The following is a 72,089-nucleotide window of genomic DNA, read 5'->3' as shown; positions in this document are numbered from 1 at the left end:
AATTGATTATAAAATTAATACTGATGATAGATTTATGTAATTAGAGAATTTGTTATTAATAAATTAAATAAAAATTTAAAATAAATAAAAACTGATAATTAAACACCCGCTAGTTAGTGCTTTTATTCTCATGGCATGGCAACACGGTCATACATAATAGAAAGAAAAAAAAATCGAGTCCAGACATTAATAGCTACAGTTAATAAATGATTTAGAATGAAGATAATAGGTTGGTCATGAATCTGGTTGAATAAACTTGAATTAGCTTGCTAAACTTATAATTCAAGCCACGTGATTAAAATAATTTTATAAAAAATAAAAAATAAAATAGAAAATAACAGTCAAATGTTGAAAAATAAAAAAATTAATTAACAAAAAGGATAAAAAAAACCCGGCAAACCCAAGTAAAACTACCAAACCTCGAGATCCAGATCATGCAAATAGGATAACTTAATAGAATGCAAAATAAAAAAAAAACTATGAGGCTTGATTCTCAAACTAACCCAATAATGTAGGATGAAATTGAAAAAAATATTTAATCTTAAAAAATGACTAGAAAAAAGACTTGACTCACTCAAGTATATAACTTATTAAACTAGTGATCTAAGTCATGGAACCATGATAAATTCTTAGAAAAAAAATAAAGAAAATAATGAAGTTCAATTTCCAACAAATCCAATGTTAACGAATGAAATTGAAAAAAAATCTGTGTAAAAAAAATAAAAAAAAGACCGATATCAACTCGGGTTAACATTTTAAACTCATGACTTGGATCATGATACTAGGATCACCCTATCGAAAGAAAAGCCTAATTTCTAACCAGCTCAATGTTGAATGATGAAATTGAAAAAAATAATAATTTTAAAGGATCTAAAGCAAAAACTTAAAAAGAACGAGGATCAAATTTAAAATAAAAATAAAATGGCAAGACAAATTTGTTTATGTTGAAGGATGAAATTAAAAAAAATCAATATTAAAGAAGGAACTAAAACAAAAAATCAAAATCAAAATAATAAGATTCAAATTTAAAATAAAAACAAAATGACATGCCAAATTTGTTGTTAAACATAGTAGTGTGAATCAAAAGGAGAGGAGAGAAAAAAAAAAAAAAGACCACTACACACCACTAAACATCACACGCGCCGCACCAATAAAAAGATCTCATCGTGCCGCTTCTGACACAATTATGGATGGTAGTTTAACACCATTTAAGGTAGCTACACGATATGCTATAATGCGATGAACTAGCCTCCAAATGCACTATCCAATTTGCACTGTACATTTATCTTAACCCTCTATATTTTTCTCACATTTTCTCACATTTTACTTTGATCCATTAACATTTAATTAGTTTACATCAGCATAATTTTATTTTATTTTTTCATATTAAACATCAATCAAGTACCATAATTTTCTCTTGACATTGTGAGAACCACATATCGATGCAACAAAAACAAACTACAATGTTAGATAAAAAAAATAAAATTCAGTATGAAAGAATCAAATGAGATTAAAAAAAGTTAAGTGACTGAAAAAAATAAATCATGCAAATCAGTCTTTGATGTTGGCAAATAAAAGGGACTAAATATTTTTTTAATATTTAATTTTGATATTGAATCTCTAATTTTTTTTAAATCAATAAAATTAAATTTGATTCTCTTAAATTGAGCATCAATTAAGCGATATAATATTTTCTTGACATTATGAGGTCTCCATATGCAAGCATAAGATAAACCACGAAGATGAATCCTACATCAATACAATGTTAAATGTAAAAAACTTAGGGACCAATAAAAGAGCTCACTATGTGAATCTAATGAAAGCTCTTACGGGATATTGTAAATGTCTGATGCCTCTTAGTTTTAGTTTTTATTTTTAAATACTATCATTACTAGTACGTTCTTTTTAGCATTAAACCATTTAGACTAATAAGGGAGGGCTTTTTTGGTCTAGCTAAATAAACGTGGTACGTTTTTTTTTTCTCAGTAAAGCTAACAAGTGTTCACAATTCATGTGTTTAATAAAACCGATACCTCAGTGTTTATGAATATTTCAATTTTCTAATTAGATGATGAAAAAACAAATAATGATAATAAATGGACTAAATAAAAAAATTAATCACAGTATCCTGGAAAAAAGGTTTTTGTTCAAAAGAGAAAAAAAAGAATAAAATTGGGTAAAAAAAAGATAAAAAAACCCGGCTCGAGTCAACCCGAGTTAGCATGACAAACTATAACCATAGTAATAACGATTTAGCCAACCTTGTTTAATCCACCAAACCTGTGATCTAGGTCGTGAGATCAAGATAACCCGATAGAAAAGAAAACAAAGAAATCACAAAACCTATATTTTTTTTTATAAAAAACAATGTTGAATGATAAAGTCAGCATAGGAAATAAGAAAAAAAAACAAAAAAAAATTGATATAAATCTGTGTTAGTTTTTCAAATTCGTGACTTAGGTCATTAGATCAAAAACATCCTATTTATAAAAATCACGAAACCCAATTCTCAACCAATCAAATATTAAAAGATAAAATTAAAAAATATATATTCAATTATACAAAAGGATCCAAAAAAATAGCAATAAAAGAATGATGATTAAATTTGAATTAAAAAAAAAATTAGATAACAAGTATAAATTTTTGATTGAAAGGTGAAATTGAAAAGAAGAATCAATATAACAAAAAAGACTAAAAAAATCAAAAGAATAAAGTTCAAATTGAAAAAAATAACATATCATCATAAATTGGGATTGAAAGATAAAATTGAAAATAAATCAAAATTTTACAAAAGAACCTAGAACAAAAATTAGAAAAAAAAATAAGAATCGAAGTTGAAATATCAATAAATAAAAGGACAACTTTGAAATTTTAAATGTCTGATGTAAATTTTAAGGGGAGAAGAGAGAAAAAAAAAGAAAAAAAATATCGCCAACAATAAACCGCTCCATTATACCGTTGCCGCATTCCAACTGCTAATTAATTATATTTTATATTTATTAATATAATACTAAATTACTCCGTTATCAACTTAATTATAACTATAAAACAGGTAAAAATTAAAAAATATTTTAATCAATATAAAAGTATGAAAACATCAATATAATAATAATAATAATAATAATAATAATAATAATAATAAATAATGAACATTATTAAAAACCGCAAAACTTATAATAGCCGGCCAATTGATGGAAAAGGTGAAACCATTATTACAGTTTTCTAGTGATGTGAGCATGCCTCCAACTCACCAAATTTCATGTTTGTTTATTCCTGTATTCTGGCAGACAAAAATAATCACCATGGGAGACTAATTGCACACCAGAAAATCTAATAAACTCCCTGTGAAGCTAGAACGAGGATATAATTTTATTTAAATGACCTCTAGAACTTGCAAAGAGTCAAGATAGAGTCATTGTTTATTGATCACCATATACATTCATAATGATAGAGATGATTACAAACGTGGATTAAAAAAAAAAAATTAACTACCAAAGCTAGCTAACTAATTAAAATACATCTACCTACCAACTACAAACCTTTAACCTAGGCAATAACAACAAACATATATTAATGCAACAATGACTTATTCCAAAGGGACCTTTTCCCCTCATGTTTTCTGGTCCTCATTGAACATCCTAGTTTCTGCAGAAGTAAAATCCCATATTAGTAGCCATAGTAGTACTGAAACTGAGGTTGGGCAAAACCTCCCGGTGATCCTCTAATTGCCCCGTCGTCTTCCTCCTCGTGCAATCCATCAAGCTACAAGATTTAAAACAAAAACAACATTGCACGCTTTCAGTTTACAAGCTGCATTTCATCAATCTAAATAAGATGATAAAACCTTACAGTAAACAGACATCAAATAAAACCAATACGGTACCCATAGCTCTTCCTCGTCTTCGTCCCTCGTAGAACATGCAACCTTGGGGGTCTCACCAGTTTCTTCGTTTCGTGCGAATCTGCCACGTATACGTGGCCTGTTGTCCGCTAGTGTTTTGCGGCATGCATACTTGTATCAACACAACAATAATAATTAATCAACCTATATTAATGGATGATTATATATATATATATATATATATATATATATATATATATATATAATCTTTTGTATATTAGCCATTTCTAAAACATTCTTAGCTGATATAATATTAATTATATATTTCATTCAACAACAAAAAAAATGTAAGTTTTTTGTGTTTTTGACCATGGCTTGACTCATTTATATCCTCTGTCACAGTTAGATGAACAAACTTTTTAGCTAATAAGACTTGTAATCTCGTTTCTGATGGGATTTTAGGCTGACCATTTATATTCAAAGTCTCAGACTAGTCTATTTATAAAAAATAAATTATTTCTCATAATCTTATTAAATCCAAACCCAAAATAATAATAGCGTTAATTATTAGCAATGTTCTAACACCACTGTCTTAAATATGCGTACAGCATTTGTTTAGTCATTTAACTAAAGCAGGTCTTACCTTAATGGTCTTGCTGAAGTTTCTCTGGTTACGTTTGGCTCTATACTTTGAGATTCTCTCCTTCCTTTCTTCAGCACTGTAACGTCCAACTTTGAAGTTTGAATCTTCAATAAACGAGCTCTCTGTAGCTAAAGGACTTGAAAAGGACCTCTGTGTTGTATGCGGTGTTTTGTTAATACTCTAAAACAAATCAAGACAAAACAATATTCCATTAGCCATTGATGACAGAGAAAACAGAGCAAGATCAGGGGACTAGACTCTAGAGTAGATTAGTGAGTGGTTTTACTTGTAAATCACCAGCGCTGCAAACCCTCCTCAATTGACCAGCAAGAAAGTTGTTTTCAGGTAAGCTTAAGGCTTGGCCTTGATAATTTGGAGATTCGAAGAGAGTATCAAAGCGAGGTTGAAAGAGAAAGCCAGGGTTGCCTTCAAAAGAATTGCTACTATAGCTTCTTTGCATCATCTTTGCCACATTTTCTACACCACTATAACTATGAGGCATAAAAGATTGTTGATTGTAAGAGGGATCAAAACCCACTTGACATTCCTCAGTTTTCACCCCCAAAGCATCCAAGCCAGGGAAATTACCATACCCATCAGCCAGATTTTCACTATTGGCTAAAGCCTGCAAATGGTTTGTGTAAAGTGACAAGTTCTCTAGTTGGTGACTTGGAGGTGAAGATGAGAGAATACTTGGGTTAAAACTGTCTACAAATTTAGAATTTTCAACTGGGCATTGAATGTTTTGGTTGTTTGAGAATTCTTGAAGAATATCAATGGAAGAGTCGCGAAAAGGGGAGAAAGGGTCAGAGAAGAAAAGATCACCTTCTGGAGAGACTATTTCTGGACTTGAAAGGTGGTAGAAAGAGGCATCAAGAACGTAAAGATCAGAAGACATTTCGTTAAGCCCAATTCTTCGAGAGAATTGAACTCTAAAAATACAAGAAAACTAGGACAAGAAACCTGAGAGAAGTTTTTGTTCTTGTTTCTTTGCTTATTATTTTTGTGTTTGGGAATGGAACTGCCACACAGCAGCACAGGTGACACTTGGGCTCTGACTAATTTAATCAAGGCATGTCATTGCTTTAGCAACAAGACAAAATACATGCCAAGTTTCCTGCTCTCTCTCAGAGTTGAAACAAACACGAAGATCAGTCCACTTCCCCTATGTGATTTATAAAGCAATCTAATTTGCCCATATACCCTTATACTTTATCATAACTGAAACAACACCCTACTAAGTGTGTGTGCGTGTATATTTTTTTGACTTTCCCTCCTGTCTAAATATATTTATTTGGTGTCCTTCACACATTACAAAGTACAACAAAATCTTTTATTTTTTTAATATGAAATAATTTTTTTTTGTTTATTTAACTAGTATACAAACTATTTTATAACATTCCCCCACTTAGCCGCCACTAATATTGGATTGTAATATCTTTCAAGCTAAACCTCTTCTTAGTATAAGCATTTTAAAACTCTAAAAAAATCATGTTGGTAAAATAATTTAAATCAGAATTTCATTCAATAGAATTGAAAATACTACAAATAAGATCTAATTAATCCAAAATAGAAATTCACTATTATTTTATTAGTAGCTTTATGCTACTTCTGAATTTATGAACATTCACAATCTTTTCAAAAATTTTATTGAAACAACACCACTTCCTATGTTTAGGATTATCCATTTGAATTCTTTTATTTTTAAAACTTGAATTAAAACCTATATTATTTGTTGACTCTATTTTAATTTCAGAATTATTGATTTGTTCACTAATTGAATTAGAATCAATTTAAAATTTATTTTCAATAAACTCAACATTTGTATATTCCACAATTATATTAGAACTTGAATTCAATATTTTTATATGCTTTTAAATCTTCAGCATAACCAACAAAATTTTCCTTTAAAGCTGTAGGTCTTAATTTTATCATTTTAGAATTCAGAACGCTATAAAAGGCAAGACAGCCCCAAACTCTAAGATAATTTAAGTTTGGTTTTCTTTTCTTTTATAATTCATATGGAGAAACTTTTAATTTTATAAAAGTAATTTTATTATTTATATGACAAGCAGTGAGTAAAGCTTCCCCCCACAAACTAGTAAGCAACTTAGCATTCACTAACATAGAGTTAAGCATATTAGCAAGTGTTATATTCTTTCTTTCTACCAAACTATTTTATTGAAGTGTATATGGAGCACTAGTTTGATGTATGATTTCATTTTCTTCACAAAATGAAGAAAATTCTATGGAAAAACACTCACCACCTTTATCACTCCTTAGAATTTTAATTTTTTTTCCCATTTGGTTTTCAAATTCTAATTTATAATTCTTGAACATTTAAAAAGTTTGATCTTTATGTTTCATTAAATAAACATAATTATACTTTGAATAGTCCATCAATAAAAGTTATAAAATATTTATTTCCTCTCCTAGTTAAGATGTCATTCAATTCCATATATCAAAATTCACAAGTTCTAATAAATTTGTATTTTAAAAACTTTAAAAAAAGCCTTTCTAGTCATCTTTGCTTAAATACATATTTCACATGCTATTTTATCTTTAATTTTTTTAAGAAATTAAATTATACTCAGCCATATATCTTAATGATCTAAAACTAATATGTGTCAAACGATCATGCCATAAAGATAAAGATAACTCAGTCATATAAATAGAAACACTAACTTTATTATTAATAATAAGTTTGAACATTCCATTATTTGAGTAGCATTTCCTTACAAATAGTTCATTTTTATACAAAATAATCTTATCAGACTTTAAAACAACCTTAAAACCCTTATTACAAAGCAAATTTACAAATACAAGATTTTTCTTTATATCAGGTATATGTAAGACATTAACCAACAATAATTTCTTTCTAGAAGTGAAATTTAGTTCAACATTTCATTTTCTCATCACCTTTGCAACATTATAATTTCCCATTAGAACTGTTTATCTATCTTCTACAACTTTATAATATTTGAAATGATTTTTATAGTTGCATACATGAATGGTTGTAGTAGGATCATACCACCAATCATTAGATATGGTACTTGCAGTCATATAAAGTTCAACACTCATTCTAATGTGCAACTTTGAAACCATTACAACCAACTCAATTTCATGTTCAACCACATTTGCATCATTAGAATTCTGGACATTGCAATAATCTTCTCGTTTCTGATTCTTTTGAAAATTACACTCATGTTTGTAATGCCTTTTCTTGTAACAATTATAACATGTATCTCCTTTCTTTTATTTGATTGGGTTACTTAGATTTGTGAATTTTTTTGCTGCCTCAAAAAATTTCCTCTTGTTTCTAGCATTCTTCTTTTAAACATTTTGATTTCCTTCAATATAATTCACTTTTGTTGCAGATTTAATGGTTAATTTCTTTACATGAATTATGGTTTCCTCTTCAATCCACAAGTATTTTTAAATATGTTCAAGAGAAAATTATTTTGTGACATGCAATAACTTCTTCTTATAATCATTCCAACAAGGAGGAAGTTGGAGGAAGTTTTGCAATTATTCCTTCTGTTTTTAATGCTTCAGGAACTTCCAATTTTAATAGCAGATGTTGTAATCATTCTATTTTAATTAAAATCATGCTACAACATGCGACAACTCTTCAATTATAGGTATTTTAAGGGTGTTTGTTAAGGTAATGGCTATAACAAACAAGCTTTGAGGCGTGAAGATTATTGTTTTTAAGACATTAATTGCCCCCACTATATTTGCTATAAAGTTAAAGCAATATATCTTCAGGATACAACAAGGCCTTAAAACGTATAAACAACAACTTCTATAAATTTCTTAAGAATTTTTGTTTTGTTTCTGATAAATGTAAACAAAGAGTCTGTAGAGAAAAAATAAGGAGAGAAAAAGATTGTTTTTTGATTGATTTATGTCAGTATCAAACTGATATTTATAATGAAAATAACACCTTTTCAGACCAATATGTCTGTAAAATTTAAAAGGCATACATATTTGGGCTAATATGTCTGTAGAATTTAAAAGGCAACCTTTCAGATAAATTAACTGAATAACTTGAAAGGAGGAGTCATTTATAATTAATTAATTATGAAAATAAAAAATAAAATTATTTATTTTACATAATGCTAAATTCCCAAGTGCTAAGTGCCATCACACACACACACACACACACACACACATCTAAATTTTGACTTTCCCTCTAAATCTTCCCTTCAACATCCAAATCTATTGATTTGACATTCCTCACATAATAGGATATAACAAAACCTCTTACTTTTCTAACGTGGGATAAAATTCTCTTTGTTTATCTAGCTAATGTACAAGCTATTTTATAATAGTGAACAATCGGCTAAGGGTGAGAAATTTAATTGTTTATACATAGAAATAGAAATAGAATCTAAGTTTTTAATTTAGAGATGGTGTTCATTATTATAGGTGGAAATTTCTATGCTCACAAATCTAAAATATAAATACTAAGTTCATATATCTATAATATAAATACTAAGTTAATATATCTTTTGAAATACATGTTTCTATTAATACTTTTTAGTAACACACTCAAATTATTATTTTGATTTCTGAAAATATAGAGTATTTTGATTTAAATCTTTTTTTTATCAGATTCCATCCATTTTAATTGTTAAATATGGCACATTGTTCACATGTTTCTCTAAAATTCTTATAAAAAAAGTCACAAGTTGATTTCTTAGTATTGTTTGTTTTTTCATTTTCTTGACAACAACGATGTAATGATATTTTTATCAGTGGTGGAGGTTGATTATTTTCAATATAATTCCATGATAATTTCCTGATATAATTTTTTTCTTACATCTTACAATAAAACATGCACAACTTTCATATTAACAAAAACTAAAAGATGTGAAGAAACCACTGTTTACCCACATCCATTGCAATGTGAATTACAATAGTAATCCATAATATTTTGTTTTTTTTTTGTTATTAAATTTTTGTTATGATTTAAAAAAAATATTTTTATCAATTTTATCTTTTAATATTGAGATGATTGAGAATTGAGTTTTGCAATTTATTTATTTTCATTGGCCTTTCTATAGGTTTAACGTGGTTTACGAGTTTGCTAGGGTAACCTAGGTTGCCCTAGTTTACAGGTTTGGTGAAGTGTCTTTTTTTCTCTTTTTTTAATTGAACTTGATTTTTTTTATCGTCAATGTTTTTCTCATATAGTTAAAAAATTAGTTTAAGAGAAAATCCATGTTATTAAACTTTATAAATTCAATGAACTTGTTCACAGGTTTGGCTAATTAACCTGGTTCGCAGATCTGACAAGTTTAACTTCTTTTTTCTTTCAATCAATTTCTTTTTTTCAATTTCATCCTTAGATATTGGATTAATTGAGAATTCAATTTCATAATTAGTTTCATTTTGTTTTATACGAGGTTATTGCGATCTCAAAAAAAATCTCGGTATTGGGTTGATGTTTGATTTTGCGATCGTTTATTTTTGTTATTATATAATTAAATAAAAAATAATTTTGAAAAAAAACAAATTATAATTTCAGTAGATTCCATAACGTAGTTTACAAGTTTGACGTATTAGCCCAGGTTATCCAATTTACAAGTTTGACAAGTTTACCCACCGATTGTATATGCTTTTTGTTTATTTTTTGGTCATTTAATTTTTTAATTGATTCTTTTTTCAATTTTATTCTTCAATATTGGATTGGTTGTGAAATAAACTGCATGATTTATTTTTGTTTGCTTGCTATAGTGTTTTCACTATCTCAAATAAATGTTTATTGTAGTGTTGTTGTTCAATTTTGTGAGCATCTATTTTTATCATATAATAAAATAAAAAAAGTTATCAAACCCAATAGAGTCCATGACTCAAGTCGCGGGGTTACTAGATTCGATCTAATCTGTCGTTGTCTTAATATAATTTTTAAAAGTTATCATCTTGAAGTTTTTCTAAAACTAAGTTTTGTTTTTATTGGTCATTCAGGTTGCATTTGAATATATAAAATCGATCGATTTAAGTTGAATCAGATCCCACACGATTTAATTAGAAACTTTTTTTATATTTTAAATTTTTTTATTTCAATTCACACACAAGCCAATAAACTAATTATTTACTAAATCTAATCAACTTATTTGACCCGGTAAATATGATTTATTAAAAAAAAAAGTCTAACTTATATTAAAAATAAATTTTAAAAAATAAAAAAATTATTTTATTATAACTAGTACAACCGGCTATAACAATTCATTGGTAATTAAGTTGGTAATCTCTTAATTTATTCATCCCTTGTTGGGAAATGGGTGCGTCTCCACTATCCACTCCTTGGATGTCGTCGTTGTCGTCTTTTCACTTGGCTTTGAAGAAAACTTCAAGTTGAAAGAGCCTTTAAAAGTCTCCACAAGAAAGAAACTTCCTTAACAAAAAGAAACACCTTCTTGCATTAAAAAAGAAGAGCTTTCTATAAGTGAAGAGATTGTTTTGATTGAATTTCTTTGTAGAAAACAAAAAACTATAGTTTCTTGTCTTTGTGAGAGATCTTAGGACACCATGGCATCTCAGGAACACTTGGACAAGATGCAGTTACGACAGAATTATAGAAATCTCTGGCACACTGATTTAATGGGCACCATTCAAGCTGATGCCCCATGTAAGAATTTAGTATTTTACCAATGTTTGTTATGTAAAAAGTTGTAAACTTTGTGTTTGGTTTTTGGGGTTTGATGTTGACTTTTGTTTGTGTGTGTAATGTGCAGATTGCTGCTTGGCTTGTTGGTGGTGAGTGCTCTTTGATCTAGTTATTTATTTGCTTTGAAATGTAAATCTGATTGTTTTGTGGGTTCTTAACTTGGTATAACATGGCGTTGACTCTGATAGAGTGTCATGGCTTTGTTCAAATTTGGGCGATTTAGATTAATTTTTATTCTTTGGCAGAAAAGATTTATCCAATAGTTGTGTTTTTTTGCTAGTCGTGCTGTACTTCAGCCTACCATTAATGGTTTTTCCCTTTAGAAGTGAGGAAATATGGTTGAATGAGATCACTCTTTGGAACTCCTTCACTGTTTTGAAGAATTTAATTCACTCTTATACTCATTCTCCTTTGGTGACTCAAGTTATTGTTCCCTTGTTCAATAAGTTTTCGGATTTTAATAAATTGGCACGGATTGCCTGGAATTTGATTGTCCACATCGCATCATTCCACCTTCTTTGAAATGAATAGTGTTTGCGAAATACATGAACTCATTAGATGGTGCCTTCCAACATGTCCAGGAATTGTACTTCCTAACAGTATAGCTCAATATATGAGGCTTGAATTCATTTCGATTGAAAATTACTATCCCTTTTATTTTGATTCATACCCACATTCTGTATCCTTCTTTCATTCTTCCCTTTGTGTTGGTTTTCTTTTATGTACCAGAGACTCCTTCTTCGTGGACATATCAAGTTAGCATCAAAATGCATTTTCAAGATTGAAATGTCAAAACTAACTTGCTTTGCTCTGTTCTTTTGAATTCCTTCAAAAGCGTTGTTTGAAATTCACTTCTTGCTCTTTCCTGATTGCAGAAAAGCAAATTAATTGTTTTGAAGTACTTTTTTTCTCAAAAATATCGAGCTTGAAAAGTGCTGTTCTATAATAACACCTATGTTTTTTTTTTTTTCATGATATATTTAAGAATTGTTATATAACCATTTAATTTGTGTTTTATTTGTCATATTTTGCATAGATTTTTTCTTAAATTATGAAGCACCCAATTCTCCTCCTTTCTTTTGTAGTGGGCCATGTGTATCGTACCTGCTCCGCAAACGAGCACTTTACAATGACATGTCAAGGTAATTAATGCTTTTGATTCTCATATAATGTTTCAAATTTTCTGTTATTTTCTGTTTAAGCAAGCTGTCCTCTTGTTCGTCACAGGTATGTTTGTTGTGCTGGTTACATGCCATGTAGTGGCAGGTGTGGTGAAAGTCGTTGCCCTGAACTTTGTCTCGCCACGGAGGTAGGGAATAGTTTGTTTTTGTCAACCAACATGTCTTATTCTATGTAGAAGTTTATTGTTCAAACATTCAGCTCCGGCATATTTATAAGATATTTGGAAGATATATTGAAAAAGAAAGAGTCATCTATAGAAGTTTTAAAACAGGAAGCAGTCTTGGGTGTTAAAGGCTTTTTTTTGTTTCTGAAATTCTTCCATATTAGCATGTTAGATTCATTTCCCCATGTAAGTTGAAGCAATTTTGAATTAAGATGTGCATCATATAGGTATACCACAAAAATATGGGTATCTTTCATGGTAATGTTCCTTTGTTGATTCCTAATACCTGGTGAAATATTTATCCTCCATTTAGTTTACTCTAACTAATATGAAATTGGAAGCATCCTTTCTACAATGGTGAACTAGTCAAAGGCAGAATGAAATTGGGATCATCAATATGCTTCTTCATGGATAGGAACTTGAAGATGGTTCTTGACATGCTTTTATGCTCACAATAGTCAACATATTTTAGCTTAACGCAGCCAGACACTGTATTGGAACTATCCACTCTAGTTGGTTTTATGGGTTTAAATAGCATCAAATGCTTTTATGCCTGCCATGAAACACATTCCTGTAATTATGATGTTAGTAACCCCAGTATCATGTTTGAATTTCCAGGTATTCCTTTGCTTTGGAAATTCAGTGGCCTCTACTCGTTTTATGTTGCAAGATGAATTCAACATTCAGACAACACGGTGTGATAATTGCATTATTGTATGCTCCCTCTCTCCCTCTCTCTCAAAAACACATGTTATTTGTGCTTATTTGCAATCAGTTAACATGTTTCCTCTTCCTTTTCAGGGTTTTATGTTCTGCCTCCAACAAATTGCATGCATATTTTCTATAGTTGCGATGATTGTTGGAAGTGGAGAAATTCAAGAGGCTTCTCAGTTGCTATCTTGTTTGGCTGAACTGGTGTACTGCACGTAAGTATTTACTTCGATATCTTATCATTGAATACGCTCAACTTAATTGGTTTGCAACTGTCTCACTGATTTTGTTGCGTCTTTTTTTCCCCTCTGGCCAGGGTTTGTGCTTGTATGCAGGTATGTTGTTGATCCACAAAACACCTTATTAACTACTGGTTTTTTGAATGACATCAAATCAGACTGCTAACTGGGTTATTTTTCAGACACAACACAAGGTTGAAATGGACAAAAGAGACGGCATGTTTGGGCCACAACCAGTGATGGCAGTGCCCCCTATTCAGCAGATGTCACGCATTGATCAGGCAATTCCTCCCTCAGTTGGATATCCACCTCAGGGATATGGACAGCCCTATGGTTATCCACCCCAGGCCCAAGGCTACCCTGCAGCAGGCTATCCTCCACCTGCTTATCCTCCATCAAACTATCCACCATCTGGCTATCCAAAGTGATCTTTTCACTGTGATAAATGTTGGCTTGCAATCTCAGACAACCATTTCAATGTGGCTAGTATTGGTTTGGAGGTGATAAAACGTTCGAACTTCAGAGTTGAGTGTGAAATGGGGAAATAAATGAGCTGGTTCTTATCTTTACTTTGCATGAGTATATGAATTGGTAAATTGTGCGTGCGTTGACTGTGCATTAAGACATAGAAATGAGTTGAGTGTGAAATGGGAAATAAATGAGCTGGTTCTTATCTTTACTTTGCATGAGTATATGAATTGGTAAATTGTGCGTGCGTTGACTGTGCATTAAGACATAGAAATTCGTTATTGTGAATTTTATTGTCATTATCTCTTAGGACATAATCACTATTTTTCAGGTTGTCTTTCGTATAGTTCTCCATTATATGCTTGGACAAAGTTCTATTCTGTGCATCTGCAAAATTCGGTGCAACTCGCAGCCTGAAGAGTTGTACTTATTTATTCCTTCGCTAGGACTGGAGCTGATTCCTTGTCACATAATGTGAATAAGAGCTGATATTTGGCTATCTAGTAAATGTTATTCTCATTCATTGTTGCTGTAGACATGATACTTCAAGAAGTAATAGCCTATTACCCTAAGAAAGAAACAATAGCCTATTAAGTGAGTGTAGAAGCAACAAGGCCGAATAGTTAAGGTGCTGTTGCCAGTAGTTTTTCTGTGCATTTGTTGGATCAAATTCTCTTTCTTGGTGGCTCGTTGCATTGCCTAAACTGTTTTCAAACATATTCATTTTGCTTAAAAAGTGATTTCTCAGTCTTGTTACAAAGGGATTTTCACTTTTCAGTCCCAAAAAAAAAGTAAGAAGAAAAATAAGTGTTGGGGCTAGTAAAATGAATGGATGGTTAGCCTCAAACTTACAACCACGCAGTCCAGACCGACTAAAAAGAGGCTCAATTGTACTAGAAGAGCTTGAAGGGCTTTCCCATTGTAAACTCGAGAAACAAAATGTTTTGTAGCCTTATTTCGTTAGTCCATAAATCAGATCAAATTTCATTTGTCAGCTTTTCTTTGTGGTTTTTTTTTTCTTTCAAAATTCACAAATAAAATTACACAAGTGAGAAAAATATATTTAGTTTATAAACATGCAACACAATAAAAACATGGCAATATATAATCATAACAAAAAGAATAGCATGTTTAATTACTAAATAAATATATAAATTTGCATAAATGATTTAATTACAATCCTAGTATATGCATACTAATATATATGATTAAACAAACAAACAAAAAAAATACTTGTTGAAACATTTTAAAATTAATCAAGATTTTTTGTTTATAAAGCTTTATTGTTCCTTACTTTGTACAAAAAAGACTTTCTTCAATAAGCCTCATATTATTCCAACAACACAATCCTGTTTAGGTGCACTTCTAAATAAGATCCAACGAATTAAGAAAATAGTACTAAATAATTTATCTACAAGGATTGAATCTAAGCTTTAGAAAATGAGAAAATTTTAAAGATCAAATATAGCTTAAAAAACTAGAAGAGTTAAGTTGAAAAAATAGATTAAAAAAGTAATGAATTTCTATACAAAATTTGCTCAAAATAGTGTAGAAAAACCAACCTTTAAATATTCTTCTCCAACCCTTTTTTTATAGAGAATTTAAGGAACTAAAAACTTATCGAATTCTCTCACTAACAACTTTGATTACCCACTATAAAACCAAAATTAAACTTGAATTTTTTTTTATTTAAATCAGGTGGATTTTAAGCTAAAAAATTTATTCAAGTATTGTTGAAAGAGTTCTGAAAAAGCTGATCAAATTCTAACATTCATAGACTAGACAAAGTGAAAGAAATAAGTCTTCATGGATCAAACTCAAGCCTAAATCTCAATTGGCAAAAAAATATTTTGTAGCATAAAAAATTATTTTATAATAAATCCAAACTCATGCCTCAACCTGGGTTAGTGTGTGCATATGTGTGAGTTTAAACCTAAATCTCAATTTACTTAAATCGTCTCCCCTCTAAAAACTTGAGTGCTCTTTGAGTCTAATTTTAACTCTTCACCTTTTCATTAAATAAATCACAATAAAATATTTTTTTTAAATATGGGATATAGTTTTTAGAGGGTTTCGGGTTTCACTAAAACATGACAACTAAGAGTTATTCAAAATTAATTTTTCATTCATCTATTTTTTTTTTTTAAATCATATTAAAGTTTCATGTTAAATAACTTATATTGAATATTAAATTCCAATAAAGTTTCAACCTCTAAAGTGAGTAGATCTCACTTTTAACTTGGTCTCAAATTAACCATGTTTTTTAAACAAATTTTCAACATTTACCATAACCATCACCACTATATAAACAGGTATTTGAATGAGGGATGACGACCTTGATTTGAACCATTAGGTATGTTCCATAAACGTTAAATTGCTTGTATCCAATATTGGAATTGGTTTATAAAACATGTAATGGGTCTTTTAAAGCCAAATTATATGTTATGTATACTTATATTTGGGGTTAAAACCATGTTGGATTTTTTAAACCAACATGAGTATTTTAATATGAAATAATAATATGTTTTAAAAAACCAATTAAAGGTGAATGAGAAATTATAGACATTCATGAATTATGTGTATTAATATTTTGGCTTTAAAATCCGATAAATAGGTGTCTTGGATGGATAGAAAAGTATCAATAAAATTTATTGAGTTCTTTCCTTCATTTGTTGTTGGGTTTTCTTAGACATGTTCTAATTTTTTCTCTTATTTCAGAGATTAGGTTCGATCTTTGTAGAGAGATATTAAGTATAATTCATTTGAGTTCGTTGAATCTTGTTTAAGAATGCATCAAAATAAGATGAAGTTGTTGACTTACTGAAAAAAAAATTGCACCGAGTGAGAAGTAAAAGAATCTTAAGGATAAATGATTGATCATTAACAATAGCAAAAAATCTCAGCTTGATGAAATTTCAAGACCTTCAACGAGTAAGTGCTTTACATGCTTTTATTTTAAATATTATTTCAATATATATTTTAGCATGCATGCATATTAGAAGTTAGTTTCAATCTCTTATGTATGATTTAATATTTATTTTGTATGTATACTTGTTTTATGTTATGATTGCAAATTTGCAATGAATCTATAATTTTACATTATTATATATAAACTAAACATTATATATTCACATATCTAGTTTCATGCAATGATTTTGTACAATATACAAATCCCAGTCAACCTCGTGCACCCACCAACTCACCAACTTATCTACGAAAATGAAACTTCACAAGTATAACAATATAAACTCTACAACACACCTACATGATGATGGAACCCAAGCAAGTAGCTTATCCACATTTAGCTAAAACTTGGCTTCAGCGTAGGTTCACCATTTATGTCCACATGCCCCACATTCTTTGTCAACAACATTAACACTATTTCTTGAAAGCTCGACATAGTTAAAATGGGTACAAATTCTAGAGCTTGTGAAGACACTTCTAGAGCTTGGAATTGCAATATCATTATGATCAGAAATGAATCCAGACTTTGTAAAATAGGAAGAGAGGAGTGGCAGAATATATAATTTTGACATGGAAGGAGGGGGGGGCGTAATTTGTAAGAATACATTAATTTTTTTGTAAATTTAGTAGGATTTTGAGAAACTTTTCGAAAGGAGGCCAGTGCCATCCCTAATCAGCTCCTAAATTCAACATTCTTGATCTCTATCAAGGCTTGATATAAAGTACATCTCCAAAATATCCAAATGTTAAAATTTAGAATTTTTATTTAAAACCTCGTATTAAAACCCTAAAAAAAAAGAGAGTTAAAAACTAGAAGAAGAAAAAAAGGTGAGGCATGGTTATTTGCATTATTTAATCTAAAACCTGTCAGGCATCCTATGAAACAAGAGCAAGAGCAAATTATTTGTGCAAAAACTCCCAACGAAATTCTTGCAAAATCACTAATTTAAGCTAAATAAATTGTTTCCATATTCGTATGTAATTGTATATTTCTATAAATGTGTCTTTTTGTAAGAGGAAAAAAGAAATATAATAGGAGTTTTGAGAGCTCTTTCAAGAAAGATAGCAAGACTTGGTCTCTTCACATCTCTTTCGTAGTTGATATTTCTTAAGATAAAAGGGCGTTAGGAGATTTGTGTGACCTTGTGATGCATGTGATCACTCCAAAAACTATTTTTTGTTTTATTATTGAATATTAATTTAAAGTTTTCATTTGTTTTGCTCGTTGTGGGTCGTCTGGGCATAGAAATGGTAGCATAAATAAATAAATAAAATATTATATGTGTATAGAGAAGCCCTACGCAATGAATTAAAATATAATACCATTATCTTTTGAGTGATTCCTGTGATAAGAAAACCTTATCTCTCTCTATCATCTTAGCATCTCATCTCCATTTGTATATCATTGTTCAAATGTACTAAAATCTTATCAATGAAGAACGAAGGTGCTGTGGTTACAGGTTTACAGCATTTGTTGATGGCATGGTTGTAAATATGAAGATCTAGTCTCTTAATTTGGTCAACTTGAAACTATTTTTTAGTCATTTATTAGGAGTTTCGTTAAAATTATATTTGACTGACTCTTGAAACGTAGAAAAAAAGTAATCTAAATACGTAATAATTTTGTTATTTGATGTTGTCATTGCTAGAAAATATACAATTAAAAAGGAAGAAGTCTTAATTTGTTCAAATCTTATCTTAATTAGTCCCTTATGAATGAGATTTTTTTTTATGCCACGTCTATATTGGTACTCAGGAGATCTATTATGACTCCACTTAGAAAATTGAAAAAGAAATAGGGGAAATACTAATGTCCTTTAAGATTGTTTATTTGCATCAATAATCTAAAATTTCTTTACCTAATTTAAAAGTTCGACATTTTTTGTTTTGTTTTATAGGAGATATATAACGTCAATATGGTTGTAAAATTTGACAAAGATACTTCCACCCATCCTCCTCACGATCCTCAAGTGTGGTATGAAGTTGTTGTTAATAATCTACCTGATAGAAATTATGTTTATGATATACATATAATACTGACTCGAGAACCGAGGGTAGGTTGTATTATTTTAATTGTGGGCACAACGCATTCTAACCCAAGCTATACATCATATGACTTTGATGAGATTATCCAAAAAAGAATTTAGGAATAACTGTCTATTGAGATGTAGAATATGAGAGCAAGAATAAGAGCAAAACTCTAACAATAAACTATGATATATTGGGCTCAAATGAGTGCAACTATAAGTATATTTATTTCTCTTCCTCCTTGATCTTTTGATTCATGATCTTGTTTTGCCCCTCTACCTTCTTAAGAATTGTAACGTGTTGTTCATATCTATCTACATATGTTTAAAAAATATATGTGTATGAAATTTTGTTTATTTTATTATTGTGAACTATATATTTAAATGAATTGTGAAATTATTTGTATTAGTAAATTTTATTTTGAAGATGTATTTTTGTTGTAGTTTACTGTGAACAATCTTATTATTGTGGTTGGGAATCATAAGAAAAAAAAATATAATTTTTGATGGAATTGCCGACATAAGATTCTGTCGGGAAACTACTAAATGGCTATGAATTGCCACACACAAAAAATGAAATCCTAACAAGATACTTTTCAATAACAGTTTCCTATAGGCGATTCGGTCAGAAAATTTCAATGCCGACAGAACCATCAATATACTCCAACAAAATATTCTGTCAACATTTTTAAATTTTTTGGTAGTATGAGTTGCACAATGAATGAGAGCTCCCTCTAACTATATTCTTGAACATAATAAGCCATGCCACAAATTTCCAGTTATTTATCTCAACACTTGGACATATTATAGCAAAATTTCCAAAATAAAAAAAATATATTTTTATTGGAAATTCCAAATTTAACCAACGAACGCTATTAAGGTACACAAAGATTTTAACCTGGAAGGCTTGAAGAGGGCCGGCTTCTCAAATTTCTCAAATCGCGTCTTTCGAAAGAGGAAAAGGAAGAAAAAGAAACGAAGGTAAAGGGAGACAAAAGAAGAAAGCAATTGCTGACCAGAATCCCAGGGGCAAATGAAAAGGTTCCTCAAAATCTGGACAGCATACATAACCACTTTCAAGTTCGTGTTCTATTAATAAACGAATAAGATCAAAATATGGTGTTAAAATGCTCAATTGCTTGGATGGTATATCTGTGAAGGTGACTTAATTAATTGAAGCTAGCTACCTTGCCTTTCAAGAGCTGCACCAAACTCAAAGAAATGTGAAGTGGAAGAAAGCAGGATGCATTGATGTTCAGATATATTTACAGTGGCTCTTTGAACTTAGATTCCAAATCCAACTAGAAATTGCAATGAACAGCAAAACCATTAACGTCTAGCTGTGAGGCCTCGATTTTGTCTGCTTCTAGCAACAGTTAATAATGTCACCTTCAATAATCATTATTTATTTATGGTTGAAAAACCCAACACACACGCAAAAAAGACACCAGAAAATGAAAACAAACATTATCCACGCCTACGTACAAAATATCACGAGTATTATGAATGAGCTAAAGAAAAGTGTCATGATCCTCTACCAGTAAACCAAAATATTTAAAATTGAATTATGAAAAATAGTAAAAGCTTGGAATAAAAAGGTTTACTTCTTTTATAGTCTCAAGTTCGAGTCCTATGGTTGCTAATATGATGACCACTGGAAGTTTATATGATCGTTAACTTCAGGATCCATGAAATTAATTAAGATGCACGGAAACTGGTCCGGACATCCACATATTAATAAAAAAATAATATCCAAAATGTTAGGAAGAAGACATTAAAAAAAAGAAAACAATTAATTTATTAGAAAACGCAAACCACCTCTACCACTGGTAGAAGTTTGGAGTTGAAATGTGTGGTTAAGACACACATCTCAATTGGAATGCATCTCCTACAAATTGAAATTTGTTGTTAAACAGAGACCATGTTGTAGGGAAAAAAAATCATGAAAACATATCAAGGAAATAACTTTGAGACTAACAATATTGAAGCTCATTAACCAATAAAAAGGGAAACAAAATCTATATATACAGAAAATCTAATTCTAACACCCCCAAATTACTCTCTCTCTGTTTTTTTTTCCTCGCATCACTTTGGGTATACTTACAAAACATACTCACCTCAAACCCCCCCGACGACCCCCCCCCCAAAAAAAAACTCTCTTCTCTTCTCCTTCTCTTTTCTTTTCTTTTTACAGAAAGCAGAAAATTACTAAAAATCTACTAAAAGTCAGGAGTTTGTGAATACTCCCCATAAAAATCAGGAATACCAGAAGCAGCCCATAACCTTTCGTTGAAACTCTCCTGCATATCATCAGGAATTACTGGTGTCCTACAAAGTGGACAAGTTATCTGATCGTACCCCATCCAACGGTCCAAACAGCACTTGTGAAATATATGGCGACAGTTTGCAAGCCGTCTGATCTCATCAACCTCTTTAAACTCATAAAGACAAACAGCACAGCAGTCAGCAGAAGGATCAACAAGTTCTGAAAACTTGACAACAGGAAGGATCTCACGGATGAGAAGGGCGGAGACTGAGTGGTTGTGGAATTCAGGGACACCAAATGGAGGGATATTGTTGGTTGAAGAGGAAGAGGTATTGGGTTCAAGAAAGTCAGGGAGGCCTAGGTAGTGAAAGAGAGTGTTTATTAGTTTTCTGAAGAAACCCAGAACAGAAAGTGCGTGGAGAAGGAGTTTTGGGAGAAGTAGTTCTGAATAGCCAACAGGAAAACCCATGTTGTTCTACTTGTGTTTTTCTTTTATGTCAGAGAGAGAGAGAGAGAGATAGAGAGAGAGAGATGGAGGGGAGAAGGGTGGGTTATATACTTATATAGGAGCTCTGGTGTCTGAGTTCAGATTTTACCATAGCTGCATAAATAATATAGGGAGGGAGCTAGGGAATAAGAAAGGATTTCACTTATGTCTTGTTCATGGGCCTGTTTACAGGTAGGTTAGAGTTTGGTACAATGTTAAAGGGAACATACTACGGCTAGCCCTTTTTACAGGTAGGTTAGAGTTGGGTGCACTGTTAAAAGGACAGTGATGGGACAGCCGCGTTTGGGGTTTCTGTCTCATGTGATGATTCTTACATGTTTTTTAAAAGTTAAATTAATATTTTTTTATAGTTTTTGATATATTAATAATAATAAAAAAATTTCATTAAATTGTTTTTATCAACCATTAACGAGAAAATTCCCCATACTTTCATTTCAATTATATAAAGAGTTAATATGTCCATAAACTGCATCATTTTGCCTATGTTTCTTTGGGCTGATAGCAAGAGACATAAATTCGTATTTGGTTCTCTTACCTTAAATTAGAAGAGGGGTTTATATTTGGAAAGAAGAAGAGATTATAATATATTTTACATTGAATTTACAAGTTATCAATTGTTATTAACTTATAGCTAGATGTTTAAAATAGTCAGTGACGAGGTTGCTTTTTCTTTTCATCTTGAGATCTCTTGGGCTAGAATGAACTGTGACCATGAGCTATTGAAATGGACAGGAAGGACAAGGTTCGACCTTCAAGGCTGGAACTCTCCTCTGGTTAGATCAGTAAGCGTGTGGAAATGGCAGCCAAACAACATGAGCAAAATCAAACCCTCGATCACCTGTAAAATAAGCTCCCTGATAAATTTAAAGGATCTTCCAACACTTGAGTCAGTATCAATAAAGAGGGAGGAAAGCTTTTATGGAGTGTGAAGTGTGTGCGAAGATACACTGAAGATTAGGGGGGGCCAAAAGAAGATCTCAGGGCCTCAGTTATGTGCAAGTTCTTGTCTTTTATATTGAGGTTGTTTCTATAAATTTCTTGTTTTTATTGGTCGTGATTACCCTTTGATAGGACTAGTCATGAAAAGGATGAGGAGTTTCTGATGACTCCATTAATTTTCTTTGTTTGCTCAGGAGGGGAAATACAGGGTGTCATCCATGCCCAGGGAAGGTTTTATTTTGCAATGATAAATCATTAAGGGCCCGAGAATAGAAATTTTGAGCTCATGGTGCGACTATCGAGTCTAAGATTTACCTTGGAGATGGTGTTCTTCTAAGCTTTTTAGAGATGAGACTTGCCTAAAATTATTTTTTATTTTAAAAAATTAAAAAAATATTATTTTAATATATTTTTAAATCATAAATATTTTAAAAAAACAATCATTATTATAATATAAAATACCACTTTAATAAAATAAAAATACAAATATAGCACGTTTCAGGGTCTTAAAGCCCATCCCCTTTGTTTATATGTACAAAACCTAATTTTTCTAGTTAGGTACACTTATCATGTCACATATAATGATTGTGATTAGGGAATATTAAACGAATGACCATATGGAATTTATGATAATGGTGTTATTAGGGTTTACATGACGTGGTGATTAATTAGGGATGGCTAATCAATCTACACTTCAACGAATAAAGAAGCATTTATACACCCTTCGCGATGATTGTCATCATAATCCAAAAAAAGGACTAAGAAACTTGTAATTTGAATGTTCAAGCATCTCACCCACATTTGACATTGTTGACAAGTAATGAATAATGGTTCAATCCAATGTATAAACATTAGCCTTGGATCGATGACAATTACACTTCGGCTTGTTAAGATTAACTAATTCAAATCTTAGATAATTAATTAGATGGCAAAGAATATTATTAGCAGGAATCCTCAAATATCGAGGAATGGGCCAAGAATGGGAGGAGGGAGACATGAATTGAAATGCCCTAGACATGAAGTGGGCAACGGTTCCACCTATCATCCACAAAACAAGCTAGGCATGCATTAAAGGAACAAGAAATCAAATGAAAAGATCATGTAGTCATGGCTTGTTGTGGGCGTCATACTTGGTGTCACTGTCCCCTTTCTAAATGGTTTCAAATGGCCTTGTGTGGACTGATTTGAGACAGTGTTCGATCCATCTATCCCTCTCCTGTGGTCTTCTTCATGTTAAATCCCTTTCAAGACGTTGCTCTACATAACCACTTGCTAGTTCCCTTTATCTATAGACTTCTTGACAGTCGTATATTTGAAGAGCAAGTAAGATATCGTTGACCTCCATGAAAGCACATGCTAGCAAGTTGAATTCCATCCCTGGATAAAAACCGAATCCTAGCTAGCTAGAGCTTTCATTGCCAGAACTCGAAGTGAAACCATAATTTCAATGCCTTGTACGTGGACTTTCAAATAATGCATAGATCGATCGACTAGATTCTTAATTTGGCAGAATACCGTTTTCTTCTATATATGAGAATCCGGTGAAACCTTAGACGCAAACTATAGTTATGTAATTAATGACATGCATTAATTATATATGATCATTTGAAAGAGACATTTTTTTACCTTCAAGATCTGATATTTTCATTCAAATATTTCAAGTTCTTATCTTAAAAAGAATAAAATGAAATTTAGAAATTAAAAAAAAAACAAATAAAGGAAAAAAAAGTCTTATTGTGTAATTCAAGATCCTTGTTGAGCCAACAATATAAATGGAACAAAACATTAAAATAAATAATATTGTCATGAGAAAGTTAATATGATCACCTTAAGTTGTATCTCTCGTATACGCTTTTTTTTTTTTGTAAGCAATGTTTGGGAACGCGGTTCAACCCGTGTTCTCAAAAAATTTGAATTTTTTTTTTTGCTAAAATTTAATATGGTTTGTACGTTTTGGATCGTTTTGATGTGCTGATGTCAAAAATAATTTTTAAAAAATAAAAAAAATCATTGTCATGCATTTTGGCATGAAAAATTATTTAAAAAACACCCGCAACTACACTGTCAAATAAAACCATAGTGGGGAAGGGCGACCCGGACAAATAGCCAAGCAAGATGGGGTTAAGGGTTGGCCTTTTGCGTGTAGGGGCTCGGACCCTCATGCCCACCATGCACCATAGCCGAAGCTGGCTCTGACATGTCTCCAATACAGCCACGACACGTTTGGACCCACCTACTAACACCATCCCATTTACACCACCACACCCACCTCCCAGACCAATAGGAAAGGAAGCCGTAACTTACTAACTTGTTACCATCACCACCTTTGTCTCATCTCTTGTTTTTACATTCATGCCGTGGAGTTCCAATCTGAATCATAATTGTTTTTTTGTTTGTTTGTTTGTTTATGTTGCCATCATATACATATTGCTAGACTGCTAGTCCACGTTATGTAATTCCTACAATTTTATATTAACATTTGCGTTTAATTTAATTTAATTATCCATTCATCGTATATATATGATCATAAAAAAATAATCCTATAGCTAGATGTTTGGTGGAGAAGAAAATGACCAGTAGTCGTTTGGTTTAATGGTTTTCTTTTCTTCCAAACAGGAGAAGACAAAGAATATTCTGATATTCAAAAGAAAGAAAAGAGAGAAAATGGGTTGAAGTAGACTAGCGATCGTTGTTAGCATACATTTGAATACGTACGGGTGATGCCATGGAAATGGGTTTGTGCTGGTTGCCAACTGCCTAGAAGTTGACAGATGAACTTTGATTTCAAACTTGGATGCTTAATAGATACGTTTGTTTTTCGATATTATCTTATTACAAGTTAAGATGTGAATGCCTGAATGGTCTATTTATAAGTTCAAATAATTTTAATATATAAAAATTGATTTATGAATACCTTCAATTAACCAACGACATTAAAGGTTAATTAACACAATTCAAATAAGGCTAGAGCTTGCGTTTTTAGCTAAGTTTGTTGCCATTCGGCCCTATTACAACCAGATTTTACAAGTAGGCCAGCTAAACAGAGTTTGGGAACCCCGCCTTCCTCAAAATTTAAATTTTTTTTTTTTTATGTTTTAGATCGTTTTGATGCGCTGATCTTAAAAATAATTTTTAAAAAGTAAAAAACCATCATTTTAATGCATTTCGGCACGAAAAATATTTTGAAAAGCAACCACAACCATACTTCCGAACCTTTTCTTTACCTTTTTCATTTTTTATAGAAAAATTAAGATTTTTAATGAAATAATTTTTTAGGCGAAAAATTAACTACTTGACCTTAAATTAAATAATGAAAAAGGTGGCTAGCAAGAAAAGAAAGAAATTAAGAGGGATATTGCCACGATGTTTTCTGTAGAATATTATGCCGTGTCATTAATTAATTATACATGCCTTACATACACGCAGAAAGAATCCTCACATAAATTGGTCCTTAATTGGAACAACTTGATCAATATCTTAATTCATGCGATTGAAAAAAAAATTAGTATTTCTGATCCTTCCTACAGAAGGTGATTTCTCCTAATGAAAGGGTTATTGGATTTGGCTCTGCATGTCTACACCATCCTTGGTTTTGCATGTTTTTACTTGGGCGCCACCATGAGACGCCGGAGTAACATGGCTAGGAAAACATAAAGCATCAAGGCAGGCATGCAGAATAGGACAGCTTGGCCTAACAGAACTGCTCAGAGATGAGCTTGCTTAATTCTCCTTTTTAATGAGAATATATATACTCATTAATTAAGTACTATAGTACCTTGGCATGCAGAGATACCTACACACAAGAGAATTAATTAAAGAAGTCTTACAGCTAATTAATGACAGGAAACAAGTGATACAAGTATATCCACTGTCCATAATGTCTCCCTTGTTAGTGTCTTGAAAAACAGGGTGGGTTTCCAGACATGTTGATGTCTCCTCCCTTTCGCAGAATTAGCTTAATAATAACTGGTTACTACACTTTACGTTGTACCCACGTTTTGTTTGTGGCAGAAATTGAGGAGAAGGGACTTATTTACTCAATAATTAAACAGCAATGATTAATAAAGTGACAATCAGTTTGTTAATCTCTATCTTTTCTACCCAATATTCTTTAATTTCCTCTCTACTTATGTGGAAGCATCGCCCGTACCACAGTGGCCTTTTGTACTCTTATTTCGGCTTTTATTTCGATCTGAATTCCCTACCTAGCTTGGTTGTCATTGCCTAGCCTGCTCTTGCAGGTTCTAGGAGTCCACATCTCTTGGCATTTTATATTTTCAATGTTTTTCTCTTCTGGCATCTAGATGTAACAATGCATCTCCATTTAAGATAATATTATAGTAAATTACAGTTTGCAAAAAATAATTAAGAAAAAAACATATTTATTTGTAATTAATTAGTTTAGGTAAAATATATGTTTAATAAAAATTATAGTTATAATTGTTGTTCGACCAAACACATGTCATAATATATATTTAGCTAAAATTGCGATTGAAATTTTTATTGCATATAAAATGATAAAAAAAAACACAAATTTATTTTTTATTTTTAAAATAGCAAAATTACCAAATAGAGAAACAATAAATGGAATGTGGTCATAATTACCAAATTCAGAAGTGGACATCATTATTCATGCATAAAACTACATTAATATTATCTTGAAATATGACATATATTTTGGATTCATTGATATTTCTTATGGTCTACTTGAAAATTCTAAGTCTGGTGGTTCGATTATTTTCATTGCTAGTGAACACACAAATCTCAAAACTGCATTAAAATGTCTAATGACAGTTTCACCAAAATGTTAAAATCTCTCTTGAAATTCCCTATTTGAAGCACCTAACGCTAATGTATAAAAAAAACATGTTGATCTTCTCAATTACACTCATCCTCATTGATGGTTTTAATCCATATTAGGTTTCTAAATCGAAGCAAGGACTTTGAAATATTGTTACATTCATCCTAAACATATTAACATAGCATATCCAATGTCCATGCAAAAATTCATGTAATCATCGCATTCTTGTGTTATAAAAAACCATACATGGTTCTTTATTAGACAAAGTTTGAATATTAGTTGTTTTAATTCCTAACAAACTTTCAAACCTAACTCTCCTCACCTAAACTTTTAATATACAGAATCCAAGTCAATACAACAACAACTATAATAGAAGTTACACGGCAAACAAATAACAATACACTATAAAGTGACAAAGTGCTGCATCAACTACAGTTGAAATAAAATTACATTGCATTTCTAGAAGAGAACTATAAAAGAGGCTTGTTAAAATCAACAATAACAAAGCAGTCATGGCTATCATAACAGTGGGAAACAATACACTGAGTTATTGATAGATCCTTATCCAAACTGTTTTTGTAATTGAACAATAAAAATTAATATTAGGCCCATGAAAATTTATATGTATACATGAACAAATCAAGCTATAACATGGAAAAAAATTGTTATAACTTATCTACCACCAACACAACTGAAATATGAACATCATTAAAGAAAAAATATATATATTAGAAATTATTAATATTCAGATTTAACAAAGATTAAGAGATTGCTCCTAACCTCATGGTTTAAGGTTTGATTTTCTTTCAAACATTAATTTCATCCATGTAAATTTTCTTTCTTTACTTTCCATTGCTATCCACATTTCCCTCCTCCTTCTAACTAAGAACAACTTGGTAGAAAAAACATATATATCACTATTAAACACAACATCTTGCATAGAACGAAAATCCTCAATCACCTTTTCTATGATGCACCCTTTCTTATCCCTAGAAATGAATGTGCAATCACTCATACTAGACACACTATCAACTAAGTGATCTAAACATGAAAAACATTGTGCTCTCATGCCAAAACCTTTTTTTTCTCTCGCTTTTATTTGTTGATTGTTAAGTGGCTTTTGTCTTCCCACTACTAGTAATGTTGCTACTATTATTCGCAACATTAACATCAGCTACCATGTTACTCACATCCTTAATAAAATTTGGTAAACTATCATTCTCTGGATCTCCATTTCCTTCCTCGAGATTCAAATATTCATTAATATTATTTCTTAATCCGTCATCCTCCTATTATAATCGGACATATTTACTTGAGAAAAGCCTAAAGAAATTGTCTGGTTGCAATAATATTTGTAAGCATAATATCATATTTACAACATAATGCTCGTTCAAAATATATGTTCGGTCTCGTGCCTTTGTAAATTACCTTGATAAAATGTCTCAAAAAATATGTAACATCTCTCTAGTCCAACGTGCTTTATCTTGACCTTGAGATTCTTCCATATTCTTAGTTGCAATATGATATTTCTAAAGAAATGATTAAATTGTTAATGTATCAGCTACAAAGTGATTATTAACAATAAGCATATTCAAATTATGTGAAAAACATTTGAGGACAATAACATTTAGATGTAGTTGTGTTGTTGGCTAATAATAAGCAAAACAAATGTAATAGGCATGGAAAAGGGAGAAATAAAGTGGTGCAAGACATAAATGAAGGCTTAAGATAGTTACAACCATTGATGTTGCTACCAAAAAATTAAAAAACAAAAATGTGGCACATCACATTAAAAAAAATAGTGAAATATCATCTAAAATTTCCATTGAATGAAAATAATAAAAAATTATATTTTAAAAATGATGTAGATTACACAATAAATCTACACCAATCCAATGAAAGATAGAAAGCAAGAATGATAAAATATATAACAGAAGAAGCATGATAGAAACAACAACTTTTATTGAACCGAATCCAATAATAATAAGAAACAACCATGTAACATGATGAGTTTGCATTTTGTAGGCACTCAATGGATAATATGAATCTTTCAAACCATAATAAGTCTCATATATAAGTACTTCTTTTCATGTACTAAATAGCCCGGGATGGAATGGTCTAAAATTAGACCTTGTCTTTTGGATGTTATTTAATTGGTTGATCATAACCATACATCTTCAAACCTTATATTGAATGATTTTATCATATGTTAAGAGACTCTGGATGAAATGTTCTCATAAGAAACCCTGTCCTTCGGATGCCAATTAAGATATAATAGGGCTAATTATAATGGTTCACGAAATAACCTCAGATGGTAAGGTTCAATGCCGGGCCCTATTCTTTAGATGTTGTTTTACGGATAACAACATGTCGGTTTAGACAAACCTTAGCATACAAGCACATTAAAACACATTTTATCATTGAAAACATATAGTCAGACAACTTATCTTAGGTAGGATGTATATGATGGTGTTTATCTTTTTTATTATATAACTAGCCCTTTGCCCAAGATCTCTAAAGACCAGTTAAGGTTTTTAGTTACCATGAAACTAAATAGTAACTTTTTTTTACCCCTTTTACACATTAGCTTGCCTCAATGTCCACTGTGACAATATGCATAGTCAAATACCCTTGTATTTTAGTTATATCATATAATATATAATGTACAATGTATAACTTTTTTTAGCTTTTTTAAGCTTAACACTAGTTTCATGCATGATGTACGTTGCAGGGTTAATGATGTTGAGAAAAAGTCGAGGAAAAAACAGGTTTGTTATGAAGTAGAGATAACATTAATATTTGGGTTCTCCAAATAAAGCAACACATCATTTTCTTTCAATGTTCTAGCTAATACTTGCATTTTAAGTTTCCTTGTTCATTTAGAAAATAAAAGAACCTTGGACAATTGTTTTATCTTTGAGCAGGATTTTCATTCCTTACTTAGAACATAGAATAGGTAGGTGGACACTAAAAAAGTAAAAAGTTGCATGTCAATTATTAAAAAAAAAAGGAGGAAAATGATGAGAATTAGAAATTAAAAAAATAAGTATTTGTCTAATTTACTTATTGATTGATCAATATCAAACAATCAAAACCCATAAAGTAAATTCAGATAGAAAAAGAAATACAATTCTTAACCCCAACCCTAAAAAATATATAATTATCGTATTCTTAAAACATCTAAAGATTAAAACTTTGAACTCATAAATTACTCAGTATAAGGTATCATGTGGTTCAATAATTGAAATGCTTTATTTAAACACGTTGGTTTCATCAACCAATCTAGCAAAGAATCGACTAACTGAGTTCTTATAAACATCTGAAAAATCAATCAAGAAATTATCAAAGAATAAAACTTTAATGAATTAAAAAAATTACTTAATTTTTTTGCTAAGAACAACCACTATGCCAAAAGCCTAAAAAAATTACAAACTCATCTACCAATACATCCCACCCACACTAGAAAGATACAAAAGATTTATTAGAATACTTTGTATGATTGTTAATAGTATAGAAGGCGGGAAACGAAGAGGAAATTAATAGATCATATGGAACCTCATCCAAAGAATGGTAGGGAGAAACCCAAGATAGAAAGAAAATAGAGAAAGATAAGATCAAAAAAGGTGAAAATTACAAAAGCAAACAAACAAAATTATCGATCTTCTTTTTTTTCATCTAAGTTCGTGTTAATTGAGTCTGAAAAGAGGTTGCGAAACACATGAGATTGCGTTCGATGGTGGGTTAGTTGCAATTTAACAACATCCGTTGATGATACCATTATGAGTTTGCCTTTGATTATGAATCTATAGATATAAAACTTGAAATTGAGATTGATGTGGAGAGAGAGCCATGATCACATGAAATCAGATCAAAGAAAATCTTTAGTCCAGAGGGATGATGGCTAACAAGAGAGGAGAAAAAAAAATTTAATGAGGGAAAAAAAAAACGTCGCAACACCAATAATTCTCCTAAATTAAGGGTGAAGAAGCCTGAGTGAAAGAAAGACATGTATTAAAAAATAACACAGTTGTGCAACATGTGTACACAAAAAAAAGTATAAGAAAATCACAAAAACACTGTTTTTACAGTAAATGTCCCTCCTGTGCTAGTTTCTTTGTTAATGTTAATGAGATCGTACGCACTAATCTAATACTCCAGGTCAAGAGCAAGAGAATATTGCAAGAGCAACGCTTTGGGTTGGGACCCCGTGAAGAGCAAAAAGCCGAAAGTGATCGATGGCAGATTTCAAGACTAAAACGACATCAGCTGGGACATAAGTCAGAATGTGGGCCATCTTGCCATGTGGGATGTCTGTTCGTCTTCTCCAAAAGTGCATAAATCTGGCCATTTATGAACCCATGTGAGTCTGTGACCCATGCTTGATTTTCTTCATCAACGGCCGCTAGCTATTTCCCCTCTCAGCTGCATGTATTGTAATATTCTCTAGAGCTAGCCCATTAAATTAAAAGAAACCCTATTGTGCGTGGAAAACACTATACATACAAACATAAAAAATTATTTATTACTATAGTAAAATTCATTTTTTAGCTTTAAGAGAGAAAAAAAAATGAGATGCTTTGGTGTTCGGGTAATTTGATCCTTTCTATGTGTAATTGATTATTAAAAGATTGTTTAAGATTATATGTGTTTTTGTTTAATTTTTAAATGCTAAATTATCTCAACAAAAAAAGAAGTAAACTTGTTGACCAGAGTGTTTTTGTTTTAGTTTCTTTTTGTTTTTTTAAATACAATACGAAAAAAAACATCTTTACCCTTGGATTTAAGGAAAAAATCATTCATTGGCCCAGGAGCTTTTTTCTTCTTTACACAAATGTTTTTTTTGTTATTTCCATGGCCATTGAGGACAATTTGATCTTCTTAGGATAATTAATTAATATTTAAATCAAAAAAATTATTGTCACTTAAGTATATGCACCAGCATGAGGAAGACGCATACGGTGCTTTCTGGTGGCCAAATCTGTGCTTCTTGAATATTTTATAAAAATTTTATTTATTTTTAATTTTGTCATTCAATTCTAGTTTGTCATATATTTTTTCTCTTCTTAAATTTGGTCATTATTCTTTTGGTTTCTAATTTTTTTCATGGATCTTTTGTAGAAGTTTTATTTTTTTGAATTTCATCCTTCAATCCAAGTTTATTATATATTATTTTTTTATTTGATACTTATTTTTTTAATTTTTTTTCTTTCTCATTTAGCCCTATTTTTTAATATAAAAAAAACAAACAAATTGGCCTTGTGATTATCTTCAGTTTCTTTTCTATCAAGTTATTTTAATCTTATGATCTGGGACACAAGTCTTGCGAGCTAACCCGAGCTGACTGGCCCCTTAATGCCCAAGTTACATATCTATCATGCTATCCAAGATTGATTCGAACTGATTTTTTTTCTTTTTTATTTGGTTCCATATTTTCAAGGGTTTTTCCCTACTTGTGATCCTTTTTTTAAAAAAAAAGAAGAAGAAAGAACAATTGTTAGTAAATAGAACTAGGTAAATTTTTCATGTTGCAAGATAAAATATCTTAATTTATATTTATCTCTTGAATTTTTTAATTTCATTATTAGTTATCGTTAATAAAAAAAATTTAATTAGATATTTTCATAAGTTTTTCAATTTATACTTAGGATTTTTTATGTAAGAAAAAACATCGAAAAAACTTGCATACCCACTTTTTTTTTTTTAAAAAAAAAAAACATATACAGCCTAAGATAGAATACAAGATATAAATGAACTCATGTGACACACAAGACATAATCATATTCCATTATTTATGTAAACCAATTTAGACATTGCTTATATCATTGCGCAAGAAAAGTATTATTAACTTTAAGCTACCAATTTGATAATCCAATCCATAATACTCGGTCTATTAGGCCCTTTGCCTTTTCAATGATCAATAGCCACAATGAGCAGGCCCATTTTGGGTCCAGTAAATTATGGGTCGACGTCCAGGAAAGTAAGGCCCATTCAGCATGTCTTCATTACTAAGATCCAAAAAGGAAAATATAAGTTATGCATGCGGTGAGCGTGGATCGAACACGCGACCTTCAGATCTTCAGTCTGACGCTCTCCCAACTGAGCTATCCCCGCAACTGTGTTACAGAGGTCTAATTATAAATATAATTCCATTTTTGAGTGTATAAACTTGGGATTTCTTAGTTAAATAAAGGCAGCAAACTTCATTATTACTCTGGTGAAATTCTGACAGTTCTTTGTTGAAGGGAGCTAGGGGAAAAAGAAAAAAATTACTTGCAGGGGCCTTAATTACTCCTGTCCCGCCACTTCACCCATAAAGATTCATAAATACTAATCTTTTCAAGTACACTCAACATTCTCAGGGAAAACCTCAATTTATTTTTAAATCTATATATTCATTCTTTTCTCGATTGAGTTCAAAACCTATAAATCTTATTAATTAGGTCCCAAATATTTCAAAAAAACATTCTCAATCAAATCTTTTTTTAAATATGGTTTAATAGTGTGTGTGTGTGTATATACACACACACGTCAAAAACTTATTACGCCGATCATGGGAGCAAAAACCAATGTGATTTAGAAGTTGGACTTCCATTCGCAACAAGAACATTCATAATCTCCTAGAGGCTGGAACAAGAAAGCCCATTTGTTTGTGAGAACGCTTATCAACGACTGAGACTCCTGATAATGAATTTGATCATGATGGAGGATGATTACCATCCAATCCAATCCAATCCTGTCCATCATTTTCCTTCAGAAGGATGCAATGTCGTTTTCGATTGTCGGGCTTGACCAAAATGTCCAACGTGGGTCACGACCCACACCCATGATTGGCCCACTCAAGACAAAGTGTCCTAACTCACTCTTCAAGGTTTTTTGGATTTGACTTTTCTGAGCCACGTGTCCTTCAAAGGCTGAATCCATAAGATTCCAATACGTAGAGCCCATGAGAAGGAACGCCTTCACGGGGGGGAGGGGGGAGACACTGACCACAAGACTCATGGCATCCCTCTATGATACATATGATGATGCTTGTTTTCCACCTCATGGGTGCATCTGCATAATAAATATGGCATCAAGCCCCATATCTATTTGTCTGTCCTTCTCTACCCGGTGACCCCATCAATCTTTAAAATGGCCCCAGCATCTCTTCTGCAAGGGTGGACCTCTGTAGAACAATCCATGGACGCATGACATGAGACCTCATAAAGGTTAAGGTAGCATGGACCCCCCTTTCCTTCCTAACCGAGTCATGCCCGCACAAAATAAACAATACCATTGATTCCTAATCATCTCTAATTAAATTAGATAAAGATTGTTTTTTTTTTAAAATATATTTTTTATTTGAAAAATAAATAAATAAATAATTTAGATTTTTTCAAAATCACTCTCAAAACACAAAATAAAAAAGGCTGTAAAAGTGGGTGCCACACCCGATAACAGATCCTTAATTAAATTCCAAGTTTTATATTAATTGAATACAATTACAACTGGCATAAGCCCACCAATTCAAGCAACGAACCAAGAAAAAGGCATCACCGCTAGCACATTTGCAGCACCACCAGGCAGGCATCATCAAACAAATCAAGCACTGTCAGCGACTGTGGTGGGCCCTCTCTTTGCATTTTTCCTATCTTGTCTAGGTTGTTTAAAAAATTCAAAAGTCACCGCTCACCTGGCAGACTCCTGATTTTATTTTTATTTTTTTAAAAAAGGAAAACTCACAGAAGAGACCCTTTCCAGTTTCCATTCCATTCCCCGCCCCCACAGAGGGGTAAAATTATATTTTGACCCCCCTAGATTTCGAAATGTTTCAATTCTTACATGCTTAGTTTAACATTTTCAAGGGGAAACTCTATGGTTTCTCAAAAAAAAAAAATTTTGTTTTCCTGGAATGCTTTCACATACATAGAACTCTGGAAGGAGAAGATGGGATAAGAACATCAAAAATAAAAAGGAAAGGAAGCAAGAATGAAATCATTAATAAGTCATGTCAACTATTTAATGAAGCTACTTAATCAAAATTATAATAAATTCAAACCCTAATTGAATACACCTTATGAAAACAAGTGATACTTTTTAAGATTTTTTTTTTTAAATTAGTATATTAAGTACTCAAAAAATATTAATTTAATGTTTTTTCAAGTCAAAAATACTTTTGAAAAACATATAAAAATAGAAGCACAAGTACTACGAACACACCCTAAAACTTATAAGAAAATGGTTTGATTTAATGATATGTTAGTGGACAATAATACACATTAAGATTTCTTTTAAAAAATCAGATTGTAGGATCAATACAGGAATATTTAAACCACGAGTATCAGAATAAAAACATTACTTAATATATAAGGACGAAAATAGAATTTACCACCCAAAAAAGAAAAGAAAAGGGAGGGGAAATCGACTCTGCGTACAACGTTCAAACAAAAACAGAAGGAAGGGTTAGATCTCATCTCTGTGAGGTATAAAGAGACCCAAAGTTCCTTCGTTGTTCACATAAATAAATGCCGTATCATTCACTCCTTGCTGTTTCTGTCTCGAAGCAATCGCCATTTTTAATTCACATCTTAATCTAAATCCCCACAAAAAAACACCCACCATTCCCTCTTCCATTTGCCCAATGCCCTCAACTAAAAGACAACAAATATAGACGCTTAAAATTAATCACTCCCATGGCCACTGCTGCCACAACAACCACGAAAGCTCAGCACATTAAAGTCCAAGCTCAGCCCATCAAGCCCAAACGCCGTAAATACCGTGAAACCACCATTTCCTCCTCTGCCTCCGCCACCACAAATAATAACTCTGGGTCTGCGTACTTGGCCCAAACCCGGAAACTTGACCCACCAACTATAGTCTCCCCAGATAACACTTGGTGCTGTCCAGCTTCTAAACCTCTCCCACCTCCACCTCCTCCACCACCATCACCACCTCCGCAAAAAACCCGTTTGCCCATCAACCCGAGTCCTCAACTCGATTCGGTTACAACTTTATCTTCAAAATTCAAGATCCAGTTGTCTCCAGGAAGTCTGTCACCAGTCATGGACTTTACAACAACAACAACAACACTGACAAATGGCCACCACCACATTGCTTCTCCAAATGAACACCCCTCTTTCCCTTCTAGTTTTACTAAGTTTAACTCTGCACTCACTGCCGGTCTGCTAAACCCTATGTCACCTCCACCACCTGATCATAAACCCCGGTCAAGCCCGACCCTTTTTGAAATGATGGCTAGTGAACCCGAAATGCAACCCAGAACTATAACCCAGATGCCCATTAACGCCAACAATGGAAATATCAGCTTCAGAAACACCCAGAGCAGTCAAATGTCGGTTCAAGATAGGCAAGCTTTAATCTTGCAACGTATAACTGACATTTTAGGAAACAGGAGTCCTGGCAATCAGTTTAATGATTCGAATTCTAGTGATGTGAAGTTGACATTGAGTTCTAAAGATGGGATTAGCGTTTCAATGGATGTGCATAGGCAGATCTTGGTGGGTCATAGTCGGTTTTTTGCAGTGAAATTATCGGATAAGTGGTCTAATAAGCAACAAAGAATGTCGACTCCTTACGTCGTCGAGATTGCTGATTGTGATGATGTTGAAGTTTATATTGAGACGTTGAGGTTAATGTATTGTAAGGATCTGAGAAGGAAGCTTATGAAAGAGGATGTGTCTAGAGTTCTTGGTATTTTAAAGGTAAAATCTTTGTTTTTTTTATTTTTTGTTAGAAACCGTAGAAATAGAAACTAAATTTAATATTTTTTTAGATTGATAGATTGATATGTTTAGTTGAGGAGGAACTGTGGAAATAGATCAGTAGAGTTAAAAAGGTTATTAGTTATATTTTTTTGTGGTTGAAGAAATGTAGGCTGTTTTTTGTTTTCTGAAAGTTTTGATCTTTATTGTTTATTGAATTTTTGGGAATATGGATGGTTGGTTAGGATTATGAGGTGCTTAATATGTTAGTTTTGTGTTTTTTCTACTTTAGGTTTCTGCAGCAATTGGTTTTGATGCTGGGGTTTTATCTTGTTTGGAGTACTTAGAGGCTGCTCCATGGGCTGAGGATGAAGAAGAGAAGGTGGCTTCGCTGTTGTCGGAGCTTCGCCTTGAAGGGGTTGGAGCAGGCGAAGTTTTGAAGAGGGTTTCTGTTGAAGTTACTCATGGAGCTGATGATAGTAGTGACAACGAAGAAGTGCTTCTCAAGCTTTTGCATGTAGTTCTGGAAGGCAAAGACGAGAAAGCGAGGCGTGAGATGAAAGGTTTAGTGTCAAAGATGCTTCGCGAGAATTCTTCTCAGAATGACCTTCGGAAAGAGTCATTGTACTCGGCATGCAATGGGTGTTTGCAATTGCTTCAAGACCACTTTCTCCGTGCAGCCTCAGGGGATTTGAATGACGTTGGACAGATTGCACGACAAGCAGATAACTTGCATTGGATTTTGGATATTTTGATTGATAGACAGATTGCTGAGGAATTTTTGAAAACATGGGCCTCTCAATCTGAATTATCTGGTGTACATTCTAAAATTCCAGCTGTTCATAGGTATGAGGTTAGTAGAGTTACAGCTAGGCTGTTTGTTGGGATCGGAAAGGGGCAGTTGTTGGCATCAAAGGAAGCAAGATGCTTGCTTCTACAGACATGGTTGGTGCCATTTTATGATGATTTTGGTTGGATGAGGAGGACATCGAAAGGCCTTGATCGACATTTGATCGAGGATGGTCTGAGTAACACAATTTTAACTCTCCCGCTTGCATGGCAGCAGGATATTTTGCTTGCTTGGTTTGATCGGTTTCTGAATTCTGGTGAAGATTGTCCTAATATACAAAGGGGATTTGAGGTTTGGTGGAGGAGGGCATTTTGGAGACGTAGTGGTGAGCAGGAAAGGACACGGCCAATAAGAATTACCACTGCAACCATTGAGAACTCGTAAAGATTTAGAGCTTCCACAATGCACGATATGATGGTGAAGAGGTGATGGTTTCTTATAGGTCAGTTGTGATCAGTTTGGTCCTGACTGCATATCAACGATTCTCATTCATCTTCCTTTCTAAACCAGGACCAACAATTCATGTTGGAGTTAAAATTGCATAGAGGTGGATGATGTGTTTTGAATCCTGAAAATTACCCAGGTTTAGTCTGGAAGAAGATTGAAAGAATTTGGGTGCAACTTCCATAATTTATTAGGATTAAACATAAATAGAGATTGCTTCTTTTGTTCAACTTGATACTTTAATTCGATACCTATCTTTCTTATTGCGTGTTATTTTTTTAGGTTAGGTGTATATCCAAATCATCATATATAACCTTGTTCTTTAAATTATGATCATCGTTTGAGTGAAAGATCACTTTTCTGAAAGGAGGTTCTTCTTCTTCTTTTTGAAAACCATGATCAGTGTTGGTTTTATGACAGAATATTGTGGACTGTTTGGTGTCTTTCACAATGCAGCTAACTCATGGGATAATTAGAGTTGCTGAGAAATGCAATGTGCTCTCACAGTGTTAATACTAGCGAATTTATGTGCTGGTTAATAATAGTGGTAGGCAGAACTAAACTTCGTAGAAACCTGTCATATCTCATCTCTTATAACCCCGTTAATTCGTGGTTCAGCTGGTGATAAGCGAACCTGCGAGTTTTTTTCTTTCTTTGTTGCCTGAAAAAACCTCATGTGTATGCTTTGTGGTCGAGAATCTTGAAACAAAGTTTAGACTTCAAGACAAGGTTTGACAATCTGCAAATCTACCGCCCAGCTTTACACAAGTTAAGAGTACCTGATGATGAAACTAGTGATCACGCGGAATGATCTCAAGGACTAGTAACAGGATGATCTCGCGGAAACTTAAAGGCTGTTGTCGTTGGAAGTTGAATCATGTTAGGGGATGCTTTTCTTATTACATCAGTAAAGTGATTCGTTTTCGTAGTTCTCGGGAATGACTTCTCTAGGGATTTTGTTGGGGAGAATATGTGACTGTCTTGTCCAGTTCATTTTCAGAATGGCTATTGATTTTGCTCTATCCTTCTGAGGGATTCCTATCCCATATTAAAAAAGTGAAGCTTTTCCTATTTCCTGGAAACACGTGCTAGGAAAAGGAGCGGTGCGATTTCCTGCCTTGAGTTAAGAGTCTAATTGTTTATTATAACAATCCTGTGGCAAAAGCTGTTAAAAGGTTCCTAGAGCTATGCCAAAATCCAGGGTTCCGAAAATAATTCAATACAAGGTTTTGTGAGCGCTGCCCTCTTCCGATGTTCATATAGTATCAAAGGGGTGTTAAAAAAACATAGACCCAGAAAACAAAGAAAATTGAGAAAAAAAATCAAATAAATTGATCAGAGAAAAAAAACCAAGAAAACCAATTTAAGAACAAGAAAAACCATTCGGCCGGTTCAGTTTTAAAAAGCTGAAATTGAGTGAACCGGTTCAACTGCATTTGAACCAACTGTATAAAATCACTATTGGCAGCCGCAACCCATCTGCCCCATCACTTTCCCCATTAGCCCATCTTCCTTCTACCCTTCGTGTTTCTCCTGTAGAAAATCTCTTACCACAATATGCTTCACCTGTCTCAATTATCTCCCTATTCAGTATTCTCTTACCACATTCTTCAGCCTGAGCCTTTCCTTTCTCAGCGAGTGCGATCTTTGGATCAACAATCCTTGTATAGACACTCTCAACTACATTTACTTGGCTTTGTCCATGCCAAACCAGTATTATCCATCAAGGCCTAGGAGCTAGGAATATTATTTTTTTGAATCGCAGGGTATCCTGGGCTAGCTTTTGCGCACTAGACAGAGTCCTTTTATCCTGAAACCAGCCTTTACACAGCTCTTATCCTATGGCCCCAAGAGATTTGTTGGCAGGGGATTCCAACTCCTAAGACTAAGAGGTAGGATGTTTGGTAATTGTTCTTGTGGATTACTTCTAAGAAAACTGGTCTGCCCTGCCCATTTGTAGAAAGTTCAATGCTTTCCTTTGGTTTTTACGACATTGAATGAAGTTGGATTTTCCTAAAATTATCAAGATGCCCCTGTCAAAATCCAAGAATTAAAAAAAAAAAAAACCACTCTAAGAAGACCAGAATACCCTCACAATTAGCCTTTGATTTTTTGAATTCCAAGAGTAATTCTACTATTTAACTATTTTAATAAAAGGGAAAGACCATACTCTTATTGTTTTTTTTATCTAAAAAGACAAAAGAGCCCCTCACTTAAGGATTAGACAAATAAACCCCTCTATACATGTATATATTTTCTTTCTTCCAGGGATATGATCATACTCTTATTGTTTTTTTTTATCTAAAAAGACAGAAGAGCCCCCACTTAAGGATTTTTTTTTTTTTTGCTCTTAAAGGAAAAATAGTATTTATAATATAGCAAAAAAAAAAAGTCACGTGCCATTTTGCCTCCAATCAAATATGCAATACTGAATGTATCCCATAAAAAAATATTTTTACTTCTAATTGCATGCTTAGTCAGTTTTTTTAAGTAAGGGTAAAATTATTTTTTACTGTTTTAATTTATAATAATTTGTGTTTTAATAAACAGTGAAAAAATGATGACTGTTAGTTTTTTTTTTTTTTGGTAATGTCATGCACACATTTTCTTGTGCCATCAATGTTCTTTACTATGGCTATATGCTTGCGGTTCAAATAGAAAAACAACCCCCCTCCCCTCCCCTCAATCGGGTGAATTGAATCATTAAAATAACTAAGGAATTCTTTTTAATGATTAAAAAAGCTTGCTTTCTCTCTTTTTATGAGTTTAAATCATCAAGTTAATATTTAAGATGTGTTTGAAATTTTCATACTTGTTTTTTAAAATATTTTTTATTTGAAAATATATCAAAATAATATTTTTTATATCAATAAAAAATATATATTAAAAAAACACATAAAAATAATTTAAAACAAAAAAAACTCTATTTTTTTAAAAGCAAGATACTACCATAAAAGCAAATACTACCTAAAAATATTTATTAAATTATTCTGAATACATAGTCTATTTTTAAAAGTTTTTAGATAGAAAACTTAGTCTTAATTAAAATATAAAAACTACAAAATAGTCCAATGATATTTTTTATTACCAAATAAAAAACAAAAATCATTGAAATGAAGTTAGGTGCTTTCCTCTTAATCATATGCGGGTTTAAAGGACCAGTGCCCCTAGGGTCTAACTAATCATGCCTTGTGGATCACATATGATCATTATAATGTTTTATTAATTTCAAGGAATTGGTTTGGTGATTAAGAATTTTTTTTTCATAATTTTTTGGATTTAAACTTTGAAGTTAATATTTACTATTTAATAAATTTATTAAATTCTTTTACAGATGGTATAGAGTGAATTGAATTAAATTAATTATTATATTTGGAACGGAAAATATTTGAATTTTAAATAGAATTTAAATTATACAAAAAATTATAAAATCAAATTAGAGCCGATACTCTCATATTTGCTACATAATTCCAAATGAAAAAACAATGTTTCAAAAGTGTTCTTCTTCTTTTTTCTTCTCAAAAAAACCCTACAGAAGGTCCATTTAGACATAAATAAGCCGATTAGCAGATGATACGAGTTCTTCAAATCTTTTCTTACTTAAAATGCAATATGAATCTGTAGACGAGTATTGAATATAGAGGTGTGCAAGTTCTCTGCATTGTTGATTCCAGTTAATTTGTACATAACCACCATGATTGGATGCAAATCTTGTTTTCCTTTTATTTTTCCTTGATTAAACTTATTATTATTGATGAACAATCTTTCCCCCATGTCAGATCTAGAAAAACTTATCAAGGATGTTGTGCCACTCATTAGCTATGCTGTGAGGAGAATTAAATTTTTAACATAAAAATTATTTAGATATTGTTAATATATTTTTAACAAACAAAAAAAAACTATATGAAAATTAACTTAATATAACCTGGTTGATTTAATAAATTTAAAGACAACCAAAATGAGCGTTAAAAATATTGTTTGATTTTAAAAAAAAAACAAGATAACATGTTTTTTAAAATATTAAAATGACAACATAATAGATTGACTCGGATCAACTTGGTTTAACCTGTTAAATCTGCTACCCAGGTCATAAGACCCTAATAACACTATAGAAAGAAAACAAAAAAAAATATTAAACCAAATTCTCAATCAACCCAATGTTGAATAATGAAGTTGAAAACAACATTCAACTAAAAATACGAGTCAAGTCAACCGGAGTTAACCCCATAGAAAGAAAATTAAAAAAAAATTATGAAACTTAATTTTCAATCAATCTAATGCCGAAGGGTAAAATTAAAAAACAGATCAATTAAAAAAAGAAAATAAAAAACCATATGAGTCAACCCAAGTCACCAACCAAACTCGTAAACTGGTTCATGAGATTGAGATAACCTTATAAAATGCAAGTTGAGAAAAATTATGAAGTCTAATTTCTAATCAACATAATATTGAAAAATAAAATTAAAAATACAACCAACTAAAAACAAGATAAAAAAACCCTGAAGACCAAAATAAATATTAGAGGATTAATTTTTTTAAAAAAAGTTTGATTTAAAAATAAAGTGCTAAAAAATTTTGAAGACCAAAATAAAAAAGTGCTTGGCTTTTCATTGTTCATCGTTACGATGAAAAGACAAGCTCTTTTAATATATGTAACTAGATTATTGGTTCGCGCCACATTGCAGGTTGAGTAAAAAAAAATAATGTAAAAAAATATCTGGGCATTGCTAGTATTTGTTTTCTAGTTAAAAAAAAAATTAAAACCGTGTGAGAATTGATCCGATGTGACTTGATCATCTTGACAGGTTCATAGATAATTTGGATGACCGATAAAAATATAATTTGACTCAAAATAAATATTTAAGATGAGATTTCTTTTAATAAACATTGAGAAAACAATATATTGAATCAATTTGAGTCGATTTAAGTTAATATGTCAATCCACATACCAAGTCATAAGGTCATGATAACCCCATAGAAAAAAAATCAAAACAAATTACGAAACTTAATTTTCAATAAATCTAATATTGAAGGATGAAACTGAAAAAAAATATAAAAAAAACCCAAAAACACTACTCGAGTCAACCCAAGTTAACGTGTAGAATCCGAGATCAAATCATGATACAAGGATAACCCAATAGAAAGAAAATTACAACAAATTATGAATCTTAATTCTCAATCAACATTGTGTTGAAAGATTAATTTGAAAAACAAATCAATTAAAAAAGAACATAAAAAATGACTCGAGTCAACCAGAGTTAACCCGCCAAACCTATGACCCTAGTAATGAGATGTGGATAACCTCAAAGAAAACAAATCAAAACAAATCACGAAGCCTAGTTTCAAATAAATCTAATATTGAAGGATAAAATTGAAAAAAAAAATCAATTAAAAAAAGGAGAAAAAAACTTGAGTGAACCTGTCAAACTTGCAGTCCAAATCATGTGTGAGATAACTTCATAAAAAATAAATTAAATAAATTATAAAGTATGATCTCTAATAAATCTAATATTGAATGATAAAATTAAAAAAATATTTATAAAAAAATATTCCAATTATTAGTGTAACGTCAGGAGGGGTACAATAAAACCCCTCCTCCTTTAGTTTTTCTGTTAATATATGTATTTAGTTTTCCCTTTCGGATTTTACCTTTGCAATTTTTCTGTGTGCTTCTGTACAATATACATAAATCAATGTAAAGATGTTCATGAAATAGTTTACCGCAAATTTCAGAAGGATGGGAAGCGGGGTGTAAGGGTGTGGTGGCCTTCTTCTCCCCAGGTATGAGCACAGGAAACAGTACCTGGTGTGAGTCAATATTACTATTTTTTCTACATGCTGAGAACACAAACAAAATTCCATATTATGGGCATGGAACTAAAAAAAAAGAATTATCATGTTTCACTTGTGGAATGACTGTTCCATTAGTAGAGAAGAGAGTTTCCTCTGCCAATTTCTTCTTATAACTTGTGCCCGTCTGTCTCTGAAGAGAAGTCCAGCTACAGCTACAGCTACAACGCTCTGGGCTTTAGCATTAACCTTTCCGACTCTATTTTTGAAGTGTAAGTTTGGAATAAGCCCACTCAATTTCAAGGCTGGCAAATGCTATTGTACACCCAGGGTGCTTTACGCTTTGTCTTGTTTCCTGGTCAGAAAGAGCTAGGAGATTGTACATGCTTGCACCTGTACTGATGAACCTCTCTAGGAAATAAGTGGTGATGAACTTCTCTGGGAAATAAATTGTTGGGCGACAAATTCAATTTGCCCACCTCTTTATTGCCTTGCATATACAGGTTTTACATAGTCACCTTATAAAATTCATTGACTGAGAAATATCAATAATTATATTTATAAAAAATATTAACAAAATCCACTTATTATATGAGATATTCATTCAATAACCCATATTTGTTTTTACAAGTTAGTTCTAAAATTAATTTCTAGATTTGATTAGCCAAAAACCGTAGTAATTGACAAAAGGTTGTCGATTATTTTGAGCAAATAGCATGAAAAGTAGATGGTTGACTTTAATTTATATTGTATTTTAATTGGAGTTAATATTGATGCACTATTCTCCCAAGGTATCTGATTTTCTCTCTCGCAGTATCATAGCAATTTGATATTGTCATTTATCTTGGCATGTATGGGCTAGGACGTAATTTTCTTTCGATCTTTAATCTTTGGTCTCACAGACTAAAACCCCCTTGCTCAGTAATGGGTTTTACCTTAATAAAAACAAAGATTGAGAAAAATGGTGAAAATTTAAGGGGATAATAAATAACAAAATCGATCCTAGCCAGCCCTGGACAATAAATATATGTTACTAGCTATCTATTCCATGCTCTGCTGCGGTTTGTAATTTTTGTTTTAAAAAAATTATTTGGCATGTAGGTTATTTTAATGTTTTTCTTACATAAAAAAATTCAAAGTATAAATCAAAATGTTTATGAAAACATCTAATTAAATACACTGATAGCTATATATGTAAATAAACAAAAAAAAAAATCGTTAACAACAACCAAAAGAGAAATTAAAAAAATTAAGAGATAAATATAAATTAAGATATTCAATCACATAAAATGAGATATTTACTTGATTATCTTTACTAAACTTGTTTATTTAAATCAATAAAAGATAAATTCACACCTAAAAAAATTCATGATCTAAAAGATAAAAACAAATGAAATTGATTGAATAGATTCATATAAAAAATATTATGTAAGGTCGAATGTATCAAAAATATTACTTAATGTGTATCTTAATGTGTATCATTCTTAAGTCTCCTCGCAAAAAAACTATAATCTCAATTGAATCTCCTATTTAATTTTAATTAGATGGTACTCATTTACACTAAATTTGGGACCGTACGTGATTAATCAAACAAAGGGGTTTGATTGGTGAACTTCGAGAAGAAAGGGACTTGATTGGGATTTGTTAGTTAAGGGGCTTAATCGAAAGTGTTGTAATATTTAAGAGCACTTTCATTCCATTTTCAATTCATAAATATACCATAATTATTGATTTGATTTGTTCTCTCTTTTCACGACATGAAAAAATATGTTGGTCCTAATTCTTTACACTTGAATCGCTTAATTATTATTTCAGAAAATTGACATGTCTACTTATATTTTAAGTTTTGAAAGTATAAAAATTCATTTTAAAATTATAATAATAAAAAAAATAATTTTAATTAGAAAACTATTTTATAAGACTTTCAATTATTTTTTTTAACAATCCGAGTTTGAATTTTAGAATTAATAATTAGAAAAATTTATTCTATCAATACACTAGATTAAAATGAAAAGAATATCCTTAAAATCGTTCAAATAAAAAATTGAGTTTCATTTAATGTGCAAACTAATTCAAAAACATCTCTTATTATTGAGAAAAATCTCATGTGGAAAATGCATTTCTTAACTATCCAATGACATTGCTCGCAAAGGTAGTGTTAATTACGAACTTGTTGGTGATTAACAATACAAACAACTATATTATATTAAGCATCCGTACAAAGATCAATCAACCTTCTTCTTTTTTTTGAGATATAAACCCAGCAAATGAAGTGTGTACGCTAAACATGAGCAGAGAAAAATGGAGAAAGAAACCAAACAAATTAAAACATATATACATGTTAACGTACAGATCCACTCGAGACAAAAGATCACCAAAAGAAATTCTTTGTTTTCTGGGTTTTTTTTTTTATTTTTCATCTGCATTGACTTTAGTCTTGTCGGTGACGAATTATCTTAAAGAGAGGAAGGCTGATGGATAGATGAATATAGAATAGGGTCAAGATACCGTGCAAGTTTGGATTTGTAACCTAAAAATCTTTCTTTTAGGGTTTTAAATTACTATAATTTAAGCAGCATTCACCAAAATTGAATGGCTGCTGTCAATGATACTTGATTTATTAATATTCCCAACGTACGCAAAACGGATGATAATTGAACAGGACTGCATGAAAATGAAATATATTTATTATTGATTTGGTAGAAGATGATCAGAATATTCGTAATAATTAATTAGTAGCTGATTTCACGGAAAAAGTAGAGATTAAATGCTACTTGTCTCCCCTGTTGCATTACCTTGTTCTACTAAGATAAAGATTTAGTTGAGGAATGCGCAAGCTGTTTCGGACACCCACGTTAAATTAAAAAAAAAAAAAACTGTACTTGGACTGGTGGGAGTTAGATTAAATCAAAATGGATCATAACTTTCCTTTTTCTTCTTTCACTTCTTAAGAATTAATCTCTATATATATGTATGTATTGTTAAGTTAATGATGAGGCCTATATATATATATATATATATATATATATATATATATATATATATATAATGATAATAACTTATTGAATCCATTTTATTTTATTTTATTTTATTTTAAATAATGTTTGGGTTCGGATTAATTTTTATGTACCATTCCACGACTTGGAACGAAAACCTTAGAAATCTCATATCTTAACAACTTCAGCAATGAAGAAACATTCAAAATTTATCTAATTTAATTATCTAAGTTTTGTCAATATCGAATAAATAAATTCCTGTTGAATTAAAGTAGGTTTAAATTTGACCAATCATCTGAAATTCTAGAATGATGATCAAGTCACTGTGGTTGGTTAACTATGATATTTTCTTAAATTAATAACTATATAGTACTCCAAATTAGCTATGGATCTAATCTAATGTTAATGTCCCCTCGCTAAGAAAACCTGGTTTTACTGATTATAAAAGTTCTCTGATATTCACAAATTCGGTTTTTGGTTGAATTGACTATATCTTACCATAGAGATATTTGTATTTACTCTTAACTTACAAATAATTTAGAGCAGACTACCAAACCACTCGTATTATATATGAATTACTACAATATTCTATGCCCAAATAATCTAAATTAAACCATATTACAAAATAAAAAACCGCACCAACTTGATATGGCCTTAAATTCCATGATCTTGACAAACGAGGACTCGCGCTAACCATTAGAAAAACAATATATATAATAATGACAGATAATCGAAATGTAGAAAATTCAAAGGGTGTTTTGCTGGTGACAGTATTGTCACTATTGACATATTGGCTAATCTGGTCCCTCTTTCGATGATGATCATGAGCCTTCCATGTATATACACCACTATTAAAAAAAAAAAATTAACAAATACAAACAAAAATATAATATAATTTTTTCATCAGTAAATTATAGTGATTTTTCAATAGAATATACCCTAAATGTATCTATTAATAGATACCAATAAAAACATTTTATTCATATAAACCAAAGGAATTATAATGTGAATAGAAGAAATGGAAAAAAAAAGCTAAAAAAATCCGATGACGCGTTATTTTTACAGATAAAGTTACTGACGGATTTAAATTTGTTAGTAAATCCATATGTAATATTTAATTTATGACCTGACAAGCGACACTTCTCTCTCCCTCCCTTATTTGTTTTTCTTCCTCTATATTTTCTGCAACAAACAACACACATCTCCAATTTTATGACAAATCAACCTCCCACTACAAACCCGATCACCCCAATACTTTGTTTGTCAATATCCATGTTCTGATTCAAATTTTATTGAGGATCCCCACTTCAAATAAGCAAAACTACCTATTTTTTTATTTGAATTTATTTTAAAATGTTAATTTTTATTGCATATTTTTGTTGTATCTGTATTGTTTTTGTGTTTATTTGTTTTAAAGCTTTTTCCTATTTTTCAGACCGTCGTATGTCTCAGAAGTTGTGTGAGTGAAATATATTCAGCACGTGATTTCAGAATATTTAGTGTGAAGATCACACTCCGGTGCGGAGAATCAGAACCAGCATGTTCATGGTTCAAGTACCACTAACATCGAAGGCTCTGTTTTGTTTGTTTTACATGCAAAGCGGATAGTAAGATTTTTTTTTAATTACATCTGTTTTTTTATTTGTTATTCTCTATAAATATATTTAAATAATAACAATTTTCTCTAGCAGGCTACAGTTCTTTGAGGCGAGCTAAGCCCGATGGAGCTTTTTGTGAAAACACACGAGCAGAGTGATGACCGCTAAAAAAGAGTGTATCGACTCGTGGATAGCCGAGCTCAGCACTTTATGGTATGTTGGTCTTCAACCATTTTTTTTTAAGTTATTATTTTTCTGAATTTGCTGAGTTTTTTTTTTCCAGGATACATGTAACATCCAATTTAAGGAGAGGTATGAGAACAATCATTCGACCCGTCTGGATATCGATCTGGATTTGTGGTTGGAGGCATAATCATTCGGTGGACCTGATAGAAAGTATACGGTCTCTCTAACATTAAGGGCAAATACTTGCGGACAACCTGCAATATTTCAAATACTGGATGCTCACAATCAGTTCCCAGCACTCAAACTCTGAAGTTCAGGCAATTTTAGACCAACAAGCTCAAGCTCAGATGACCCATCTTATTGTTGATTATGAACGACTCAGTGTTGAGACGACCGAACTTTGACAATTGGTAATAGAAATGAGATCACAGATGGATGGTACATGTACTCCCCTTTATTTTCCCTATGGTACCGGCAAAGACCCTTCCCCTCCTCCTCCTACAGTGCCTCTATTTCAGATTAATTGTATTTGAACTTATACATATTTAAATTTATAATAAATATCTTATTTTTATATTTATTTATTTTAATTCAATTATTTTCTACTTTTTTAAAAAAATTAAATTATTACTGACAGAGTTACCCATTGACTAAGTCAGTTAGTTTATTCTAAAAAGTTGAAAAAGAATTACTACAAATTTTACGGCTACTCTTTACTCACCGATAGAATTACAAATGATTTGTTTGATAGTTATATGTCAAATTCACCGAAGAGAAGACTGACAAACAAAAAAAATCACTAATGAAATTATATATGATTTTTCTATCATTGATATGTTATAGTCATTGATGAAAATACCAGTGGAATAAAGCGGTTAATTTTTTTTTTTGCGTGCTTTTGCCATTAGTAAATCCGTTGGTAAAATTATTATTGATGGACTCATCGACAAACCACAAGTCACCAATAAGAGTTTTCCCGACAGAGTATTGCCATCTATGAGCTCGTCGGTTAAATTCGTGCCGACGAATTGAGATTATAAATACCAACAGAAAATTCTATCGGTAAATCTAAAAATAGGTTTATGTTATTTTATGTGTTGTATAATTATATTTTGAGCAATTCCTATTTTACTAATGATAATTTCACTTCACTTGAATATAATGGATACTATAGGAACTAACTAGATGTTTTTTTTATGAGTAGTTATTTTATTAGATGAATAATAAATAAATATGAATATTGTTAAATCCAACTCGAGACTGACTCGACATATACATATTATTTTTTATTAAATAATCAAGTAATGAATATCTAAAATGAAAACCCAATAGATTGGATGGATGAATATTTAAAAGTTTTTACTTGATAAATAATTAATGGAGTATAAACATAATAAAAATCTTATCCACGAGTATTCATTTTCATCCATATCTACTTTTAATGGCATTTATGCTTATTCTTATCATTATAAATGTGCATGGAATTCTAGCTATATATTGAACCAATCGAACAAGTACATGCGCTGAAAATGCTCTATATTGTCCACACGATGTAATGGTTAAGCCGTTGAGGTATCAATTATGGGCAGAGATGTTAGATTATATTAATGCTCAATTCAATTGTGTCAACATGAGAGGGAATATGTATGTGATCAACAAGGTGCGTGGCTTTTTTCTCTGACTTCGTGAATGACAAACGCGTGCCTTGTGGATGCCAAGTATTCAAAGAAACTACCCTTTGACATCGGCAACACACTGAATTATATGGGCAACTGCCATTTCACTGCTCTCTCGAGAACATCATAGATTATGTTCATTATCCACATTAGTGAATTCAAATCAATAGCAAGGGTTTTCGTTCATGCCTGAATGCCGTAGGTTTTGGTTTTGTTCTTGGATTGACATATTGTCAAGTACCTCTCTTTGCTCAAATTATATGAATATATCGTGATAAAAAATAGTAATGTGATTTTAATCAATTGGTGTTTAGATTAGTGGTAATCTTCCAATAAAAAAGGAAATTATCGTCATCGAAAATAAAATTACGAGTATATTACTTGAAGAAATTTCATGTCTGTACACCTATTCCATTGAAAATAAAATTATCAACGAAAAAACAAATGAAAACTTGTCATCGAAAAATATATCGTTAATGATTTTTATTTCATCGGTAGTATAATCACCGATGAACTTATTGATAGAATTATCGTGCCAAACAAAAAACTTTATTGGCATCAATTCTCTTGGTAAATCCATTAGTGATTATGACATATTACCTACAGAATAAACCATTGGTAAATTCATTGATGATTATATGTATATTACCAACAGAATTAATTCATCAGAGAATCACATATAATAGTGGCAAGTCCCATAAATTGGTTTTCAACTCTCTGATGGACATAGTCTATAGATAATTTCATTGGTTTTTCAAAATCCATTGGTATTATATGTAGTTATTTTCTTAAAAAAAGAACAATAAAATTAAACAAATTAAAATAAAAGAAAAAAGAAAAAAATTGTAATATTAATTTTAAAAAATATTATTAAATACATAGAAGTTAGAGGAGGAGATAGAGGCAGATCTTCGCCGAAACCAGGAGAGCGACGAGGGGGAGCACAAGTACCAGTGAGAGTTGCCAATAGTTGCTTGACGACATTCATTTTATTCCTCAGTTGGGTCATCTCAGCTTGAACTTGTTCTCGTAAAAGTGTCTAGACGGTTGATGATTACTAGCTCGATCTAGATTACGAGGTCCCAACGGTCGAGACACTACGACCCACTCACATATCCTTTTCCACAATATTGGAGATACCATAAATCGGATTTATATCAAGTCCACCAGTAGATCCGGTCTCTAACCAAAAATTTAGATCAAGTTCTAGATGGGTTGAATGATCATCCATGTATCTCTCACACAGTCAAGTGTTTTATGTTTCCTAAAAAAAAGTCAACAAATATAAAAAAATAACAACTTTTTAAAAAATATTGAAATCCAACTTACCACAAACTTCTAAGCTCGATTATCCACGAGTTGTTGCACCCTTTTTTGTCTGTCCTCCTTCCATATGTGGGTTTCAACAAAAAAGTTCCATTGATCTTGGATCACGCCCAAGCACCGTAGCCCACAAAATAAACCTAATATTAGTTAAACATTTTCATATTATAGATTAATTTGTTTTGCACATGAAATGAATGGAATAGATCTTCCGATGTGCATGGTCATGTAATCATGAATCTTCTTTGTCCGGTTATTTGAACCGGATTGTGACCACCTCAAGAAACACTCGGATATCACTTGCTGGATATAAGCATCCTAGATACGTTTTATATTTCATTGAAAACCGAGGATGAACACTATTAAACTGCTTCTAAGCTTCACCATCAAAAGGGTGCACTATAACTCCATCCTCCGTATCATGTGAATGATGTCGTGTCATATGCTCAACAGTCTTTGAAGACATGAATAGCATTTGCAGCCTATGAGCGATTGGAAAGTATCTTAGTTTTTTATGTGCGACAAGAGTCTTTCCCCTACTAGTTTTGGGTTTAAACCGAGCATGCCCACGGGTTCTGCACTCGGTAAAATCTATATTTTCACGGTATTATAACATGCAGAAGTTTGGACACATAATTTTCTAGTATCCTAAGCAAAAGGGTTTCATCATGAATTTAGCATCATAGAAGTTCTCTTTCAACCTATTCCTTTCAAGTAAAAAAGTTCTCGCCCATTCAATAATTCTGTCATAACCAGCCTCACTCAGCCCATGATGTAACTTGATGGTGAACATTTATGCAACAATCGATAATTTATTGTGATTTGTGCACCCATCTTATAATGGTTCATTGGAATCTTTCAAAAGTTTAAAAAACCTAGTTGCAGCTGCCTTTGGTTCTTCATCAACACTTGAATATTCACATGCATAATCCTAATCCATTCATATTGTATCCATTGTCATATTCCTATAAGGATAACTACTATCATTTATAACTTCATGCACATTACTAAAACTAGAAGTTAAGCCACTTATCCTTTCTATTATGGTCTTGTAAGGAACATAAAGTTCTCTGTGTGCAAACCAACATAAGTATTTTTCAATGAACCTTTTGGTAGAAGATGTATCGTAATAATATTTGGATTGAAAAACTTTTTATTTTTATACTTCTTATATAGACATTTAATATCGCCTTCACTAATATTTATTGGATTAAATATTGTGTAATTAATAAAACTCATAACCCTATTACACTAAAATGTAAATATTCATCAAAGAAGAAGAACATATTATTTAATGTTCATGTAAGAGAAGAAAAGAAGAAGAAGAATATATTATCTACAGTGCCTTCATAACTTGAGCAGAGCATTGTAGAAAACACCATATGAACAAACAAAAGTAGGAAACACTGAATTTATTGATTATAAAATGGACCACAAAATTTGATTGTACGATTGCCTCTTTGCCGGAGGAACCCCACCTATACATAGGTGGGACGCTAGCCGCTAGGTAATTTATTGGCTGGGTTCCCACTGGTATCTCTGGGCACACTAGGCAAAGTCAAGTTAATTATTTCACGAAAAGTCGCTGCATATTCTGTGAAGATCATTCAACACTAGCTTCCTATTAGAATTCACTTTTTGCTTTGACAAAAACACCGGCTAGCTTTCACATGTCCTTACCTTGATCTTTCCTCAGCTATATTTATATGTTTCACTATCAATTATATATTGTGACGAACACCTGTACAGATGAGCAAGACAATTCTAACTTCTAGATCTTTATTTTGTAGGTCCTCGTGATGGGTTTTCTGATTGATAATTGGGCAGTTAATTTCATCGATTGACAATTAATGTTATACAGGTTAGAAAACTGGGTTTCGAGTTTCAAAATCTCTGAAGGGACAAAATATCAGGTGCAGGGACCCTGGAGTATAATCACACATGAACTATCAATAGTGGCTACAAGTACAATAGGAGGCCACCTTAGCAGGCAGGTTTCAAAGTTTGGTGTAACTTAATGTGTTGATCAAGTACTACAGAAGAATATATATATATTCTTCCCAAAAAAATGTGATTAAATTTATCGAGTCATGAGTAGGTATAGACCTTGGGTGGTCAAGTTGCATCGAAAGATTGTATGATCAAATTTCTTCAAGGACTAGTTTTACTGAACATTCAAATGCAGAAGGTCAGAAATCATTTTTCAAAGAATTTCACGCGTTTTCGAATAAGTGAATTCAAGAAATTTCGTGCTCTAAACTTTGTGGTCCAGGGGTGCTTTGAGAAGGACTCGAAACCAAACATACAAGTGAGACTGGCGGGGGGTAAACCTAGATACGTATTGTACACTACGGTCTCTTTTCTGTTGGGCTTATGGAGCATGCTTCTTCAATGGTAGAAGAAACAGCATGCCGTATCAAGTATGACCAAATGCAATGACGAGTAGTATAACTTAACTGGCCAGATTTTATATTTATTTTTTAGATATTACCAGTTTGAGTTTCACAAACCTCAGGGTCATTGAAAGCTTACATGGTCGTTAATTTTAAAACCCGTGAGATTAGTCGAAATATGCACAAGCTGGTTCAAACATCCATATTAATAAAAAAAAAAGAGCAAATACACCTTGACGAGTCTATATATAGGGTGCCACTCCTACCCTTTTTTTGTAACCCGAAAAAAAAAACAAAAAGAGTAAATCCCACTGATAAATCACGTTATCCAACATGGTTTCAAAAAAAAAAAAAATCAAGGTATATCGATGAGATTCACATTGTTCAATTTAACTCACTCTTGAAACGAGAGGAGTTATCCTTGTGCGCTGTATAGGCCTAAATTAGGGTCGCCTTGTTGTATAAGCTCGTGAATATAGGCCTAAACAAGGATTCTCGTTAATTTAATTTTTTTTCTCTCTCATTTATCACATCGCTCCAACATACTTGCAAGTAAATGTCAAAGACTCAAAGTGATATCATCTTCTTCTACTTGTAAGTAGCACAAGGTTCGAATTTTCTCACGTAAGATTTTGATATTCAATGGCCCTATAATGGAGTAACGACAACAAATGTTTGCCAAGGATCAATTAATTCATTTCTGAAAACGCACTATATATGAGAAGAAAAAACAATTAATTAATTGGTTCCCCTCCCAAATCTTTCCAAGAAATCCTTCCATCTTTTTTTTTTTTTTAATTTTTTCCCTCTTGATTGGAATATTCTCAAAGGGGCCTTCCACAAGCTTGCTAACAGAATAAAAGGGACAAACCCTCCATGAATTATTTATTACATTTGCTTTATCCTCGCATTGATTGCTTCACTATTTTGTTTTTCATGGAAGCAACGAAGAAGAAAAAACTCAAACGATAGTATGGTCGTGACTAACAGCTGATCACCAATTTAGTTTCTTGACAATTCCAATTTCCAAATATACACATCTATGATTGAATTGTCGTTGGTGTCAAGAAGACTAGGCCAATGCCTGATTGCAGTATTATTTGCCAAAAAGACTAGAGTGAAAAGGGATCGATCGGGAGTTAATTGAACACTGTCAATTTCCTTTTCTTCCTTCTCCTTTAATCACCATATGCAATTTCAAGTTCCCTTAACTTTTTAATTTTAAATTAGTAATTGATTTCCCCCCTTTTATCTTAATTTGATCATATATATTCGTTATAAAGAAAAGACAATTAATTTACAGCAAATAGACGGTGTATTAGTATAAAAGACCTGCTAACAAATTTATATTCGAAGATGTGAGAATAAGAATTTAATGCTATGTCATTTAGGTTGACATAATTAAAAACAATGGACTGATTTTTATTTGCAACATTTTTAATCCAACAGTCAATCTCTAATTAATAAATTAAGTACAAATTAAAGACGTACAATTAATTCACCAAAAAAAGAAACACGGAAGAACTCTCTAGCGACTTCGTTTATGTGAATCAAGCCAATGATATGCACACCTGGTTTGTACAATAATAATTGTCTCTTAAGAAAATGCATAGGAAAACAATACGAGTAGCTTTTGCACAAAGTGGCCTGGTTCCCCAGATTTGATAGGAATACTATAGCCATCGAAGGTAAAACATGGTACTCCATGCAGCCGCCGTCAAGAAGGGCGAAAGAATTTGTAATCACTGACGTTATAATTCCATGGCAGCAATGTTAGGTTTTCCTCGTCTACTATTATGATGGATCGATTGACATTATAATTCCTTGGCATCAATGTTGTCCTCGTACTATATAATATGATGGATTGACATATACGATAATATTGAACCATACAAGGCATAGTCTTATTCTGATAGTCCTCATTTCCTGAAAACAATCCTAATTAACACATATACACACACAGTTTTGTCAAATCTTTCTTTTTTTATTGTACTTTATAGACACAAATTAATTACCAATTAAAACATATTTATTAAAAAAATGGCAAAATTCAAAGATAAGAAACTAGAATGAAAAATACAGTAAAAAAAGATGATTTTGCTAAAATTAGGGCCAAAGTATACTTTAGTCCTCCAACTTTTCAGATTATAAGTTTTTAGTCCCTAACAATTTATGAAATTTAATTTTGATCTCAAATTTTATTTTTCTTAATTTTTTGTCCCTGGTTTGAGAGAGGAGAGAGAGTGTTGTTAGATTCCGATGGTAGAACGAAAAAGTCTTGATTGAGACCGATTTTGACCATGAAAGTGGGCGATTTTGGTTTCAATGGGGCTACTTTTGATTAATAAAGCTTGGACAAGGTGTTGTTTTCCCCTTAAGCTTGCCTAAAATGGTGGATCTAAACTGAAAAAAAAAAAAAAGTTTTAGATTGATTGTAGGTTTTGGAGACAATTTTCAGGTTGTTAAAGGCTATTGATATGTTTTACAAGGTGTTGATGGTGTTTATATGATTTTTTCGGGTCGAGATGTGGTTAAAAATGAGTTTTTCTTGGTCTAAAATGGACTAGCCTGATTTTCTAGCAATCGAAGGTCATAGGAATCTAGGTAGTAGAGGCGACACATCGCCTCTATTTTTTTTTCAAATCATTGAGAGGTGGACGACCTGTCATCCGTTCCTTAAGAAAAATTAAAAATATACATATCTTAAGGCCAGGTGTGTGTCCAGGCCCGCGCGCCTGAGTCTTTTTGTGGAGGCCCAAGAGCTATGGGCCTTCCTAGCCCGAGGCCTTTTTCTCTGTTTTTTTTCTTATCCGTTATAATTGCATTTGTTTTTTTAATTGTTCTTCTCCTTTTTTTTTTCCTAATTTCATCGCTTATATTGGGTTGATAATTAATTGGTCAACGTAATTTGTTTCAATTTAATTTTTTTCCAATCATTTTGATATTTTGTTGGTTCTTAATTTTATAGATATTTATTTTAGATAATAAATTATTAAAAAAAAATTGTTGAACCCCATTAAGTTCATTACTCAAGTCATGTGTTTGGCTGGTGTACTGTGGCTGGGTCAAGATCGGGCTTGATAATTTTTTATTGCATAAATAGTTCTCAATTTATTTAATTAGATGTATACATGAACTTTTTATAAATTCAGTTTGGGATTTTTTTATATACAAAAACACATCATAAAAGTCTATAAATATTTTTTTTTTAAGAAGAAAAAATATTCAACCCTTAGTAAAGCACAGGTCAGATAGTTACTATATATATATATATCATAATGTGCTGGGTATTTGTCCTCTAAATGAAAGAAACAAATAGCCATAGGTTGAAAATGCAGCAAACAAACATTAAAGTGGGACATGTGAATAGCCCCCCTGTTCTCTCTTCTGTTAAGCCTCAACTTTAAAGACCTCGAGACGGGGGCATGTGGCTTAGACTTGTAGTTTTCCTATCTAACACACACACACCATCACTTCCTATATATCAAAGTGATTGGGCATGTCAACTTCTTCTACCGCACGTCCGTTGGCTAAAACTTCGAAGCAAAATGACAATAAACTAATTACTTATAAAAGTTTTACCATCGAAATGATATCAAAATTCTTAATCATTACAAGGAAAAGACAATCCCATATATTTTTTTCTTTTTGCAAGCCCTAGGTAGACTACTTCTACCAACAACTTCATGGTGTTGAACACGTATTTTTTTTCTCTTTTTTTTTTCTAATTTGATTGATCACACGATATTATCGAATCAATATTCGGATTATCGATCCGATCAAAGACAGAATGACTAGTCTATTAATGAATAACTGCATTAGCTTGGTCCTGGAATTATACAAACACTAGCTGGGCACATTCTAATACAGTTTTCCATGTAATCCTTGTCTTCCGACACTACATTATTGATATTTAATTTTTCAATTTGAAGATTTAAATTTATATAGAAAAAGATAGTGCATATATTTAGCTTTGCTTTGCTTTATTAATTTGTGTGTGTTTGGTAACGTGGTGTAAAGTGTTTTTCAAAAATATTTTTCAATTAAAAATACATCAGAATAATTTATTATATATATTTTTTTATTTTTAGCATTAGCACATTAAAATCATTGAAAAACACCTAAATACTTCAATTTAATGTTTTTTTCATGCAAAAAACACTTTGAAAAACATATCAAATAACAAAAGCAAACACTCCGGCCCCAACCAAAAACCTAATAGTGATTGTCGCACATGTGCGGCGTCACGACGAAAATTTCTACTTCAAATCTAAAATGTATATATCTATCTAGCAAATATGGGGAGACAAGAAATTCTTATCTTTTATCAGTGAAAAATGGAATGGGAGTCGCCACCTAGTATTTTGGTCACTAGGAACCCTAACTGGTCTTAGAGATCGGGTACGGGGACTGATTGCGTAAAGGAAAGGTATTAGCACCCCAAATACGTCTTACCTAAGGTAAGCTGCATTGTTTGATTGTCTGATAAAAAGCTAAGTTGTTATTGTATTTCTAGTTGTTGGTCTATCTATGGTTTAAGAAAAGTCCTCCTCAGTAAGGAGATTCTTATCTTATCGGGTAAAACCTAACCGTTCTAACATCTACATGAAAAATATATTTTTAATATCAAGAATACGTTTTACGTATAAATTCGTAATCCAGATACTAAAAGAAGACAAAAAGATTTTTTGAGAATTTTTGAAATATTGGCCTAGTTCTCATGGCTCTAACAAACTTGTTGTTACAGCCAAAGTGCATACTAATACATATATTTTTTGAAATTTTCTTTGTTGTATGAAAATATGATGTGATGATATATATATATATATATATATATATTGGAGAGACTAGGCCGTATGCATGAAAACAAAACATTTTTTTTATGTCTTGATGAAAACCGGGTATTTTAATATTGGATTTGTATCTTTCCGGTATAAAAACACAAACCAATATTACGCAATTGTGATAAAAATACAAACCAATATTACGCAATTCGTCCCTACTGCCGCCCTATCGCTGTGCGTGGGGAGCGACGCCAACCGGCCCTGCCACGGCGTCGGGCTAGGCAGCCAACGAGCGTGGGTTTGCAGAGCACGTCCTTGCTGATTTTTCATCATGAGGGGGCGTGCGTGAGGCTTTGGGTTTTAGGCAGAAGCATGCGAAGAGAGAGAGGCAGGAAGAATTAAAGAGAAAAAAACAAAAGTTTCATTCTTCCCCTGCTGCACGTCCAGGGGAAGAAGAAAGAGGAACAATGTCGCTCAAAACGACACTATTTTGCTCTTTTTTTTTTGAAAAGCATAAAACGACGTCGTTTTGGACAAAACGCGCCGTTTCATTTAAATATGGCGCCAACATGTCAACTTCCAAATCAGTCCTTAAAAATCACCGCCCTTATAGTTGGCCGCCTTTTTCACTTTGGTCCTTGGTCTCGGATTTCCTCAATTAAGTCCCTAATTGGCCATTAAACTTCGATATTTATGCAATTAAGCCCCTGATTTGACCAAATCAACTCTTAAAAATTATAATTTGCCCCCAGAACTTTAATTGCTTCCAATTAAAGCCCAAATTGACTTAAAAATCAATTTTTCTTGCAATCAAACCCTCTAAAAATTCAATTAAACCTTCAATAAAATCCAATTTTGGGCTTTTCTCCTCAAATTTAAATTTTCTTTTCCAACAGGGCTCTCATCATTCAAGAATATACTGTTAAAATTTCAATCTTTGTATTTTTAACCTCCTTAATCAATTTTTCTGACCATTTTCTGAGCGTCCCCGCCTCCTCTTATATTTTTTTTTCTAATTTCTTTCGGCTATATATTTATCTATTATTATTATTTATTTTTATTTTATTTTATTTTATTTTTATTTTTGTGTAGGGACCCAAAAATGGGTTACAACAGATGCCCCCTCTTTATAATACTTACGGAGTAGGGGTTTTGCGCAGTAAGTTTTATAAAGATAAACCAAAATGGAACTTTCGAAACTGATCTTGTCGAAGCATTGATCGATCTGAAACTTTGTCTTTACGACAATCCTCCTCAGCCCAAAAACTATGATCAAATCAAAACTTAGTCATCTCGAGATCCCAATCTAGCGATCCTCTGAATTCTAACTTCGGTTTGATTAACATGGAATTCCATCCGAGATCCCTTTTGGCGATCTCTTTTAACTAAAAAATCTATATTTATAGTTTGGCCAACCTGAAATCCCATCTGGCGATTTCCCTTAGCCAAAGCTAATATCGGTGTTACGATTGTGTTAACCTAAGATCCCTTCTGGCGACCTCCTTTAACCAAAACCAAAACTATATTTGTAGCTCAATCAACCTGGAATCCGATCTGGCGATTCCCTTTAACCAAAGCTGAAATATGAGATCCCTTCTGGCGACCTCCTTGGACCAAAGCTGAAATATGAGATCCCTTCTGGCGACCTCTTTTAACCAAAGCTGATATCGGTATTGCGATTGGGTTAACCTGAGATCCCTTCTGGCGATCTCCTTTAACCAAAACCAAAAAATCTATTTTTGCAGCTCGGTCAACCTGGAATCCCATCTGGCGATTCCCTTTAACCAAAGCTGATATCGATGTCGTTCTTCCTGATGGCAGGGTTTGAACCTTTCATTTTCTTTTGAAGATTTCCTAATAGGTTCTTCTCACTTTATTGTTGTTCCAAAATCAAAACTGTGATTCTTTGCTATCATCAACTCAATGATTCTTTCTTCATCCATAATCTTGTTGGAGTACATTAAGGATTCCTCCTGTAACGATTCAAAAAACATTCATGCAATGATTTATGATTAGATGCCATGCATGCATTCTTACCTGGTTTTGAAACATAGGTCCCATCATCTTCTTCTATTTCATGAAACTCTCTCTTGACATGAGCTTGCTTTTGAAGTCGTATGCTGGATTCATTTTTCGTGCTACCTCTTTTTACCTATCATATCGTTGAGAAGAAGTCTTCGACTTTTTACAAATAGCTTTTTTCAAAATGTAGGACTTGTCATTGCCTTCTTTGTCATGCTTTTGTCACATGCTTTAACTTATCTTTTTCAAATCTACGGGCTCTCATCCCGTTTTAAAATCACGTAAAACTTTTCATTAAATATCTTTTATTGCCCCCAGTATGAGGGTGTGGTCCTAGTCCGGGCTTTTATAAAGAAGAAATTCATTCCAGCTCAAAAGGGGACCACCAACGATAAACTCTTTAGAGAGTGAAGGGATAATGAATTTTTTTCTCATTTCAAAATGCATATTGTTAGGATTGATAAACTTCGTTCTTATCTTGAAAGAAATTTACAGGTGATTATAGAGTGACCACCTAATCATTTATCTATGCAATTCATTATGCTATCTAAGGGTAGGGTTGTATTTCCTTCTTTTTTTTACCGTTTTATGATACCTTCCTTGTAACCACTCAACCTTGTTTAAAAAACGCATAATCTCATCATTTATTTAAAGAAAAGGTGGGCTCAAAGACAAACACAAAATCTAGCTAACATCATGAGCCTTAGTTGTCAATTAGAGAAAATACAAGCAATGACAAAAGCATGCTAAGGCAAACAAAGTTGGTGTACATTTTAAAAACTACAGGAGCTTCTTGGGTCACCCCGTTCTGAAACTTCTCACTCTGAGCCAACTTGCGCACAAGGTCTTGGCGGAGGCTTATTCAAATGTGTGGATAGTCAGTCGTGGCAGTGCTTCATCCTCCTTCCCCACCTGTGTTTTCTTGTCATCTCCTTCGATCTCACCTTCTTCCTTATTGACAATTCTTGACCAAGGTTTTCCAACCCTTTATCCATTATTATTTGCGTCATGACCAAGCAATGGATTTGAATTGATGTTGGGTGTGTCTTCAAATGACACTCATCCTATCTTGATGAACTCCAACAACCTTTTCTTGAAATCGTAGTACGTTTCAAGACCATGCCCGGGAATACCAGTATGGTACTCGCAAGTCAGCTCGGGCTTGTACCAGATGGGGAATGGTGGTTGACACGACCAAAAGATTGATGTCTTCTCCCAAGTGCAGGAGTGTCGAAGTAATAAATAACCCGGCAAGACCGGGGTCGAACCACAGAGAGGTTAATTGTATAAATTATAAATAACAATGCAACAACAACAACAACAACAATAATAACAATAATAATAATAATAGTAATAATAATAATAATAATAATAATACTCAGTACGTGGCGTTGTTATACCTGAGAATGATCTAAAAGATCGGGTCACAGGTTTCCAGCCTATATACTGATTTTATGAAAAGATCAAAGAGATATATTATATAATATAAACAGATTTCTGATGCGAATGAATAAGGCAAGACCAACAATGTCAGGATCCTTGATCAAACACAGAGCATACTTAACGTACATAACATATAACAAGAATGTAAATAATAATAATAATAATAATAGTAGTAGTAGTAGTAGTAGTAATAATAATAAAAAGAAGAAGAGGAAGAAATTAATGAGAACTTTGAGATGGGAGATTAATGTAAGGATTAAACAATGATAAAAACAAATGTCAAGGTTAGAGAATTCACTAATGGTATTTCAAATAAATATAATATAAACTCTTTTTATTACTCAACTAGAAACCACACACAAAGGAGGTTCTAATCGGATGATTTATCATTAATGGCTCATTATAAAGTATTAACATGATCATATTAATTATCTTGTCTAAGTAACACCATACTTATAAATATCATCAGGCATTCATGTTGCTAGCTTATGTTAACAACAAATCAAGTTCCTATCATAACAACGATGTCGGCCGAAAACTATGAAGGATCAAGCATTTGATGTACCAAGTGTTATACAACACAAATCTAGATTAACCATTTAACAAGCAAGGTATTAAGGATTATTAAGATAAAAAGATAAGACATGCTAATAACAATTTTTCTTGAATATAAACATTAAAGTCCGTGTTGAGTTTATATTATACATATTCTAACACCATTAGTAAAACCTTTTCACCTTGACATAATTAACTTAGCTAAACATAATGAAGAAGAAAAACATAAATAAACAACATAAGAACATAAACATGATATAAGTTAACTAATTATAGGAAAGGAAATGAAAAAGCATAAACAAGAGATTAATATAACATGAAAGAAAACTTGAACATTACAAAGATATAAAGAGAGAAAGCAAGAACATGATCTTGATCTGAAAATCAAGATGACTAAATACATGGCAAATGTCTCCTTTTATAGGCTAAGATGTGGAACTATTGCTTGGTGGACTAAGGAAATAGTTGGTGGCCAACCATTGATTTGGTGGCTGGTTTTTGACATTATTGGCTGCTGGTTCTTGAAATTGTTGGCAGATTTTTGATATTGTTGGCTGGCCAAAACGTCATTGCTAACATCAGAATTTGAGCCCTTTGTTCCATGAAAGCTGTGGGCAATTGTCTCAGCTTTCCAGCAAAAAAAACCAGAGCTCATTTGGACTTCTAGAACTCAAGATATGAGCTGAAAACCGAACAGTGTTTGAGCTGCAGGACAGGTTCCGACTTCTCCGTTGTTGCTAATATTTGAACTTGGAAACGGCAGAATTGAGTTTTGGACCCTTCATGAAAGTTTTAGGTCTATGTCTTATCTTTCCATCCATATAAAGTGGACCCAAATCCGAGTTCTACAACTCCAGTTATGATCAAATAACCGAATAGTGTTCCAGTTTGGAATTGAACCAGCATCTCTTCTCTTAGCCTAGTCCTCTTTTTGTCTCTTCACTTTCAATTGTTAATCACAGCAATCAATCCTTTGAATTGTGAGATATACCTGCATTCAAAACAAGCATTTACCATAAATTAAAGATATATTATATTATTAGACTTGTTATTATAAAACATGCTTTAGTTAGGGAATTTAACGATACTTTAGTGCAATACGATGATATAAAGCCTTAATGAGAATGCACTTTTAAGTACTAATCACACCCCCCAACCAGCTTATTACTAGTCCCTAGTAATCAAAGCGTTAAAATACAAAAACAATTTGCAAGTTCCACAAAGCAAGGTATTCATCATTTAACTTCCATTAATCTATCCAAATAAACAAACTCTCATTAAATTTATATATCTGCTTCATACTTCTTAAACAAGATATTAATAAACCTTCTTTTTGTGCTCAGTAAATCAAAACATAGCTATGGAGCTTTTCATGGAAGAAAACAAAATTTTTGTTCCAATGTTTAAGGTTAACTTCCTTGGGTTGGGATTATTATCTCTTTTGTTTTTTTTTTTTTTTTTTTTTTTTTTTTTTTTTGAAAGCAAGAATTTATAATACAATGTATCTTGAACCCATGTAACGAGCTTTTAGCTAATGACTCCCAGACCAGTTGGTCTTAGGGCATCAGGTGTTGAGACACCCCTACGAGCTTAGTAACTCGGGTTGCAGATACTGACACGTAGATAGTGCAATGTTTGATTCCCTTAAGCTTTTCTCCTTAACCCATGTAACAAGCACTGGGCCAATAGCTCCCAAGTCAGTTGACTTTAGGGTACTAGGTGTTAAAACACCCCTTCGGGCTTAATTGCTTAAGTCAAGGAGGCTACGAAACCAAACTTATCTACTTTTTTATTTATTTATTTGTTTTTTTTTTTGTTTTTTTTTTGTTTTTGTTTTTTTTTTATATATATATATATACTGTCCCTTTCCCTTAGTTGTTACCTTTAACAAAAGAACATAAATAATGTAATAATCCAATATGCAACCCACAATCATATGTTAAAGTGTGTGTATGAAAATAAAGGTTTAAGAATACTTGTTAAATAAGTATATGAGCAGAATTAAGTGATAACAATGCGAGAGTTTGTAAATCTGAATATTTCAAGAAGTATTATAATAGACCTTGTTAAGAATGTTTACTAAGATGCGTCTCAAGAGTCACTAAAGTTCATCCTTTACTCTGCCATCCTAGTAACAACAGGTTTGCAAATGGTTGTAATAATAGAAAACACAGTTAGTTAATAATTTTTTTTTTTTTGTAATATCAACTAGTAATATCAACTACTACCCTCTCCCCCCAACCAAAACGAGACATTGTCCTCAATGTTGTAAGGTAGAAAGATAGAGTATAGAAGACATCACCTGAAACAGCGACTACTGACAAACCTGAAACACACTTAAACAAATACAAGAAACAACAAAACACAAATAATATACCATTAATAAAACCAAAAGACACAATATTTCACAAACTAAGGCTCAAATCCAATCTAAGCTTTTTACGGCGTTCCGTGATTGACCAATTAAGTCGACTCATAGAGGAATCAACTACAGGGATGAAAGATTGAAGTTCATCAATCAATTGTTCAGCAGTAGCAGCAGAGATGAGGATTTGTCGCGCTGAAAATGTTAGAAATTGTTGTTCCACAGCATGATCAAGAAAAGACAGTAAAGTATTATAAAAACCATTAACATTTAGCAAACCTATAGGTTTCTGGTGAATGTTCAGCTGAGCCCAAGATGAAATATGAAATATCTCTTCTAAAGTTCCCAAACCACCTGGTAAAGCAATAAAGGCATCAGCATGGTTAAACATTACAGATAGTCGTTCAGACATTGTGGAGACCTGTAGTTCCTCTCCGACTGTTTTTCCAATGATGTCCCCTTCGGCTAAAGCTTTGGGGATGACCCCCAAAACTTGACTGCCTCCTAAAAATGCAGCTATTGAAACACTCCCCATTAACCCAAGGCTACCTCCCCCATACACTAAATGAATCTTTCTCTCAGCTAGTACCCGACCAAGATGATTTGCTGATTCTAAAAACTCTTTTTCTTTCCCAGGATTGGATCCACAAAAAACACAAATAGTTTTTATTTTAGGAACAGAGGAACTGGCCATTTCTACACACTTCTATATCTATTAAATGAATGGGTAGAGTAGAAATGATGGGAAGGAAGAGAAGATTTTATAGATGAGAAATTGAAAATGCAATCATACCACCTATATGTAGGCTAGCTGGAGTCTCACTCTCTCTCTCTCTCTCAGTTTTTTTTTTTTTTTGAAAAAGCATGTGTATGTACAAGCAGCTGTGATTGTGGCTCACATCTTCCCTTGGTTTTACGTCCAAGAACGGCTTAAACGCCCTCTATGGGTCGGGGATAGGCTTCCCATCCAGTTTTCTTAAAAACTGACAAACAGGGTCTTTTTTAGTCAGATTCCCAAGACTAAGTCGATCATGTTCTTTATGAAAATGAGGCCATAAATCATGAATTGCACGATGCATATCTCCACTATGATGAGACTTAAGAGTCAATAGAAGATTAACTAAAGACTCTCGATGCTTTGAAATAAATCCCACATTTTGACATTTTTCACAGGTTTTGCAGAATGCATGTGAGTTTTTGAACATGGTGGGCCAATAAAATCCACTTTGTAAGATTTTTGCAGCTGTCTTCTTTGATGAGAAATGACCCCTACATGCCTCAGAATGACAAAATTTAATGACACTACTTACCTCATTGTCGGGAATGCATCTTCGAAATATTTGATCAGGACAATATTTGAACAAGTAAGGGTCATCCCAATAAAAGTTCTTCACTTCGTTCAAGAACTTTCTTTTGTCTTGGGTACTCCAATGAGCTGGCAAATGTCCTGAAACAAGAAAATTAACTATATTAGCAAACCAAGGCATCGGACTACGAGAAAGTAAGGATTGACCAGGAAAGTATTTCTCAATTAGTGTGATGTCAGATGTCGAATCTATTGTCAATTTTGACAAATGATCCGCGACAACATTTTTGGTGCCTTTTTCATCCTCGATTTCTTCTTGTTTGAAAGTTTCAAAAATTTCAGAATCGTGATTGACTTCTCTTTGCTTGGTCATGGCGTGAGGAAATGGAAGTACTGGTGGGGAATCAGTCTTTTCTTTGAAATATTCAGGTTTAACCCCTTCCTTACCCTCAGAGATTGACTCATCATCTTTCTCACAAGGTTCAAGAATTGGTTTTTCAATAACCTTACCACCGTGGAGAGTAATGACTGATTTGACTTGATCCATGTGTTGGCTTCCAGAACTACTTGCATTTGAATTGTATTGCCCTTTGGGATTTTGCTGTGGTTGAGATGAGAACTTACCTTTCTCATGAAAATTGAAAGCAGATGTGAATTTTGCAAGAGTATCTTTAAAATCTGTCATGCTTTGAGCAAGTTGAGTGTTGATTGTCTCTTGCTTTTCAATGAATGCATATAAAGTGTCCTCAAGATTTCTTCCAGGAGGGGGAACACAAGGAGATGCATACCCATGAGAACTTTGAAAATTATGATGTGCTTGAAATGGTGGTTGTGAAGTTTGTGCATTATTGTTACCACTCTTCCAATTGAAATTTGGGTGTTCTCTCCAACCAGGGTTGTACGTTTGTGAGTATGGATCATGATTTTGCCATTGAAAATTGTTTAAAGCATTGGCATGTTCATGGAAACATTCCTTAAAAGAAGGCAAAGTTGGACAATCATTGGTTGAGTGTTCATTAGTTTCACAAATTTGACACACAATTTCTTGAACAGATTTTATTTGACCACTCTTTTTTAATTCTAGTGCCTCAACTTTTCTAGCTAAAGATGCAAATTTGGCTTGGAGGTCATGATCTTCCCTAAGGTTGTACATGCCTCCATTAGATGTATGAGGTTGAGTTTTACCTGGTGCCTCACACGTACCTGTGGTGTCCCAATTTTGAGCATTTTCAGCTAGCAAGTCTAGGTACTCCATTGCTTCATCAGGGTCTTTATCTTCAAAAGTTCCATTGCACATCAATTCCACCATTTGTCTATCTTTAGGTGTTAACCCTTCATAAAATTGTGAGACCAATCTCCATGTTTCAAAACCATGATGAGGACAGGTATTAAGCAAGTCTTTATATCTATCCCAACACTTGTAAAATGTTTCTCCTGGTTTTTGAGTGAAAGTGGTGATTTGTCTTTTGAAAGAGTTTGTTCTGTGAGACGGAAAAAACTTCTTTAAAAATTGTTGTTGCATTTCATCCCAAGCACGAATGGATCCTGACCTAATATTTTGTAGCCATGTTTTAGCTTTATCTTTTAATGAAAAAGGAAAAAGCTTTAATCTGATGGTGTTCATGCTACAATTTAAGTCATTATAGGTGTTACAAACTTCTTCAAATTCTCTTAAATGCAAATATGGATTTTCTAATTCTAAGCCATGAAAAGTGGGTAAAAGTTGAATAATACCTGGCTTAAAATTAAAATGAGAAGCATCAGGAGGAAAAACTATACATGATGGTGCACTTGTTCTTGTTGGATTCATGTGATCTCTAAGTGTTCTCACATGATTATTCTCATTATTCTCATTATGAATTGACTGGTTATCTTCTTCGGCCATGTTTTGTAAAGAAAATGAGGATTTCCTAGAAAGTCTACCACTTAATGTACGTGTCCAAACTCTCATGCAAGTGCAAAAGAAAAGAAAAGAAAAAGAAAAAGAAAAAGAACAAAATTAGAAAAACAAATAAAAGTAAAGACAAAAGAAAATAAAAGAAATATAAAATTGATACAATACTTACCTCCCCGGCAACGGCGCCAAAAACTTGACACGACCAAAAGATTGATGTCTTCTCCCAAGTGCAGGAGTGTCGAAGTAATAAATAACCCGGCAAGACCGGGGTCGAACCACAGAGAGGTTAATTGTATAAATTATAAATAACAATGCAACAACAACAACAACAACAATAATAACAATAATAATAATAATAGTAATAATAATAATAATAATAATAATACTCAGTACGTGGCGTTGTTATACCTGAGAATGATCTAAAAGATCGGGTCACAGGTTTCCAGCCTATATACTGATTTTATGAAAAGATCAAAGAGATATATTATATAATATAAACAGATTTCTGATGCGAATGAATAAGGCAAGACCAACAATGTCAGGATCCTTGATCAAACACAGAGCATACTTAACGTACATAACATATAACAAGAATGTAAATAATAATAATAATAATAATAGTAGTAGTAGTAGTAGTAATAATAATAATAAAAAGAAGAAGAGGAAGAAATTAATGAGAACTTTGAGATGGGAGATTAATGTAAGGATTAAACAATGATAAAAACAAATGTCAAGGTTAGAGAATTCACTAATGGTATTTCAAATAAATATAATATAAACTCTTTTTATTACTCAACTAGAAACCACACACAAAGGAGGTTCTAATCGGATGATTTATCATTAATGGCTCATTATAAAGTATTAACATGATCATATTAATTATCTTGTCTAAGTAACACCATACTTATAAATATCATCAGGCATTCATGTTGCTAGCTTATGTTAACAACAAATCAAGTTCCTATCATAACAACGATGTCGGCCGAAAACTATGAAGGATCAAGCATTTGATGTACCAAGTGTTATACAACACAAATCTAGATTAACCATTTAACAAGCAAGGTATTAAGGATTATTAAGATAAAAAGATAAGACATGCTAATAACAATTTTTCTTGAATATAAACATTAAAGTCCGTGTTGAGTTTATATTATACATATTCTAACACCATTAGTAAAACCTTTTCACCTTGACATAATTAACTTAGCTAAACATAATGAAGAAGAAAAACATAAATAAACAACATAAGAACATAAACATGATATAAGTTAACTAATTATAGGAAAGGAAATGAAAAGGCATAAACAAGAGATTAATATAACATGAAAGAAAACTTGAACATTACAAAGATATAAAGAGAGAAAGCAAGAACATGATCTTGATCTGAAAATCAAGATGACTAAATACATGGCAAATGTCTCCTTTTATAGGCTAAGATGTGGAACTATTGCTTGGTGGACTAAGGAAATAGTTGGTGGCCAACCATTGATTTGGTGGCTGGTTTTTGACATTATTGGCTGCTGGTTCTTGAAATTGTTGGCAGATTTTTGATATTGTTGGCTGGCCAAAACGTCATTGCTAACATCAGAATTTGAGCCCTTTGTTCCATGAAAGCTGTGGGCAATTGTCTCAGCTTTCCAGCAAAAAAAACCAGAGCTCATTTGGACTTCTAGAACTCAAGATATGAGCTGAAAACCGAACAGTGTTTGAGCTGCAGGACAGGTTCCGACTTCTCCGTTGTTGCTAATATTTGAACTTGGAAACGGCAGAATTGAGTTTTGGACCCTTCATGAAAGTTTTAGGTCTATGTCTTATCTTTCCATCCATATAAAGTGGACCCAAATCCGAGTTCTACAACTCCAGTTATGATCAAATAACCGAATAGTGTTCCAGTTTGGAATTGAACCAGCATCTCTTCTCTTAGCCTAGTCCTCTTTTTGTCTCTTCACTTTCAATTGTTAATCACAGCAATCAATCCTTTGAATTGTGAGATATACCTGCATTCAAAACAAGCATTTACCATAAATTAAAGATATATTATATTATTAGACTTGTTATTATAAAACATGCTTTAGTTAGGGAATTTAACGATACTTTAGTGCAATACGATGATATAAAGCCTTAATGAGAATGCACTTTTAAGTACTAATCAGTGGTTGTAGTGGTAATGTGGGGATAGGAGTTATTTGTCCAATGCTCAGTAGTTTGGCATACATGTCCTTCAAAGGCATGGGTAATTGCGGTAGTTGTTCTGAAATGTATCTTGTGTTTGGTCTTTGGTGGTTGTTTGACTGGTTATTTGCTGGATTAGAGGAAAAAGGTTTGTTAAAGTTTATGTGGGCAACATGAGAGGTAGGTATTTATGGGTTATGTGAATCCACTATCTTGCCCTTAGACCCACATTCGAAGTTGTTAACGTGACCTTCCATTTTTCTTCCAATAAAACCCTTCGTCTACGATTGCTCAACTATGCGTCCAGCTTTAATCCCTTGCTCTATTCTTTCCGCTATGCGTACATCATCATATAAATGCTGAGATGAGCTACCCATTAAATGCTCATAATATGGTGCCTTGAAGGTATTGGTAAACAAAGTCACCATCTCTGTTTCTATTAAAGGGGGTTGGACATGCATTGTCTCATCCCTCCACCTTTGCACATATGCCCTTACTGACACTTGGCTTCTTTTCTCCATTGACATTATACTTGTTCGATCCGGAGCAATTTCCAGGTTAAACTTGTACTGCTTAAGGAACGCCTTCACCAAATATCTCCAGCTCCTGATTCTAACACTGTCTAACCTCAAGTACCAGCTCAAAGCAAATCTTTTATTTTTGTCTGGGCTAGAATCAGCCTGGCCCAGAAAATAAAAAAACGCATCACCGCTGGGCTAGAATCAGACTGGCCCAGCAACAAAACTGGCGGGGGGGATTATTTTCCCCCCACCCTCCTGCATGCAGAGCGAATATCGTTCTGCATGCAGGAGGGAACACGACCACCGAAAGCAACAACAAAGAGGGGGAAGAAGGGGTACCTGACGCAGATGAGGCGGTGCTGCTGGTCGGACTGCTTCGCTGGTGGTGCTGTGGTGGAGGCCGGTGACGGTGTCGTGGCTCACGGATGTCAGCTCCAAGTAGCGGCGCTGTTGTTTCAAGCGGCGGAGAGAGAGTCTTCCTCTTCCCCTCTCCTCTAGTTTTTTGTTTTTTTCTTTCTCTGTTTCGTTTACCAGCGGTCGTCCCCTTGTCCTCTCGGTTTTGTTTTGTTTTTGTTTTTAAATTTCCCTCCCGGTTTCAAGCTTCCCCTTAATCTTTCCTTTCTCTCTCTATTTCATTCC

At 32.4% G+C, this 72,089-nt stretch overlaps 6 protein-coding genes, 1 non-coding gene and 1 pseudogene across 7 annotated transcripts; 3 read left to right on the top strand and 5 right to left on the bottom strand.

The window, feature by feature from the left end:
* Nucleotides 1–3,345: 3,345 nt before the first annotated feature.
* LOC7479301 (zinc finger protein CONSTANS-LIKE 7) lies at nucleotides 3,346–5,626 on the bottom strand. The gene is made up of 4 exons (XM_002297983.3): nucleotides 4,771–5,626; nucleotides 4,485–4,664; nucleotides 3,884–4,012; nucleotides 3,346–3,762 (listed from the first exon to the last, which is right to left on the bottom strand). The coding sequence occupies exons 1-4, from the start codon at nucleotides 5,380–5,382 to the stop codon at nucleotides 3,667–3,669; spliced, it is 1,017 nt and encodes a 338-aa protein (XP_002298019.1). The 5' UTR covers nucleotides 5,383–5,626; the 3' UTR covers nucleotides 3,346–3,666.
* A 5,124-nt stretch (nucleotides 5,627–10,750) lies between these two features.
* LOC7479300 (uncharacterized) lies at nucleotides 10,751–14,134 on the top strand. Its single transcript, XM_002299483.4, has 8 exons — nucleotides 10,751–11,121; nucleotides 11,228–11,249; nucleotides 12,246–12,302; nucleotides 12,388–12,469; nucleotides 13,124–13,219; nucleotides 13,307–13,431; nucleotides 13,533–13,551; nucleotides 13,638–14,134. The coding sequence occupies exons 1-8, from the start codon at nucleotides 11,022–11,024 to the stop codon at nucleotides 13,881–13,883; spliced, it is 747 nt and encodes a 248-aa protein (XP_002299519.2). The 5' UTR covers nucleotides 10,751–11,021; the 3' UTR covers nucleotides 13,884–14,134.
* A 6,746-nt stretch (nucleotides 14,135–20,880) lies between these two features.
* Nucleotides 20,881–21,871, bottom strand: LOC7479299 (brassinosteroid-responsive RING protein 1-like). The gene has a single exon (XM_024611646.2). The coding sequence runs from the start codon at nucleotides 21,647–21,649 to the stop codon at nucleotides 21,134–21,136; it is 516 nt and encodes a 171-aa protein (XP_024467414.2). The 5' UTR covers nucleotides 21,650–21,871; the 3' UTR covers nucleotides 20,881–21,133.
* Nucleotides 21,872–33,466: 11,595 nt separating this feature from the next.
* Nucleotides 33,467–33,539, bottom strand: TRNAF-GAA (transfer RNA phenylalanine (anticodon GAA)). Its single transcript has one exon. It is a non-coding gene; the product is annotated as a tRNA-Phe (tRNA).
* A 2,327-nt stretch (nucleotides 33,540–35,866) lies between these two features.
* On the top strand, nucleotides 35,867–38,686 carry LOC7479298 (BTB/POZ domain-containing protein At1g63850). Its single transcript, XM_002299481.4, has 2 exons — nucleotides 35,867–37,129; nucleotides 37,422–38,686. The coding sequence occupies exons 1-2, from the start codon at nucleotides 36,101–36,103 to the stop codon at nucleotides 38,361–38,363; spliced, it is 1,971 nt and encodes a 656-aa protein (XP_002299517.3). The 5' UTR covers nucleotides 35,867–36,100; the 3' UTR covers nucleotides 38,364–38,686.
* Nucleotides 38,687–61,807: 23,121 nt separating this feature from the next.
* On the bottom strand, nucleotides 61,808–66,387 carry LOC127904342 (probable cytokinin riboside 5'-monophosphate phosphoribohydrolase LOGL10). The gene has a single exon (XM_052447368.1). The coding sequence runs from the start codon at nucleotides 66,246–66,248 to the stop codon at nucleotides 65,595–65,597; it is 654 nt and encodes a 217-aa protein (XP_052303328.1). The 5' UTR covers nucleotides 66,249–66,387; the 3' UTR covers nucleotides 61,808–65,594.
* Nucleotides 66,388–66,405: 18 nt separating this feature from the next.
* On the bottom strand, nucleotides 66,406–70,903 carry LOC127904341 (uncharacterized). The gene is made up of 2 exons (XM_052447364.1): nucleotides 68,595–70,903; nucleotides 66,406–68,341 (listed from the first exon to the last, which is right to left on the bottom strand). The coding sequence occupies exon 2, from the start codon at nucleotides 68,167–68,169 to the stop codon at nucleotides 66,496–66,498; it is 1,674 nt and encodes a 557-aa protein (XP_052303324.1). The 5' UTR covers nucleotides 68,170–68,341; nucleotides 68,595–70,903; the 3' UTR covers nucleotides 66,406–66,495.
* On the top strand, nucleotides 68,228–68,338 carry LOC127904928 (small nucleolar RNA R71; annotated as a pseudogene).
* Nucleotides 70,904–72,089: the final 1,186 nt, after the last annotated feature.

Source organism: Populus trichocarpa, chromosome 1 (genome assembly GCF_000002775.5).
Source record: "Populus trichocarpa isolate Nisqually-1 chromosome 1, P.trichocarpa_v4.1, whole genome shotgun sequence".
Lineage (NCBI taxonomy): Eukaryota > Viridiplantae > Streptophyta > Magnoliopsida > Malpighiales > Salicaceae > Populus > Populus trichocarpa.
The sequence above is the reverse complement of the archived record's forward strand: the minus strand, read 5'-3'. Positions and strand labels throughout refer to the sequence as shown.

Coding starts and splice junctions, on each gene's coding strand:
- LOC7479301 (XM_002297983.3), bottom strand. CDS start 5,382: ATGTCTTCTGATCTTTACGTTCTTGATGCCTCTTTCTACCACCTTTCA. Junction 4,013..4,484: donor ACTTCAGCAAGACCATTAAG/GTAAGACCTGCT, acceptor TGTTGATACAAG/TATGCATGCCGCAAAACACT. Junction 3,763..3,883: donor AAGACGAGGAAGAGCTATGG/GTACCGTATTGG, acceptor TAAATCTTGTAG/CTTGATGGATTGCACGAGGA.
- LOC7479300 (XM_002299483.4), top strand. CDS start 11,022: ATGGCATCTCAGGAACACTTGGACAAGATGCAGTTACGACAGAATTAT. Junction 12,303..12,387: donor CTTTACAATGACATGTCAAG/GTAATTAATGCT, acceptor TGTTCGTCACAG/GTATGTTTGTTGTGCTGGTT. Junction 12,470..13,123: donor AACTTTGTCTCGCCACGGAG/GTAGGGAATAGT, acceptor TTGAATTTCCAG/GTATTCCTTTGCTTTGGAAA.
- LOC7479299 (XM_024611646.2), bottom strand. CDS start 21,649: ATGGGTTTTCCTGTTGGCTATTCAGAACTACTTCTCCCAAAACTCCTT.
- LOC7479298 (XM_002299481.4), top strand. CDS start 36,101: ATGGCCACTGCTGCCACAACAACCACGAAAGCTCAGCACATTAAAGTC. Junction 37,130..37,421: donor GAGTTCTTGGTATTTTAAAG/GTAAAATCTTTG, acceptor TTTCTACTTTAG/GTTTCTGCAGCAATTGGTTT.
- LOC127904342 (XM_052447368.1), bottom strand. CDS start 66,248: ATGGCCAGTTCCTCTGTTCCTAAAATAAAAACTATTTGTGTTTTTTGT.
- LOC127904341 (XM_052447364.1), bottom strand. CDS start 68,169: ATGGTGGAATTGATGTGCAATGGAACTTTTGAAGATAAAGACCCTGAT.